The sequence below is a fragment of the Pelophylax lessonae genome (assembly GCF_965119305.1).
Source record: "Pelophylax lessonae genome assembly, chromosome: 2".
Taxonomy (NCBI): domain Eukaryota; kingdom Metazoa; phylum Chordata; class Amphibia; order Anura; family Ranidae; genus Pelophylax; species Pelophylax lessonae.
The window spans coordinates 373,024,876-373,091,451 of record NC_138769.1 but is presented as its reverse complement, the minus strand read 5'-3'; the positions used below and the strand labels follow the sequence as shown (position 1 = coordinate 373,091,451).

The following is a 66,576-nucleotide window of genomic DNA, read 5'->3' as shown; positions in this document are numbered from 1 at the left end:
ACTGGTGTGCCTTAAGCCATCCCAGCCATGCCTGCAAATGTCTCAGTAGCTGTGATTGGCCGTCTGAAGCATGTGACCAAGTCTTTATAAGTTCGAGGCAGCCGCAGCGGCGTCATTATGCTGCTTAGATTCAGGGACAGAGCACACATCAACGTGCTGGCTGCTGATTAGGGAAAGATAGGCAGGAAAAAACCATTTGTGTCCGGATAGAATTGAGGGACAGGTCGGAGTGTTTAGGCAGGGCGAGTTGTAGGCATTTTAGGGATAGAGTCTGCTGAATTATATAGGGTCAGTGTCTTCTACAAACTACAATCGATATTGCTGTGTGGGGGGTGGGGTGAATCTGCACTCAATCCTGATCTACGATCTCTTCTCAATCCTGTTAGGGACAGAGTCTGCTGAATTTTAGGGAAACTGTGTTCTACAAACTACAATCGATATTGCTGTGTGGGGGGTGGGGTGAATCTGCACTCAATCCTGATCTACGATCTCTTCTCAATCCTGTTAGGGACAGAGTCTGCTGAATTTTAGGGAAACTGTGTTCTACAAACTACAATCGATATTGCTGTGTGGGGGGTGGGGTGAATCTGCACTCAATCCTGATCTACGATCTCTTCTCAATCCTGTTAGGGACAGAGTCTGCTGAATTTTAGGGAAACTGTGTTCTACAAACTACAATCGATATTGCTGTGTGGTGTGGGATTGGAGATAGGCAGGTGTCAGTGATCCACATCCATTTTTCTGTGTGTGAGCTGCAGTGAACACAATCTTTTTGGGCTGCAGTGAACACAATCTTTTTGGGCTGCAGTGAACACAATCTTTTTGGGCTGCAGTGAACACAATCTTTTTGGGCTGCAGTGAACACAATCTTTTTGGGCTGCAGTGAACACAATCTTTTTGGGCTGCAGTGAACACAATCTTTTTGGGGTGCAGTGAACAAAATCTTTTTGGGGTGCAGTGAACACAATCCTTTTTGGTGTGCAGTGAACACAATCTTTGTGGGGTGCAGTGAACAAAATCCTTTGTGGGGTGCAGTGAACACAATCTTTTTGGGGTGCAGTGAACAAAATCCTTTTTGGGGTGCAGTGAACAACATCCTTTTTGGGGTGCAGTGAACACAATCTTTTTGGGGTGCAGTGAACAAAATCCTTTGTGGGGTGCAGTGAACACAATCTTTTTGGGGTGCAGTGAACACAATCTTTTTGGGGTGGAGTGAACAACATCCTTTTTGGGGTGCAGTGAACAAAATCATTTTTGGGGTGCAGTGAACAAAATCATTTTTGGGGTGCAGTGAACACAATCTTTTTGGGGTGCAGTGAACACAATCTTTGTGGGGTGCAGTGAACACAATCTTTTTGGGGTGGAGTGAACAACATCCTTTTTGGGGTGGAGTGAACAACATCCTTTTTGGGGTGCAGTGAACACAATCTTTTTGGGGTGCAGTGAACACAATCTTTGTGGGGTACAGTGAACAGAATCTTTGTGGGGTGCAGTGAACACAATCTTTGGGGGGTACAGTGAACACAATCTTTGTGAGGTGCAGTGAACACAATCTTTGTGGGGTGCAGTGAACACAATCATTGTGGGGTGCAGTGAACTCAATCTTTGTGGGGTACAGTGAACACAATCTCATACTGAAGGTTTGAGGGTGCTGCCTGTTCCATACTCCCCCTACTCCTCATCTAGCCTTTTAGGGGTACAAACAATAGTAATTGGGGCCTAGTGTGGTTGTGTACGTGTGATATACATACACTTTTTTGGGATCATATTTTCTATTCCGCTATTTAATCAAAAACCTTTGGGGATCAGTTAAATTGGGGGATAGTCTGTGTTGGTACGTGTGAGAGAGATCCACCTTTCCAAGTTGTTGGGGTTCATCTCATACTTCTGAAGGTTTGAGGGTGCTGCCTGTTCCATACTCCCCCTACTCCTAGCCTTTTAGGGGTACAAACAATAGTAATTGGGGCCTAGTGTGGTTGTGTACGTGTGATATACATACACTTTTTTGGGATCATATTTTCTATTCCGCTATTTAATCAAAAACCTTTGGGGATCAGTTAAATTGGGGGATAGTCTGTGTTGGTACGTGTGAGAGAGATCCACCTTTCCAAGTTGTTGGGGTTCATCTCATACTTCTGAAGGTTTGAGGGTGCTGCCTGTTCCATACTCCCCCTACTCCTAGCCTTTTAGGGGTACAAACAATAGTAATTGGGGCCTAGTGTGGTTGTGTACGTGTGATATACATACACTTTTTTGGGATCATATTTTCTATTCCGCTATTTAATCAAAAACCTTTGGGGATCAGTTAAATTGGGGGATAGTCTGTGTTGGTACGTGTGAGAGAGATCCACCTTTCCAAGTTGTTGGGGTTCATCTCATACTTCTGAAGGTTTGAGGGTGCTGCCTGTTCCATACTCCCCCTACTCCTAGCCTTTTAGGGGTACAAACAATAGTAATTGGGGCCTAGTGTGGTTGTGTACGTGTGATATACATACACTTTTTTGGGATCATATTTTCTATTCCGCTATTTAATCAAAAACCTCTGGGGATCAGTTAAATTGGGGGATAGTCTGTGTTGGTACGTGTGAGAGAGATCCACCTTTCCAAGTTGTTGGGGTTCATCTCATACTTCTGAAGGTTTGAGGGTGCTGCCTGTTCCATACTCCCCCTACTCCTAGCCTTTTAGGGGTACAAACAATAGTAATTGGGGCCTAGTGTGGTTGTGTACGTGTGATATACATACACTTTTTTGGGATCATATTTTCTATTCCGCTATTTAATCAAAAACCTTTGGGGATCAGTTAAATTGGGGGATAGTCTGTGTTGGTACGTGTGAGAGAGATCCACCTTTCCAAGTTGTTGGGGTTCATCTCATACTTCTGAAGGTTTGAGGGTGCTGCCTGTTCCATACTCCCCCTACTCCTAGCCTTTTAGGGGTACAAACAATAGTAATTGGGGCCTAGTGTGGTTGTGTACGTGTGATATACATACACTTTTTTGGGATCATATTTTCTATTCCGCTATTTAATCAAAAACCTCTGGGGATCAGTTAAATTGGGGGATAGTCTGTGTTGGTACGTGTGAGAGAGATCCACCTTTCCAAGTTGTTGGGGTTCATCTCATACTTCTGAAGGTTTGAGGGTGCTGCCTGTTCCATACTCCCCCCTACTCCTAGCCTTTTAGGGGTACAAACAATAGTAATTGGGGCCTAGTGTGGTTGTGTACGTGTGATATACATACACTTTTTTGGGATCATATTTTCTATTCCGCTATTTAATCAAAAACCTTTGGGGATCAGTTAAATTGGGGGATAGTCTGTGTTGGTACGTGTGAGAGAGATCCACCTTTCCAAGTTGTTGGGGTTCATCTCATACTTCTGAAGGTTTGAGGGTGCTGCCTGTTCCATACTCCCCCTACTCCTAGCCTTTTAGGGGTACAAACAATAGTAATTGGGGCCTAGTGTGGTTGTGTACGTGTGATATACATACACTTTTTTGGGATCATATTTTCTATTCCGCTATTTAATCAAAAACCTTTGGGGATCAGTTAAATTGGGGGATAGTCTGTGTTGGTACGTGTGAGAGAGATCCACCTTTCCAAGTTGTTGGGGTTCATCTCATACTTCTGAAGGTTTGAGGGTGCTGCCTGTTCCATACTCCCCCTACTCCTAGCCTTTTAGGGGTACAAACAATAGTAATTGGGGCCTAGTGTGGTTGTGTACGTGTGATATACATACACTTTTTTGGGATCATATTTTCTATTCCGCTATTTAATCAAAAACCTCTGGGGATCAGTTAAATTGGGGGATAGTCTGTGTTGGTACGTGTGAGAGAGATCCACCTTTCCAAGTTGTTGGGGTTCATCTCATACTTCTGAAGGTTTGAGGGTGCTGCCTGTTCCATACTCCCCCTACTCCTAGCCTTTTAGGGGTACAAACAATAGTAATTGGGGCCTAGTGTGGTTGTGTACGTGTGATATACATACACTTTTTTGGGATCATATTTTCTATTCCGCTATTTAATCAAAAACCTTTGGGGATCAGTTAAATTGGGGGATAGTCTGTGTTGGTACGTGTGAGAGAGATCCACCTTTCCAAGTTGTTGGGGTTCATCTCATACTTCTGAAGGTTTGAGGGTGCTGCCTGTTCCATACTCCCCCTACTCCTAGCCTTTTAGGGGTACAAACAATAGTAATTGGGGCCTAGTGTGGTTGTGTACGTGTGATATACATACACTTTTTTGGGATCATATTTTCTATTCCGCTATTTAATCAAAAACCTCTGGGGATCAGTTAAATTGGGGGATAGTCTGTGTTGGTACGTGTGAGAGAGATCCACCTTTCCAAGTTGTTGGGGTTCATCTCATACTTCTGAAGGTTTGAGGGTGCTGCCTGTTCCATACTCCCCCTACTCCTCATCTAGCCTTTTAGGGGTACAAACAATAGTAATTGGGGCCTAGTGTGGTTGTGTACGTGTGATATACATACACTTTTTTTGGATCATATTTTCTATTCCGCTATTTAATTTAACTGGGCCTCCATGCGAGACCTGTGTGCCTTGTTGCGCTGTTTTGAGTACTCCACCAACATGGCCAGTGGCAATGACGCCGTTCTCAGCTTAACTATCCCACTTCTATGCCTCCTTGAAAAAACAATTCGGGCGATGATGGAAGAGGATGTGGCACAGGATGAGGAGGAGGAGGAGGATGAAGAGGTAACATTTCCAAGGCTTTCAGGGCAGTCATTCGCAAGGGGCTCCGAGGGTGGGTTCCTGCACACGCAAACGCCAGGGACGCAATTGTCCAGCAGGGGCACAGTTCTGGAGGATGAGGAGGATGAGGAGGAGGAGGAGCTGGAGGAGGAGATGGAACCATGTTCACAGCAGGGTGGCACCCAGGCCAGCTCATGGCCATCACTGGTGCGTGGCTGGGGGGATACAGAGGACACGGACCATACACCTCCCACAGAGGACAGCCTTTCGTTGCCTCTGGGCAGCCTGGCACACATGAGCGATTACATGCTGCAGTGTCTCCACAACGACCGCCGAGTTGCCCACATTCTAACTTGTGCTGATTACTGGGTGGCCACGCTGCTGGATCCCCGTTACAAGGACAAGGTACCGTCCTTAATTCACTCACTGGAGCGCGATCGCAAGATGCGCGAGTACAAGCGCACGCTGGTAGACGCCATGCTGCTGGCATTCCCATCTGACAGCGGGGCCACAGTGGAAGCACAAGGCAGAGGAGGAGGAGGAGGAGGTCGCCAACGCAACCAGGGCACCGCCAGCACCTCAGAAGGCAGGGTTAGCATGGCCGAAATGTGGAAAAGCTTTGTCAGCACGCCACAACAAACAGCAGCACCAGCAGCTCAGATGGAACGTCTTAGCAGGAGGCAGCATTTTACCAACATGGTGGAGCAGTATGTGTGCACACGCCTACATGTAGTGAATGACGGGTCTGCCCCCTTCAACTTCTGGGTCTCCAAATTGGGCACATGGCCTGAGCTTGCCCTTTACGCCTTGGAGGTGCTGGCGTGCCCTGCAGCCAGTGTATTATCTGAACGGGTATTTAGCACGGCTGGGGGCGTTATAACAGACAAGCGCAGCCGCCTGTCCAGAGACAATGTGGACAAGCTCACGTTCATTAAAATGAACCAGGCATGGATCCCACGGGACTTTTCCGTACCTTATGCAGAATAGCAATGGATACCGACCTTACCCACCCATTGTTCCATTTTTGCTCTTTCTCACTCTTTTGGGGTGTACCCTCATTTAAAATTTGTGAAAAGAAGCAGTGTTGGCTACCTCGTCCTCCTCCTCAGGGCCAGATTAATGTAGGGTCTATTGGAGCTGCAGCTCCAGGCCCCTACCTTTTATATAGGCCCCGGGTTGGCCATATTCACTGTTACCGCTCTTCTGTCACTTGTAAACACAGAAGTCTGGCTTCTATGCTCGCTTCCCCAGGCAGCACCCTCAGAACCTCCCCACACAGCGTGAAGGCCGGACAAGGAGGGACAGTTGGCGATGCATGGATGTGTTTATGGGCTTCAGAGACAGCATCCCATGTTGAATTAGGCATGCATGGCTGCACCCTTCCTCCTCTGGGTGCATGGCAAGGCACGGCCCTAAGGCCCTTCAAAATCCTCAGCACCAAGCCCATGATGCTGTTAATCCGGCCCTGGTCCTCCTCCACCGCCGCTTCCACCTACACCGCCCATAGGTGTGCGCAGCCTATTGCATTAAGGTGTGCACCCCAAAGTTGAAATACACATGCATGTGTTTGCCAGCAGGGAGAGTAATGTATCGGGGCCATGTACCTGTAGGCAAGGAGAAATAGAGCAGAGCAGGTCCCAGGGAGATCTTTCCCATCTCCTCACTGGCAATGCTATGTGCCCTAGGTGATTAGGGTGTGCCCAGGCACACCCAGCACACCCTGTGCGCACGCCTATGTCACCGCCACATCCACCACCACCTCAACCTCCCTCCTACTCCATATGGGCCTCGTCCTTCAGAGATGAAGAAGAACATTGTTTTATTTTTCTGTTTTTTTTTGTTGTTTTAAGTTATTTCCCTATCCACATTTGTTTGCAGAGCACTTGCCATGCTCTTAATTACGTTTTGCTGCCATTTGCAGCACTCTAGCCCTTTCCTTTGGTGTTTTAGAGCCATTTTAGTGCCTTAAAGTTCGGGTCCCCATTGACTTCAATGGGGTTCGGTGTCCGGGAAAAGTTCGGTAAAAGTCCGGGACACGGACCCGGACTTTTTTTTAAAGTTCGGCCGAACCCGTCGAACACGGACATCTAGGTGTCCGCTCAACCCTACTCGTGATGAGTTGCTTAATAAAAGAGCAAGGTTGAATCTCGTCTGCATTTTTTTGTATTTTATCCTAAAGCACTTGTAGCCCATAGGTAGGTCCTGTTCATACGTGTATGCAACGTCTTAGCATACAGTAATGCATGTTTGGAACTCTTATCTTTCCTAATGGAACTGCAAACATCTGTCTAACCCATGAGGATATCAGGCACATCAAGACATTAATATTTTACTCAATAAGGCATATAATGATGTGAAACCTTTTTAAGTTGAATTCCAAGAAAACCACTTTTATTAAAGTGGTTCTAAAGTCAGGTTTTCTTTTTACCTTAATCATTTGCCTACTGAGCACACTTTGACCCCCTTCCTGCCCGGGCCAATTTTCACCTTTCAGCCATGTCATACATTAAATGACAATTGCACGGTATTGTAGCACTGTACTCCATAATTTTTTTTTTTCACACAAACAGAGCTTTCTCTTGGTGGCATTTAATCACCACTGGGTTTTTTTTTGCTAAACAAATGAAAAAAGACCAAACATTATGAGAAAAAAAGTTTTTCTTAGTTTCTGTTATAAATTTTGCAAACGGTTAATTTGTCTCCTTCACTGATGGGTGCTGATGAGGCTGCACTGATAATCAGGACACTGATGATCAGTGCCCTGCTTATCAGTGTAGATTTCCCTTTCACACTTGCTGGTTACTGGCTGTCTTCTCCTCACGCTGTGATGTTTACATCGTGATCAGCTGTGATTTGGATCATGTGGTAAAGGGCCTCTGTGATTTACACCCCCCCCCCCTTTCTTTTCTAAATACTTACCTCCTGAGAGTCCTCCTGTCTGCAGCAGTGCTGGTCTCTCTCCCTGCTCCCATTGCTGTCAGTCAAATCCTGTGAGGAGGGAGCAGGGGATGTAACCATGGCACGCTGCATGTGTCTTTGGATGCATATAGCCCTGCTTGGGAATGCACCCACATGGGTGCCCCCATCGCAGCTGGCTTGCTGTGGGGGGCACTCGGAGAATAGGAGTAGTGGACAGTAGTGTGGGGGACCCCAGGAGAGGAGGTAAGGGGGTTACGCTGTGCAATATCTTCGCACACAACAGAATACTTTTTTTTTTATATTTTTATTCTAGGATAAAAAAAAAAAAACATGAGCCTTTAATATCACTTTAATGTACAATCATTTATAAGATGTACTTGACCCTGACAGTCAGCATAAAGACCCCTCTACTGCAGTTATGTCATTTACCCAGTCCTGTACGTATCTCATCCTGTGCTTGAACATTTAAAAGACAAGAAGCTGGCTGAAGAGACTATTTCGGTCATTCTGATATACCTGTCCATGTCGATTTTTTAGTATGTAAGCACTTCAGCGCAACTGATAAGCTCTCAGCTGGAACTGTGCTCTACTTGGGACTGCAAAAGGTTGAAATCATGTCTAATTCCTTTAATTTCATTAAAATAGTACCTTATGAAACTGTCATTAAGGGGCCCTGGTTAAACCACGTCTTGTTATGGAGCGGTAACTGTTCTGCTGTGTTGTCGCCTTGTCGTGTGCACAGCTGGTGGAGACTACAGTCAACCAAGTGAACACACATTTAGGAGACTAGTTCACTGTCGCCACTCTGAGTAAAACGTTCCAGTGCAATGATGTGAAAGCATGTAGACAAGAGGTGACACAGAGAGGATGGGGGAGATTAGCAGCACTGAGCTGGGAGAGAGAAAAAAGGTGAGAAACAAGTATTTTGTGAAATGAATACAAACATGGCAAATATTAAGATGCACAGAGCAAACTAAATGTCATCCAGTTACGGGTTTACATTTTCTTATGGTAAGATGTGGTTCACTAAAAAAATAATCTGTCTACACAAATCCTCTCTTGTTGTGAGCTTTGTGCTCCAGCGCCCTAGACACTTCCTGTATGGCATGTGATATTTGCTTTACTTGCATATCTTTTCAGGAAACTACGTTTTGTATGTTGCCGTGCTTGTCACGCTTTTTTCCTTTTTTACTGGCTGTTTCTCGGCCATGTCTTCTGAAAGCAGTCATTTTATTGTTCAAATGTTTATATTATGAATTCTAAACGAAAGCATATAACAAGCCAGCCACTATTACTGCACATACAGTATCTCACAAAAGTGAGTACACCCCTCACATTTTTTTTTTAAATATTTCATGATATCTTTTCATGTGACAAAACTGAAGAAATTACACTTTGCTACAATGTAAAGTAGTGAGTGTACAGCTTGTATAACGGTGTACATTTGTTGTCCCCTCAGAATGACTCAACACACAGCGATTAATGTCTAAACCGCTGGCAACAAAAGTGAATACACCCCTAAGTGAAAATGTCCAAATTTTGTCCAATTAGCCATTTTCCCTCCCCAGTATCATGTGACTTGTTGGTGTTAGAAGGTCTCAGGTGTGAATGGGGAGCAGGTGTGTTAAATTTGGTGTTATCGCTCTCACTCTTTCATACTGGTTACTGGAAGTTCAACATAGCACCTCATGGCAAAGAACTCTGAGGATCTTAAAAAAAGAATGGTTGCTCTACATAAAGATGACCTAGGCTATAAGAAGATTGCCAAGACCCTGAAACTGAGCTGCAGCACGGTGGCCAAGACCATACAGCGGTTTAACAGGACGGGTTCCACTTAAAACAGGCCTCGCCATGGTCGACCAAAGGAGTTGAGTGCATGTGCTCAGCGTCCTATCCAGTGGGTGTCTTTGGGAAATAGATATATTAGTGCATTGCTGCAGAGGTTGAAGGGGTGGTGGGTCAGCCTGTCAGTGCTCAGACCACACGCCGCACACTGCATTACATTTGTCTGCATGGCTGTCGTCCAAGAAGGAGGCCTCTTCTAAAGATGATGCACAGGAAAGCCCGAAAACAGTTAATGAAGACAAGCAGACTAGGGACATGGATTACTGGAACCATATCCTGTGGTCTGATGAAACCAATATAAACTTATTTGGTTCAGATGGTGTCAAGTGTGTGTGGTGTACAAAGACAAGTGTGTCTTGCCTACAGTCAAGCATGGTGGTGGGAGTGTGATGGTCTGGGGCTGCATGAGTGCTGCTGGCACTGGAGAGCTGCAATTTATTGATTGAACCATGGATGCCAACATGTACTGTGACATACTGAAGCAGAGAATGATTCCCTCCCTTCAGAGACAGGGCAGTATTCCAACATGATAATGACCCCAAATACACCTCCAAGATGACCACTGCCTAGGAGGGAAAAGGTGATGAACTGGCCATGCTTGAATCCAGACCTAAACCCTATTGAGCATCTGCGGGGCATCCTCAAACAGAAGGTGGAGGAGCGCAAGGTCTCTAACATTCACCAGCTCCGTGATGTCATCATGGAGGAGTGGAAGAGGACTCCAGTGGCAATCTGTGAAGCTCTGGTGAACTCCATGCCCAAGAGGGTTAAGGGAGTGCTGGAAAAAAAATGGTGGCCACACAAATTGACACTTTGGGCCCAATTTGGACTTTTTGACTTAGGGGTGTACTCACTTTTGTTTCCAACGTTTTAGACATTAATGGCTGCGTGTTGTGTTATTTTGAGGGGACTGCAAATTTACACTGTTATAAAAGCTGTACACTCACTACTTTACATTGTAGCAAAGTGTCATTTCTTCAGTGTTGTCACATGAAAGATATAATAAAATATTTTAAAAAATGTGAGGGGTGTACTCACCTTTGTGAGATACTGTATAATCAAAGTGGGATAGCAGACTACGGGGTACATAGGCATTAATAGGGCAAAGAGGATATCAGCCCACAGAACCAGAGTACAATATTAACAACATATCAAACAAAGGCTTCCAGACTTAAAGTGCAACAGCTACGTTCAGACTGCAGGGGCATCTGTACTAATCAGAACACAGTTATACTTTATCTATTAGATCAAGATTGAGCGAGCGCTATGTGTTCACAAGTTGCTTGCATTAAAAAGGTGAATAAATACCATCTAGACAACAAGAAAAAAGATAAGTGCAGCCCTGGTTAGTAGCTAATCAATACTGGAAATAATAAAATTCAGTCCTTTATAGTCCGTAGATCACAGTATACGATAATGCTCTGGAGTAATTGAACGGTATTTTTGTGCTTTGATTGTAGCACTATTTCAAACTCTACAGTCTGGCTCCAATTGTGTTTTGACATGAGGTCATTTCCAGTCGCCCGCAAAATGGCGGCTCTTCCGTCTCTGGGCCTCCGGAAAATAGCATTATGACAACTTCCGGTCCTGTATGAAAGAACATCCGGTCTTCCCACTACTTAATTGAAGCAAGTGACTGACGCCAGTCATAGGCAAACCCCTGTTGATAACCTGTTTTAACATGAAACGCGTCCAGGATCAAGCCTACACGCTGGCGTCTGTCTTCCGTATCCCTGCAGTGGAGCGGTGAACCATCTGATGTGAGTTTTGTTTTTATTGTTTACGAACATGTACATGTTTTATCATTCATTTTAATAAATTTACTGCACTATAAAAGCTTCTCTGGCTCCATGTGGTGAGCTTTTTATTTAGTGTATCCATCACTCTGAGGACAAGGATGTCTCTATAGCTTTAAGGGGTACCTCCACTTAGCCACTGGAATTTGATTCAAGGCTTGGCACCTTGGAAAATCTGGTGAGCATATATATATATATATATATATATATGCCTGGTGGAGGATTACTGTGTTTTTTAACCACTTAAGCCCCAGAGGATTTGGCTGCTCAAAGACCAGGCCCTATTTTGCGATTCGGCACTGCGTGACTTTAACGGACAATTGCACGGTCGTGCGACGCTGTACCTAAACAAAATTGACGTCCTTTTTTTCCCACAAACAGAGCTTTCTTTTGGTGGTATTTGATCACCTGTGCGATTTTTACTTTTTGCGCCATAAACAAAAAAAGAGCAACAATTTTGAAAAAATAATATTTTTCACCTTTTTTTTTATATGAAATTCTCAAAAAAAATGTAAAAATCAAAATTTTAACATTATAGGCCAATTTGTTTTCTGCTGCATATTTTTGGTAAAAAAAATTGCAATAAGCATATTTTGATTGGTTTGCGCAAAAGTTATTGCGTTTACTAACTACGGGAAAGATTTATGTCCATTTTTATAGTTTTTTTTTAAACTATTAATGGTGGCGATCTGCGATTTTTTTTTTTTTTTTTTTTTGCGGGACTGTGACATTGCAGCGGACAGATCAGACCCTTGACTGACATTTTTGACACTTTTGGGGGTACCAATGACATTACTACAGTAATCAGTGCTATCAATATGCACTGTTACTGTAAAAATTACACTGGCAGGGAAGGGGTTAAATTTATTAGTGATCAAGGGGTTAAGTGTGTCCCTAGGGGCGTGATTCTAACTGTCAAGGGGCGTGGCTTGTTAGATCATAACAGAGACATACGATCCTACATAGCAGGATCGCATAGCCTCTGTCATGATCTAAGGGAGAATGACAGACAAAGAGAAACAAAGAAAGGGCGCACCGACCTAGCGCATTATCCTCATTAATAGGCTTTATTCATGCAACATATAAAATGGCTACTCACAAACACAGGTGGCTCTGAGGAAGAGGCTGAGCCTTGAAACGCGTCAGCCATCATCTCATCGGATTATGGACTACTCCTGACACTGGAGCAACTGAGCTTGATATGATCTTTTTTCACCTGTGTTTATGAGTAGCCATTTTATATGTTGCATGAATAAAGCCTATTAATGAGGATAATGCGCTAGGTCGGTGCACCCTTTCTTTGTTTCTCTTTGCCTCTAGTACCGTTGGACTACCCCAGTCCGTTTTGGGCAGCAAGACCTTAGCCATCTGTGACGCCAGTTGTGAGTCCCGTGGGGAGTGTGGTCGGGGAGCTTGGATTCTAAGCGCAGGAGAAGGGTATCACTTTATTGTTTTGGAGAATGACAGACGGCTGTGTTTACATCAGCCGTCTGCCTTTCTCCCTCTCCTGCGGGAGATCGCGAGTGACTGTCGGACATCAGAGCCGCCGGTCACTCGCACAGGGATGTGAGGGAACGAGCAGGGGCAGGAGCGTGCTTCCAGGCGGCGCGCGCTCGCCCCCTAGAGGCTTGTGGGCGAGTGACGTACCCCTACTTTGCCCAGGAGGGGCTGACCGCCGCAGTATATAGTTGTGCTTCGGTCGGCAAGTGGTTAACGCACCTGGCTGATGAAGGTCTATCACCCTTTTGGATCTCTTGTGTGAACTTTGTGATAATTGGGTCATTTGAGGAGCTCCTTGTTTTCTATTATACTTATTACCATTTACTGTGATCTATGGACCTTTACAGGACTGGACTTTCTAGTATTTTCATTTATTATCGTATACTGTGATTTACGTACTTTATCTATTACAGCCACCATCAATCATCATAATAGGGAGTACACTGTGTTTGCAAGGCACTGGCAGAAGCATATTTGTCTATCGTTCATTGACAAATGCAGCTCCATATTCTTCTTAACCATTGGGTTATGCTGCCCCTTACAGGAGTAGGACACTAGGCAGGAAAAATCTTTACCACGCCTGGGGTATACACCCACTCACTCTGCTAGAGTGCTATAGTTTTTTTCTGCCTAGTCAGGAGTAAGGACCTAGTTCCCTGCTGGGATTATGGTCCTAGCATGTTTTTAATGTAAAAAGGGAACCTTTTGTCTAAATGTTATTTTTTTAGCTAGTTATGTTCCTGAGAGAACTACAATCAACAGCCAGACTGGATACTCTAGATCTTAATGGTCTCCCTGTCTGGCCAGCGAGCATGTGCAGGTCGCAGCACCACGCTAGGCCTCACCACGACAGAGCCCCACTGGACGGGGGCTGACCCGCGAATGAAACACCTCGCCGGGACGCACACAACCTGGTTTGGCTTGAGTTGCACGTATTCCTTGGCCGTCAGCACCTCCACCCCGGGTGGAGAGGTGTTCCGTCTGGAGTGGCGCCCACCCGAATATCGTTGGTATAGTGAGTAGTTTCCCCCTATATCTCTTGTGGTCTCGGGGTGGAAGTGGGACCTTTGGACCCTCGGGTTACCCCCCCATGCCCCCTCTGGTATGTGGGGTCCTTAGGGACCATCGACCATCCAAGGCTCCCTTCGCAGGCCATCCTCCCCACTTTTTCATAGGGGTCCCTACCTCAGTCAGGTACGATGCAGGGGCTGTAGCAGGCGATCAGGGCCCTCAGGGTGGGGGGGGGGGGGGCGCGCCAGGGCCCTCCCTATGCCTGATCACCGGACCCCTCAGGGGATCCTGTAGACTGCATGGCTTGCCGAGGACACCGCCATTTTCTTGTAGAACAGCTGTACAAGGCTTGGCAGACATTTTTTTGTAGTTTCCCATTGAAATGCATTGGGCGGTCATTTTGTCGGAGCCCGAGAACAGCAGTGAGTGGCAAGGCTTTAAATCTGGTGCTGACCCAGGTACTTCCTCTTCCTGTGAGGATCGTTTTCTGCACACTTCAAGCTGGCTCTGCTCTCCCTAATATCGGGCGGTGGGGAGTCTATTGGGGTGCCTGTAGGTCACTTTCTCACTCTGCTATATTGCAGTTTAGTGTGCTGGGACTTGCAGTACCGCTGGTGCAGCGGTGTGGGGCTGTTTTTTGCAGTATTCTTAAAGTGACACTGTGCTATCCCCGGGTTAACATGGAGTCCCAGGAGCAAGTATCACCTACTGATCCCCTCCTTGGTGTTGCGTAGACCTCGGGGTCGTAGCCCTTGTCTGCCTTAACAAGGGTTTTGGAAACCCTGGTGTCAAAAGTAGATTTGGTACTAAAAAAGAGGAGTAGTAAAAAGCGCCCACTGCCCTCACCTGTCTCATCTGTATCCCCAGATTCTGAGGTTGATATGGCCGCCACAGATGCGAGTCACCCTGAGTGTCCTGTGTCATCGCACTCTTATGGCGAGGATGAAATATCTTCATCTGAAGCCCTTCGGGAAAACACGCTGTGATGGAGGCACTTGGTGTCAGTGCGGGAAATTCTAAAAATGGCGGCTGATTCTACAGCCTCAGGGACGCAGATGTCCTTTTGTACAGGCAAATCCCCAATGTCCGGCAAGGTTTTCCTCTTGTCCGGATTTTTTTTTTACAAAATTGTCACTGAATAGGGGGGGCCTTAAACACGTTAGTGGTGCCGAAGCGCCCCCCGAAGCTACCCCTTTGCGAATGCTGTAATCAAAAAATCGACTGTTCCACCAGAGGTGGACCATCCGGTCTCCAGCCTGAACAAATCTACTGGGGTCCTGGTGGAGGAGTCTCTGGTCTTTAAAGACCCTGTGGATAAAAGGATTGAGACTCTGTCCCGCCACTTACATGTGATAACGGGCTTAATACTTAGACCAGTCTTCGCTGTCCCTCTGGTGTCCCAGACCATAACAGAATGGGCAAAGTTATTAAAAAGTGATTTGGAAGCAGAACAGCTTCCCCCGGGCCTTGCACATCTAACAGACCAAATGGTCTAAGCCTTACTATTTGTATGTGATGCATCTTTAGATGCGGCTATAGTTTCCACGGTAGGGGTAACCATTGGAGGCATGGTGTGGCTAAAAAGCTGGTCTGCGGATCAGGCTTCTAAAAAGGCTCTGTCAGATCTCCCATTTACAGGGGACTGCCTATTTGGTTCTTCGTTGGATGAACTTATCAAAGGGCTTACAGGCGCGAAGAGTACTCTTCTTTCTCAATCCGCTAAGTGCAAGTCTCTGCGTCAGACAGGGCCCTTATTTTTCAGCACGCAGGCGGCCCTTTTGTGCCTCCGGCATGCAGGAGAAAGGATCTAAGCCATTTCGATCATCTGGGTGTTCCAAGAAGACGTGGTCGAGTAAGCCGAGCACAGGTCCCTACAGATCTGCAGACAAGTCCTCTTCTGCATGAAGGGGTGCCCTCACCCATAACTGGGGGGGGGGGGGTGACATCTTAGTTTCTTTCTGGAACCATGGACCTCCTTGATTCAGGTCAAATGGGTCCACGAACTGATCCGATCGGGTTACAAGATCGAATTCAGATCTTGACCGTCGGACAGATTCTTCCTGTCCAATCTACGTCTATCTCCAGATCGGTTAAGGGATCCATGAGAGGCGGTACAAGATCTGCTGTCCCAAGGGGTGATTGTGCCTCTCGGGAATGCTTTCAGGGGTTCTATTCAAACCTGTTCACTGTTCCCAGGATAGAAGGCAAAGTGCGTCCAACCTTGGACCTCAAGGCTCTGAGCTGCTTGTGCGGGTACAGAAGTTTAGAATGGAGTCCATTCGCACGGTAGTGGTGTCCCTACGCCAAGGGGACTTTTTGGCCTCTATCAATATCAAGGACGCATATCTTCACATCACTATTTACGATGGACACCAGCGTTTTCTTCGCTTTGCTGTAGGAGAGGAGCATTATCAATTTGTGGCGTTACCCTTTGGTCTGGCCTCCGTTCCCAAGGTCTTCACCAAAGTGTTGGCTCCGTTATTAGCATTACTGCAACAGCGGGGGATTGCGGTACTGGGGTATTTGGACGATCTCCTCTTAAGAGCAGACTCCCATTCAGTCCTGTTGGGCGACTTGTCAATCACTGTATGGACTCTGCAAGAGTTTGGTTGGAACATCAATTTAAAAAAAAAACTCAGCACAGCCTCAGCGAGGGTGTTTCTCCCTCTGGAAAAACTGCAAAAGTTGCAGAGGGCGATCTGTCCTCTCTGCAGACTTGCATGCGAGTGCTAGGGGCCTGATGGTGTCTACCTTCGAGGCAGTTCCGTTTGCTCAGTTCCACACGAGACCTCTGCAAAGAGAAATTCTTGTCAAGTGGAACAAGGATCCAAAATCCTAGGACAAATCTGATTTGGCTGAGTCAAAACACAAGAAGTGCTCTACTGTGGTGGCTCCGTTCCTTGGCGCTGCATCAGGGCAAGTCCTTCCCTTGTATTGGACCGTGGTAGTCACGGATGCCAGCCTGTCCGGTTGGGGTGGAGTGCTTGGAAAGATGTGTGTCCAGGGGACCTGGACTCTGGAAGAGTCTACGGATCAATATTCTGGAGCAATAAAGCTTTGCTTGAATCACTGGAGAAATTGTCTGCAAGGATGTCCATTTTGGATTCAGACAATGCCACAGCCGTGGTTTACATCAATCATCAAGAGGGCACTAAGAGTGTCCTGGTGGTCGAGATCCGAAAATGGACAGAAAGCTTTGTTCCAGCCCTCTCCACCATGCATATCCCTGGAGTGAAAAATTGGCAGGCGGATTACTTGAGCCTTCGGGTGTTGGATCAGGGGGAATGGTCCCTTCACCCGGAGACGTTTCACCTGCTGTGTGTCCAGTGGGGGACACCCGATGTGGACCTGTTAGCCTCTCGGCTCAACAAGAAGGTCAGGTTTGTAGCCAGGTCTCGGGATCCTCTGGCTGACACCACAGACTCATTGGTAGCTCCTTGGGGTCAGTATCGGCTGATATATGCGTTTTCTCTGCTAAAACTTCTGCCGAAGTTTCTGCACGGGTTAGAGGTGGAAGGGATTCCAGTCATTCTGGTGGTTCCAGACTGGCTTCGTCGGTCTTGGTACGCTGATCTGGAAAGGTTGGTCGCCGATGTTCCTTGGAGACTTCCTCTAAGGGAAGATCTGCTGTCTCAAGGGCTGTTCTAACATCCTGCGTTACAGTCGCTAGCTTTAACGGCGTGGCTGTTTAAAGCCAGGTATTGAAAGATAGGTGTCTTTCTGACTCAGTGATTCCTCCACTGTTGAAGGCTAGAAAATCTACCTCTAGGAAGATTTATCGTACATAGAAAATGTACATTGCATGGTGTGAATCGATTAGGGTGCATCCATGCTCATTTTCAGTGGTTAGGATATTGGCTTTCCTCCAAAGAGGGTTGAGCAGCGGTTGGCCTTGGGTACTATTAAAGGCCTGGTGTCGGCCTAAGCGGTGTTTTTTTCAACGTCCTTTAGCTATGCATTCTTTGCCATATGGCTCCTCCGATACGGTCCCCCTTACCTCTGTGGGATCTTAAATTGGCACGGTCAGTCCTTCAGAGACCTCCCTTTAAAAACATTAGGAAGATTACTCTGCTTACACTGTCACAGAAGGTTGCCTTTTTGGTGGCTATTCCCTCTGTGCACAGAGTATCTGAATTGGCGGCGTTGTCCTGCTGTTCACCTTATTTGGTAGTCCACAGAGATAAAGTGGTACTTTGACCTAATCAGTCGTTTATTCCTAAGGTGGTATCTGATTTCCAATTGAATGAAGAAATTGTGCTGCCTTCACTTTGTCCTAAGCCCAAGCATCCTAAAATTGCTTTGCATTCCTTGGATGTGGTTCGGGCAATTAGGGTTTACCTGGTGGCTACTGTGTCTTTCAGGAAATCAGACTCTTTTTGTCCTCACGGAAGGACCTTGGAAGGGATTGGCTGCATCTGCTGCGACCTTATCCAGATGGATCAGGCAGGCGGTGGTACAGGCTTATTCACTTAAGGATCAGGTTCCACCTTTCCCTGTGAAAGCGCATTCTACTAGGGCGCTGAGTACTTCTTGGGCTTTTCGCCATCAGGCGTCCGTAACACAAATTTGCAAGGCAGTAACCTGGTCGCCTGTTCACACGTTCACAAAATTCTACAAAGTAGATGTGTTGGCATCTTTGGATGCTTCTTTTGGCCGCAAGGCTTTGAAGGCTGCTGTTTAAAAGAGAATTTATTCTCTTTGAGGGTGTATGTTTGCAGGTGAGCTCCATTTGTTCCTGGTTGAGCTCCATGTTACCTGGTTGGCTAAGTTTTTCCTTTGGGAATTATGTTCTTTTCTGCATTGTTTTCCCACCCCTCATGCTAATGCTGCTTCGGGACATCCTAATGGTTAAGAAGAATATGGAGCTGCGTCTGTTAACTACCTGCCGACCGCCGCACAACTATTTACTGCGGCGGTCAGCCGCTCCTGGGCAAACCGACGTAGGGCTATGTCGCTCGCCTAGGAGCCTGTAGGGGGCGAGCGCGCACCGCCGGAGGCTCGCTCCCGCCCCCCGCTTTTTCACAGTGATCCCTGCACATGTGACCGGCGGCTCCGATGTCCGCCGGTCACTCGTGATCTCCCGCAGGAGAGGGAGAAAGGCAGACGGCTGATGTAAACACAGCCGTCTGCACTTACATCAGGGAGAATGACAGAGACTATACGATCCTGGTATGTAGGATCGTATGTCTCTGTGGTTACATCACAAGCCACGCCCCCCCACAGTTAGAATCACGCCCCTAGGGATACATTTAACCCACTGATTACCAATAAAGTTAACCCCTTCCCTGCCAGTGTCATTAGTACAGTAACAGTGCATATTTATAGCACTGATTACTGTAGTAATGTCACTGGTACTCCCAAAAGTGTCAAAAATGTCAGTCAGGGGTCCGATCTGTCCGCCGCAATGTCGCAGTCCCGCAAACAAAATGGCAGATCGCCGCCATTACTAGTTAAAACAAAAATCAATAAAAATTACATAAATCTTTCCCGTAGTTAGTAAACGCAATAACTTTTGCGCAAACCAATCCAAAAACGCTTATTGCGATTTTTTTTTTTACCAAAAATATATAGCAAAAAACAAATTGGCCTAAAATGTTAAAAAATTTAGATTTTTACATTTTTTTTGAGAATTAAAAAAAAAAATGTGAAAAATATTGTTATTTTTTCAAAATTGTCGCTCTTTTTTTGTTTATAGCGCAAAAAATTAAACTCGCACAGGTGATCAAATACCACCAAAAGAAAGCTCTGTTTGTGGGGGAAAAAGGACGTAAATTTCATTTGGGTACAGTGCTGCATGACTGCGCAATTGTCCGTTAAAGTCACGCAGTGCCGAATCGCAAAATAGGGCCTGGTCTTTGAGCAGCCAAATCCTCCGGGGCTTAAGTGGTTAATGAACGATAGAGAAAATTGGATTTTTGACTTACTATAAAAAGGAGTAAGAACAATAACACTAATACCCCAAAAAGGGAGTGTCAATAAATCTCACCCACTCGGCGCTATGGTGCTAATGCCACATATAATAGCCTATAAATGAACAATTACACCATCAATACCAAAATTAATTAAAATTGATGTTCAAATCACCAATATTTGTAAACCTTTCGGATTTCAGCAGCTGTTATATATATATATATATAAAAACATGTAAAAACAGGTGCATACATATAATAAATCACATGCATACACTAACAGCGCTATGATTAGTCACATAGTCCATCCTGTGACATATTAAATATAGTCCAGCTTGCTGGTATAATCTGCAATCTTAAAGTCCTTTGTGAGTATTCCAGTGCTCTGGCATAAAGGAAGTGTGAACCAGAAGGAGCCCCTTTACCACACCAGCATGCCCCCCAAGCAGTGCCCACGTACCTCACTGAGGGGTAATAAGCGCCCAACAAAGTATGCTCGGGATGGAAAGCCTCAATCTGCCAGACAAGGAACCTCTCAAGGATGACTGCTCACCACAGGAAATATACAGATCAGACCACTCAGATGTTTTTCCTAGCCCAACTCCGGACTTCTTTAGGGCTGCAGGCTGGATCACTCCATGTATGTCATTTCATGTATAAATAAAAAACGCTCATAGCGTGATTCCATACACATGCAATTTAATAAAATTAAATAAACAATATGCACTCACAAAATAAAATAATTTCAATAGCATCAAGAATAAAACAGACTGTGGTCACGCCAACCCGGAAGTCGGAACCCGATAGTCGTCCGGCGTTCTCAGCCGCTACTTCGGCTCCACAACGGGACGGCGGGAGCCGTGCAGGTAGCCCGGTCCGGGTCCACAGTCTGTTTTATTCTTGATGCTATTGAAATTATTTTATTTTGTGAGTGCATATTGTTTATTTTATTTTATTAAATTGCATGTGTATGGAATCACGCTATGAGCGTTTTTTATTTATACATGAAATGACATACATGGAGTGATCCAGCCTGCAGCCCTAAAGAAGTCCGGAGTTGGGCTAGGAAAAACATCTGAGTGGTTTGATCTGTATATTTCCTGTGGTGAGCAGTCATCCTTGAGAGGTTCCTTGTCTGGCAGATTGAGGCTTTCCATCCCGAGCATACTTTGTTGGGCGCTTATTACCCCTCAGTGAGGTACGTGGGCACTGCTTGGGGGGCATGCTGGTGTGGTGAAGGGGCTCCTTCTGGTTCACACTTCCTTTATGCCAGAGCCCTGGAATACTCACAAAGGACTTTAAGATTGCAGATTATACCAGCAAGCTGGACTATATTTAATATGTCACAGGATGGACTATGTGACTAATCATAGCGCTGTTAGTGTATGCATGTGATTTATTATATGTATGCACCTGTTTTTACATGGATTTTTGACTTACCATAAAATCCTTTTCTCTGAAGTTCATTGACAGACACAGCACCCTCCCCTCTATATATGAGTATGGTTGGGTTTTTTTTTTTTCTTCTGACGCTGCTTGCAACAAAACTGAATGCCTATAGCAGAGTGAGTGGGTGTATACCCCAGGGATTGCCCCATACAGGGCCGATCCTGGGCGGGTGCGCGGGGGGCACCGCACCCAGGCGCTCCAAACTGTTGAAAAGGGGGGGGGCGCTGGCCGAAGCTGCCAGTGACTGCACTCCACTGTCTCCAGCCTCAGTCTGGACTGATACTGCAGAGTTGCAGACTAGTAAATCCATCCAACATCAATGCCGCTGACTGACCGCTCTGCTTCCTTCCTGTATCGGTGTATCACTGGTTGCTAGAATCGCCTGGCGTCTAGCAACCAGTGACGTCATATGCCCGGCCCGCCGCCCCAGCATTCACAGCGGAGGAGGAACTTATTCCTCCATGTCCATGGCTAAACAGTGTTGGGGCTGGCTCCATTGCTCCACCCCAACCCCCTCCAGTGGCACGCTGCGCGGTTTAGTAGAGCCTGCCCAGTGCCCTGAAGAGAAACAGTGGTGCCTGACTTCTTGTTCTCTGCCTCAACGCAAGACAAGTTCAACAACTTAATTCAAGCTCAGCCTCACTGCCTCAGCGACACCTGACTGACCCCGCAGTGCCCTCTGCCCTGGCTGCCTGGCCTGCCACCACAGCGCCCTGGCCCCTGCCTGCCACCCAGCTGCACAGGCACAGCACATTATAGGTGAGTAGCAGCCAGTGGCGGCTGGTGCATTGGGGGCGCAGGGGCGCCGCCCCCCCATCTATGCGTCTGACCCCCTAATCTACATGCGGGGCACCGGACGCATGGTGTTCAATGGGTTTTTTTTTTCTGAAGCAACTAATTAGAGCCAGAGGCTCGAATAGGCTTCAGAAAAGGGTGGGCCCGGGGCGCAGAGCACTGCGCCCTGAGCCCACCCATTTGTGTGACAATAGCGAATTAATATTCGCTATTGTCACACAGATCCTCCTCCTGGCCAATCAGGAAGCGGGTCTGAGACCCATTTCCTGATTGGCCGAAAGGTGAACCCATGCCATTCCCCAAGGAGGAGGTGGGAGGACTCGAGGAGACGCGGGGGACTTAGGAGAAGCCGCCGCTGCAAATCAGGTAAGTGCACTGGTCACTCTGCATTGAAGGGGGCACGATGGTCTCTCTGCATTTAAGGGGGCACGATGGTCTCTCTGCGTTGAAGGGGGCACGCTGGTCACTTTTAGTCTAGAGGTGGAGCAGAAAAAATTCATTTTTTTGCTTTTTTTGGGAGCCATTTGCCAGCAAAAAAAAAGCATTGGTTTCCCAGAATGTTTTTTTTCTTAGCAAGCTGGCTGTTTCCTTCTTAACAGGTGACTCATCGGCTGTCAATGGGGTTCCGCTGACAGCTGAATGTAAACAAAACAATTGCCGGCAATGAAAATTGAGGAAATAAAACAAAACGTGGGGCTCCCCCCCTAACCCAGACCAGGCCCTTCGGATCTGGTAAGGATTTTGAGGGGAAACCCACGCCAATTGTTTTTTATAAAATGGCATGGGGTTACCCCCTAAAATTCTTTACCAGACCCTTATCCAAGCATGCAGTCTGGCCTGCCCATCCCATTTACCAAAACATTTTTGTGTAGATTCAATGTCAATCATGATAAACACCAACCTGAAATAAAAAAGAGGTCAGCACCTGACCCCGCCTCTAATTAAACAAAGGGATGGGGCTACTGGCAACCTTGGCCCGGTGGTTGTGAAGAAGAGGCCCTTGTCCTCATCAACATGGGGACACAGAAGAGGAGGAAAGGAGAGTGCTAGTGGGGAAACCCAGAAAAGGGGCTGCAATACCTCTGAGTTTCTGAAATCTACAAAAAATTGCTGGCCATTCACTTGCGCTTTTTCTGTGATGAGTTTGTCCATTTATTTGCAATGGGTCCTCCATGCACATCTACAGTGACTTACTTTATTTTTCTTCTTAGGTTACTGCAAATCAATGGGTATGTTCTTAATGCATGTTTCAGTGTGAGAAGTGTAAATGTGACCTTAGAGTTTTGCATTGTTGCAACAGAAAGAGAACCAAAAATCGTATCTCTTTTTAGGGTTTCGCTCACTGCTTGTGCCAAAGTCTACACAGATACTGAGGTAGAAGGTCAGCTATGCCCAGCTCTGTCCAGGTTTAATGCAATGGTCCTTCTTGGACCAAGGGTGCTAAACAGAATGTAGGGTAGCATTTCTTTTGTTAGAGTTTGGTGCTTGAATCTGTCTGCTATTATCACAGTCTTAATACTGTAAGTTTAAGAAAATTACTAGCCATTTAACTGAGTTTACAGAACAGAAGCATGTTTTGCTTAAATTGTTGCAATGTATGTAACTGCTTTGGAGGAGATTGTATTTTCATTAAAGTGATTGTAAAGCTGTGCAATGGTTTTGCACAGAGAAGCCCTGATTCTCTTTTCTAGGTCCTCTGCAGGCACTCCTTGCTCCCCCCCCCCCTGCTGAGTTCTCCCACAGCAAGCCTATGGGGGAACTCATGTGTACTCGCTCCTGAGCCGCGCTTTGTGTGTCCATTGACAACACACAGTGTGGCTTGACCCTGCTGTCCACTCCCTCCTCAGTGGCTGTGATTGACATCAGGTGGAGCCAATGGCTTTTGCTGCTGGCTGCTTCGGAAACCGGTAAGAATAAAAAGAGAGGAGCGCAGCAATGCTACACTCAGGCACAGCACTGGATTGGCATCAGGCTCAGATAAGTTTTGTGGTAAGGTAAAAAAACCTTCTGTTTTTAGACCCACTTTAAAGGGCAAAATACAATAAAAGCCTTTTCACAATCTTAGAAAAAAGGGTTTTATTCCTAATTTTAGGACAGTTGGCAGAAAACCATTTTAAGGTTGCTGTGATGACTCCTTGAGTTCTATAAACAGGCTTCTTTCAGGAAAGATTAAGTAACTTCATGTGTAACCAGAGTTCTGTCTGCAAGGTGAGAGGCCAGTACACAGAGGTGTCACCTTTTTGGACACCAGTCACTTTCTGCTTCGGTTCAAGGGATTTACATGCACATTTTGAATGTGCATTGGACTGTTTCTATTTCTTCCAAGTCTTTTATATGGACTCTCTTTGATGATTAATACATTAAGCTACTTTTTTACTTGAGTTCTTATTTTCCTATTTTCATTTGTTTCAGCTTTATCTTTGTATCTGTGTATATATTGTATTTGGTATATCAATTGTCTATATTTTGCGCCTGTAGCATCCACTGACACGCATCAATTTTTAGCACATGCGCTTTAGTATTTATTTGCACACTTCCAGTTACACATTTGTTGGTATTTGACAGTGCAGCACCACTGTTATATTTTACTTCCAGGCTCATACTGCAATGTACAGTGCCTTTAAAAAGTATTCATGCCCCTACAATTTTCCACATCTTTTCACGTTACAACCAAAAATGTAAATGTATTTTATTCTGATTTTATATGATAGACCAACACAAACTGGCACATAATTGTGAAGTGGAAGGAAAATGATAAATGGTTTTCGATTTCAAAGTGTGGCATGCATTTGTATTTAGCTCCCCTGAGTAAATACTTTGTAGAACCAACTTTTGCTGCAAGTCATTTTGGGTATGTCTCTACCAGCTTTGCACAGCTAGAGAGTGAAATTTTTGCCCAGTCTTCTTTGCAAAATAGCTCAAGCTCTGTCAGATTGGATGTAGAGCGTCTGTGAACAGCAATTTTCAAGTCTTGCCACAGATTTTCAATTGAATTTAGGTCTGGACTTTGACTGGGCCATTATAACACATGAATATGCTTTGATCCAAATCATTCCATTGTACTGTAGCTCCGCCCCAGTCTCAAGTCTTTTGCAGACTCTAGCAGGTTCCCTGTCTCTGCTGAAGAAAAGCATTCCCACAACATGGTGCTGCCACCATCATGTTTTACGGTGGGGATGGTGTGTTCAGTGTGATGTGCAGTGTTAGTTTTCCGCCGCACATAGCATTTTGCTTTTAGACCAAAAAGATCAATTTTGGTCTCATCTAACCAGAGCACCTTCTTCAACATGTTTGTGGTGTCCCCCACTTGGCTTCTCGCAAACTGCAAACGGGACTTCTTTTGGCTTTCTTTTAACAATGGCTTTCTTCTTGCCACTCTTGCATAAATGCCAGATTTGTGGAGTACACGACTAATAGTTGTCCTGTGGCCAGATTCTCCCAGCTGAACTATGGCTCTCTGCAGCTCCTCCAGAGTTACCATGGGCCTCTTGGCTGCTTCTCTTGTTAATGCTCTCCTTGCCTGACCTGTCAGTTTAGGTGGACGGCCATGTCTTTGAAGGTTTACAGTTGTGCCATACTCTTTCCATTTTCAGATGATGGATTGAACAGTGCTCTGTAAGATGTTTCAAAGCTTGGGATATTTTTTTGATAACCTAACCCTGCTTTAAATTTCTCCACAACTTTATCCCTAACCTGTCTGGTGTTTTCCTTGGCCTTCATGATGCTGTTTGTTCATTAAGGTTCTCTAACAAACTTCTGAGGGTTTCACAGAACAGCCATATTTTTACTGAGATTAAATTACACACAGGTGGACTCTATTTACTAATTAGGTGACTTCTGAAGGCAATTGCTTCAGCTAGATTTTTATTTTGGGTATTGGAGTAAAAGGGGGCTGAATACAAACGCATGCCACACTTTTCAGCTGCTATCTATTTGTAAAAAAAAATAAAAAATTGAAACCCCATTTATCATTTTCCTTCCACTTTGTGTTGGTCTATCACATAAAATACCAATAAAATGCATTTACATTTTTGGTTGTACCATGACACAAATGTGGAAAATTGTAAGGGGTATGAATATTTTTTCAAGGCACTGTACAGATGCAGTAAAGACAGGGATACCAGAAACACAGGGAGACCACCTGTAGCTACAAAGCAAATATTCTTGATTAAAGATCAAAAAATTGCTAGAAAAGAAAAAAGAAATACTGGTTCAGTGGAGCTGAAAAAAATGGCCATCTTCCTAGAACATTAGGAATACTGAGGCATTAGTAAGAACACTAAACATGTTGGTAACAGAAAGGGCCATACCCAGGGTTGGTCTACAGCTTTTTCTTATCCATTGTCCAATTCTTTTGCAAGCAGAAGTATAGTCTGAAGGTTTCAGAATAGCTGTATCCCTCAATGGATGAGAGAGAAACATTTTTACTGGGTGCTGCAGGGCCATAAAAAGAAAACGGATGTCACATCCATTATTTCATGCATTAAAGCTGTACTCCAGCCGAATGGTGAAGTCAAGGACTGAGTTAGAAGGGGAGGATGAAGAGGCATACCGTTTTTCCCCGAAAATAAGACCAGGTCTTATATTAATTTTGGCTTCAAAAACCACACTCGGGCTTATTTTCAGGGGATGTCTTATTTACGGTTTGTACAATGACTATCTTCAAATGATTGTAACCCGAGAATAAATATCCTGATCCTTTAAAGCATGATAGACAGCACAGTGCTTGTGCGGTGTCATTTAGCCCTCTCTATGTTCTAAATAGAGAGGGCTAAATGAAACAATAAAATGTTAAAAAAAAAGTTCTCTCCCCCTGTCAGCTCAGAAATCAGCATTATGACATTCTGTAATCCCAAAAATAAACCTTGGATAAAGTCATTGTAAAATTATGTAATCGATTTTGTGAAAAGATTATATAATGTGTAGTGTGTCTCCTTTTGTAACTTTATTGTGGAAAATACCTTATTTACAGTGCCGCTGGGCGCTCACGTGACCCTCTGGAGCTCTACTTTCCCTCTCTGAATACTGCAGAGGTAGGGGCTGAGATCAAGGATTTTACTAGGGCTTATTTTCGGGGTAGGGCTTATTTTGCAGCCATCCCTGAACATCATGCTAGGTCTATTTTCGGGGGAAGGTCTTATTTTCAGGGAAACAGGGTAGTTGTGAGAGACATCCTGTCTCTTGTTAATTATGTGACCCCCTATTGTCCATGACCTCAATGAGGCCCCTGAATTCTGACATTGTGGAAGAGAATTACTCCCTAGAAATGAAGGAGGAAGCTGGCATGACCAACGCACAGGCTGAATGACCCAAGGAAGGCAGAATGGGGCTTCCATTAGAGGAGTGTGTACTCCTGCCATAAACCACTGTACTAACTGCCCCCCCCCCCCCCCCCAGGAGCCAAAGGCTAAATCTTAGCAAATGAGCCCATCAGACAAAAAGGTGGTCTTAAAAAGGGGTACTTACAATCCTCTGCAGTAGTGGAATGAAATGAGGGTTGCCTCTGTGTAAGCAGCTGGAGGCTGTAAACCCAGTAGTATGGAGCGCTATTGCTAGCACTGTGCCCAAGAAGACCATGTGATATGCACTGGCCAGAGTCCAAAGTGGCTCAGAAGGGCAATAAAGGTGCAGAAACCACCTCTGAAATGAGGCTACGCAGGGGCAGTACCAATCACAAGCCATACAGGTCCCTTAGAGTACCATTCAGCTTAATAGAACACAATCCCATACTAGACAATGGCACCAAAATATGAAACCTTACGATCCATGACTTACTGCAACTTTACAGTGGAACAATAGTGGAGTGGGCAATTCCCTGCAAAAATAAATAAGTAGAGGCACCCTGGGATGAACGTTCAGAGGGCTTCCGCAATGTTCTCACTAATTTTCTGCAGGAACAAAAAAGGTACCCTTTTGTGGCTTTGCCCCCCACAATGACCATACCCCTGCAGGGCAGAACTCTGAACCTATAGAGCACCCTGTGGTTAACTCCACACATTGTGCTACATGCTAATGCCCCGTACACACGTGCAGATTATCTGAAGACTTTTGTCTTCAGATTTACCTTTTCTATGTAGTGCCAGGGCCTGCCGGATTGCATACAAATTGAAAGTGTTTAGGTTTGACCTCATATTATATGGTTTTGGTAAAGTCTACAGACAAAAGTCTTCAGATAATCTGATCGTGTGTATGGCCCATTAGGGTTCCATTGCTGAAAGCAACATTACAGGCCAGTGCTGCATCTTCCATGTGGTGGGGTTTGGGTACAGCCACCCACAATGCTTCTGAGGAGTCCACCAATCTAAAAGCTGTAAAAAAAAAGCCACAGGGTCTATGGTGTAGTCAAGGCTTGATAGAAGAATCACCATGAAAGAAAAAACCCATATGAGAAGACAAGCTTCTCTCAGAAAGAGGTCCATCACCTAGGGACATTAGCAAAAAACAGAGGCTAGCTGGGAGGGGGAGGTGTTACATAGAGGATGTCCCAGCTGCCAGTGTCCAATCACCTGAAGGTAACCTCATGTAACCCAGTACTGTACAATCAGGAAAAGTTTTTTTTCCCTCCCAACGCAGCACTGTCGAAACTCGGAAGAATAAAACAATAACATACAATTTCAGAATTTGCTAACTTTTTTGATATTTGCAGACAAATCTGGATATGATGCCAACTTTGCTCATTTTATTATAATATCCTCAAGGCCACATTCTTTCTGCATGGTAGCATTTCTGTTCTTAGAAATTAACTGACCTTAGCATTCACACAGATAGTCGTTTCTCGATCTACTCCGTTATGTTGTCCCATTCAGTTTTCTTCAAAACTACAACAATTGTGCTGTTATTTAGACCCATTTGGTTTTCAAGATCATCATTTTATTAATATAAACATTTGACTTTTGTTTTAAGGGAATGCACATCTGGTTTTTAATGGATTTACCACATCCTCCGGGTCACTTATTCTTCCTTCCAAGACCAAAATTCTTTTCAAATTTAAGTCATATCTAATACAAGACATTTCTCCCTTAATTATGCTCATCTGAGTTTTTTAGTAATGTAATAGAGGAGTCACATTTTTTACTACAGTTTAATAACATCTTTCTGTGCAGAGTTACTAATCATCTTGAATTTGTTCAGACGCACATATATTTACTATGTTGTGTTAGTTCAGAGCTGACTTCTGAGAGGATGAATGACTATCAGAATAAACTGTGGAACCCATGGAGGAAAGGTAGATCAAGATTTCACCTTGCATTGCAAACAGACTCTAAATCATGCATTGCCTCCTTCCCATATTCAAAGGCAAATGTATCCAACCCGGTCACAACGTCCCTCTCCTTCTCAGGTTTTCCAATATCTGGCATTCCAACACAATTGTGATGATTTATTTAGTGCACATACCTCTTTTTGTTCTGTTTTTTTTGCCTTTTTTCCCCAGCAACCAATTATTCACTTTCAAATAATAAACAAAAAAATGCAGGTCTCTAAAAGGCAGGAACACCAAAACTTTGGTGGTAATATGCAGTCCTTACATTCCATCTAATCGGCAGTTCCCGATACCGCCAACACTCCATAAGCATCCCCAAAGTAGGTGATCCAAAGCCACCAATAAGTACCAAACCCAGCACATAAAAAAATGGAGATGGGACACACTACAATCACTTCTTGTAGCTACACCACTCTGGGCACACACGCCTTGGGTAGTAATTAAACACTCTGTACACCTAGGTTAATGGGCCTCATTTTTGGTGGGATAAAAGGTTTTCAGACTATGGTCTGTGCTGTGTACATCAGTATGGCAACTATTTGTTACAATTATAAGAAAAATGTAGAAGGTATGGAAATGGTTTCCAGGTTTAGGGAGACTATGAAATCTATAATCCATTCTTGGTGGGACTAGAAGGCAGGAGTTTTCATTTTTTGCCTGTATAACCCAGTTAGTCTTAGAGCCGGTTCACACTATGGCGACACGACTTCAGGGGCGACTAGCGAAGTCGCCGCGCACCGCGACTTTGGCGCGACTTGCACGGACTTCACATAATGGAAGTCAATGCAAGTCGCTCCGACTTCGGTCAAAAGTAGTGCAGGAACTATTTTCTAAGTCGGAGCGACTTGAGTCGCTCCTATTAGAACGGTTCCAAATACACAGAATGGGCCGCGACTTGTCAGGCGGCCAAGTCGCGGTAGTGTGAACCGGGACTAAAAGCAAATCTCAAACTGCTTTCTGAAGACACACTTTACAAATATTGTGAAATGATCATTTAATAGCTAAAAACAAAGAAAAAAAAATCATTTGTTTATAAATATTTTTTCTACCGTCATGCAGTTAGCATCAGAAATATAACCCTTCCTCAGAATACAATGTATAAGATTAAATTTTACAAGAATCTGACAGCAGATGTTGATTTTAAAGGTTCATCATAACAATATGTGGTACTTTTTTTTAAACTTTTTCTTCCATAAATACAAAAATGTTCATCAAATCACAAAATGTGCAGACAATTGTTCCTTTACAACCGTTGTAAAATGACATGCAGGAGGTAGAAGAGATGTTAATGAGCAATGGCCGTTGTACTGCATGAGGTCCTGAGATTTGGGATGAAAGTCTAGAAGTAATTTGTAGTACTATATGAAACTCTGGTCCAGATTATGAATAAGTATTAGGAAAGCAAGTAAAAATAGTAAGGGAGGAATCTGTAAACATTGCTTCTCATGATTCATTGCTAAACCCAGTTGGATTTAAGGACTGCCACCGCCATAAATCTTCACCTGTAAAAGAGAACCAAAAAAAAAAGATCTATTAGCTCTTGGATGATTAACATTCAGTTACAAATGTGGTAGTAGTAGCCACAATTCTGTAATGTCCATAGAGTTGAATATGACCAACTACTACTGAATAAATAAGAACTTCCACAGACATTCATTTACAAAGCAATGTTGACATTACAAACTTATCTAGCACAGTTTTGGCTGTCAGATGTGGATTTCTTAACAAGTCTATGTATGCGACTTGTACAGTATGTGGTGGCATCACTTGGCAAGTAGCTTGCCTAGTGACACCACCTCACCTGACGCTACAGTCCATGAGGGTTTCAGCTCTCCTTCCTGGATCTCTACAGGACAATGGACTACAATGGACCACATCATATGCCTTTCTTATAGACCAAAATGGGAGTTGCTCTCCTATAGTGTTGTGTGAAATAAAAGTTTTATCAGTGTGCACTTGGAGGAGCCTCTGTCTGCTCTTCTCTTTACATGCTATCAAGAAATTGCTTCCATCTCCCCCCTGAGGCTTGCCCTGAGTCACGGACATTTTAATACTCAGATCTTTTACAGCTAGTTTTGAACCGTTTGTATGTGAGGTCCTGCTTACTCTTCCACTTCTTATACAGATAGTGTTTCTGGAGTGAACTGTTAACAACCATTGTGCCAGTCCTTGTTTGTTGTTTCTCTAAATAAGGAGCAACTGACATACTATAAAGGACAGACTTTCTCAATTGGGGTGCTGCATGAGGAAGATAAACTGTGGGAGAAGAGAAAACACCTGGACACTAGTCAGTGGCAGTGTTCAAAGGTTTATTTGCATTGTAAATATTAATTTATTGTAATAATAAATAAACTTCAAAATTGGGGTTCCTACATGGGTGGAGGCTGCATTACATAAAGCCATTAGTTTAGTTTTACATTTGAATTTCAGAATGGGATGCCTATAGATTGCGCATAATTTAAAAGGGTGTCTTGACTCAAAAAAAAAAAAAAAAAAAAAGAAGGAGGCGTTGTGAAAGGAAGAGATGTTGCCTTTCCCATGGTCTATGCGGTTTCTCTAAAAAGTACCTGCCATGAAATACTCCTCTGTTTCGGAAGGAAGGAAGGAAGGAAGGAAGGAAGGAAGGAAGGAAGGAAGGAAGGAAGGAAGGAAGGGTAGAGAAAAAAGGAAAAGAAGAAAAACGAAGAAGAAAAAATTTAAATAGAAAAAAAAAAAAAAACACAACAAAAGAAGAAAAATGACAGAAGAAAACGGAAAATTTATATCAAATACTTACCGTAATTTTCCTTTCCTGATGGACTCCATGGCAGCATACGTATCGGGTTTGGCCCCGCCTCCAAACCTACCCATAGGACCTCACTCCCATAAATCTTTGCTCCTGTTCAGCACACGTGTTCTGTAACTATCCTCCACAGAAATCCGGGAGGGAACTCCTGCTGCCATGGAGTCCATCAGGAAAGGAAAATTACGGTAAGTATTTGATATAAATTTTCCGTTTTCCTGACAGACTCCATGGCAGCATACGTATCGGGAAATAACTCGCCGTACACACAGGGTGGGCAGGTGCTGAACAGAAAAGTTTAATGCATTTTGTCAAACAGACAGGACTTGCAAACCGAAATTCACAGAAGAAAGAGCCGCTGGCTCAACACAGTAATGGGATAAGAAAGTGTTAATAGAGGACCACGACGCTGCTCTGCAAATAACTTCAGGAGCCACATGTCTGGATACTGCCCAGGAGGTAGAGATGCTCCGCGTCGAATGAGCTGTAACTACTGCTGGAGGGGTCAAGCCCTTAGCCCTATAAGCCCACTGGATGGTCTGGATGATCCAAGAGGAAATGGATCTCGTCGAGGCTCTTGAACCTTTGTTTTTTCCATAGAAGGTAACAAAAAGATGTTCTGATTTTCTGAAAGAGGAAGTGGCATCTAAATATTTCTTAATACACTCTCCAACATCCAGCGGATGAACCGAAGATTCTTCCTCTTCCTGTCTAAAGGTTGGTAATACTGTTTCTATGTTTTCATGGAAGACAGAGGTCCTTTTTGGTCTCGCATCCAGCATGGGGATGAGCACCACTCTGTCAGGAAAAAAGGTTAAGAACGGAAATTGGGTCCCAAAGGACCCAATTTCCGACACTCTTTTTGCTGAGGTTATAGCTACCAGAAACACTGTTATCAGTGTAAGCTCTCTTATGGTCAAAGAATCAGACATGTCTTGAATCTGACTCGCCAGGAAATCCAGAACTAGTGGCAGATCCCACTTGGGAAACCTGGGTTTTCTCTGAGGTCTGATTCTCACTGCCCCTTGGAAGAACTGACGAATTAGGGCATGAGTGGCCCAGGAGATCCCTGTAAAAGCGGAAATAGCCGAGACCTGGACTCTGAGCGAACTCACTGATAGAGGCAAATCCAGTCCTGATTGGAGAAAGCTCAATACATCCTGGATCTTAATTGAAGATTGAGGATCAGGCCTTGTATTCAGTTGTGCAGAAAATTTTTCCCAGATTCTCTGATACACCCTGTTCGTTGAGCTTCTTCTAGCACTAAGTAAAGTCGAGATTGCCGTTTCTGGACAGCCTAAAGCCTGTAACCTCCTCCTCTCAACATCCAGACCCTGAGATGTAAACGGTCTGGGCACGGATGGAGTACAGACCCCTGGGACAACAGATCCGGTCTGAAGGGTAGCGGGATTGGGTCTCGGACACTGAGTAGCGTCAGAAGGGGAAACCATGGCCTGTTCGGCCAGAAGGGAATCACCGCCACTACCTCCACTGGCTCCGACCTGAGTCTCCGAAGGAACTGCAACACAATCGGAATTGGTGGGAAGGCGTATGCCCTGTGGAATCTCCACTGATCCGAGAGTGCATCTATCCCTGATGCTTGTGGATCTCTGAATCTTGAGTAGTACTTCGGCAGTTTGTGATTGCAGGGGGAGGCGAAGAGGTCTACCTCTGGAGAAAGCCCCAATGTTAGGATCCAGTTGAACGTTTCCTTGTGAAGGGACCACTCGTTGTTGTCCAGATCCACTCTGGACAAGAAGTCTGCTTTGACATTCTGGACTCCTGGAACATAAACCGCTGAAAGATTCGAGAGATTTTTCTGTGCCCAGGACATAATCGGCTCCACTTCCCTCAATAGGGACCAGCTGCGTGTTCCCCCTTGTTTCCTGATGTATGCCACTGCTGAGGTGTTGTCCAGGCGCAGCATGACAGGTTGGTCTTTTGTCAGGTGAGCAAATGCTCGAAGAGCTTGGAATGCTGCTCGGAGTTCTAGTATGTTGGATACTATTCCTCGAGTGGAAAACTCCCACCTGCCCTGTGCCACCTCCGACAGACAGTGGGCACCCCAGCCTATGTTGCTGGCGTCCGAGGTAACCACTACCCACGGAGCTGGCCTCAGAGAGTGGCAGTTCAGCAGGTGGTCTCTGCATAACCACCAGGGGAGACTCGCTCTCATTGAAGGGGTTAAGAAGATGCGTTGATCCAGATGCCACGTATCCCATTGCTGAAGGAATCCCTTCTGAAAGGGTCTCATCCTCCACAGGGCCCACTTCACCATGGGGACTACTGCGACCATAGTCCCGATCACCTTCAGGCATTGACGTGCCTGAAGATGAGAGGATGAGAGGGCAAAGCGAATCCTGTCTCGAAGAGTCCCTATCTTTTCCTCTGGAAGAGAGATAGTCGCCTTCTCTGTGTCGAACAGAGCGCCCAAGTAGATCAGGGACTGAGTTGGAATCAGGTGACTCTTCTCCTTGTTGAGTAACCAACCAAACTTCTGGAGAGTGGACACGACCTGCTCCAGATGAACTAATAGTTGGTCTCTGTCTTGGGACAACAGGAGTAGATCGTCCAAATAGTGGTGAAGACGGATACCTTTCAATCTCAGTAGGGCTACCACGGCCAATAAGATTTTTGAAAAGGTCCGTGGAGATGTTGAGAGCCCGAATGGGAGACAGATAAACTGAAGATGTAATCCTCCCACTTCGAACCGGAGAAACCTTTGAAAATCTTCGTCCACAGGGACATGAAAGTAGGCGTCTTTCAAGTCGATGGACACCATCCAATCTGCCGGCTGGACTGACTGCTGTATGGACAACAGGGTCTCCATTTTGAACCTTTCTTTTTTTATGAATTTGTTCAAGAAGGTCAAATCTATTACTGGTCTCCATGATCCGTTCTTCTTTTGGACCAGAAAGAGCGGAGAATATATTCCTTGGCCTCGCTCGGACTCTGGAACGGAGATGACAGCCCCTTGAGCAATGAGAGCTTCGACGTAAGAAAACAAAATCTGACGCCTTTCTTCTAGGCATGGTATGGCAGTAGGCAGGAACCTTGAGCCTGGCCTCTCCTTGAAGACCCACTTGTGGCCTGAAGACACCGTCCTGACGGCCCAGGGGTCCTGAATCGAAGCCGCCCAGACAAACGATTTTCGTATGTGTAACACCCAGTATCAGCAGTGTGTACAAACACAACACTGCTGACAGCTCTGGGGTTTAAATATGGCGCCTGGTGACGTCATCAGCGATCGCCACCGACGCCAGCTTACTGCGCATGCGCCGTGCTTACACTGCGCATGCGCGAGAACCAAGCCTCGTTCCCGAGGCGCCGCACATGCGCAGTAGCGCGCACCGGAGGCCGGTCAGGAAGTGAATCGCTGACCGGCCCCGGACCACTAGCCACCAGGGAAGGCAGGAGAAAAACCAGGTAAGACATAAAGGCACGAGCAAGCAATAATATAAACAAAATAGCTGCCATGGAGGACTTTGTACTCACGGACCGCAGATCACCAGGGATGGATGCACACACCGGACTTATCTCATTCTTAGGGTACCGGCCACCCGCAGCAGCTGGGCTTTTTGGCCAAGGCTGCATACATCTTCGCCCCTACTCCATACCCCGCAGCAGCTGGGGCTTATTGGAGAGCTCCATACCCGACTGGTAGAGCCATCCATCACCCGGAATCCATCTTCAGGTAGGATATCAGGTAATCCTTTGGAGGACAAAAAAAGAACACGTGTGCTGAACAGGAGCAAAGATTTATGGGAGTGAGGTCCTATGGGTAGGTTTGGAGGCGGGGCCAAACCCGATACGTATGCTGCCATGGAGTCTGTCAGGAAAACCACAGTTAAGAAAATGAAGAAGAAAAAAAACAAAGAAAAAAAAGAGGAAGGAAGGAAGGAAGATAAGAAAATTGACAAAAGAAGAAAAAAAACGACGGAGAAAAATAAAAACCACAGAAAAAAAAAAAAAAAAAAAAAAAAACACGGCAAAGAAGAAAACAAAGAAAAAATACGAAAAAAAACATGAGGACCCTTTTTGAATACAAAGTATATAACCAAATTCAAATTGCAAAATGTTGTGGCCTAAATTAATGTTTTTATTTCTTCAAAATATCACTGCAGAACATTTAGTAGCATTAAACTGCATTTTTTATATTCTTTTGCAGATTTTTTTTTTCTTTCAACTTACACATTCTGTCCAAGCCAAATTCTGCCTTCCAGCCAAGGTCCTCTTTAGCCAGGGTTGGATCTGCATAGCATGTTGCAATGTCTCCTTCCCTTCTTGGTGCGATTTTATATGGAATCTTAGACACAAGAACACATTGCATCACTTCTCTTATAAATATTGCTTCTTTCAGTCAAATTTTTTTTTTTTTTTTTGGGGCAACTATTTATATAAAAGTAAAAAAAAAAAAAAAAAAAAGTGCAGCGTGTGTTGCAATACACCGCTGACTATATAGCCAATAAAACCACAGTGCCCTGCACTTACATCAATGATGCAAAGAGTGGTGCTACAGTCATTACATTAGTGATGCTCTCTGCTTCATTGAGGTTTGCCTACTGCCTGAGAAGACAGAGGACCATGCATCTCACACAATTGGCCTATAGACATCTGAAAAAGCAAAAAATACAGCCGGGGTAAAAGCTTGGATAAGTATTAGATTTGTGTATGGATAAAATTATATTTCTATACAATGTCAAGGTTTACCAAGTCAGCTTAAACAGATCAAGGTTTAAACTTCTAAGTTACTGATAATAAAGTTATGAAAAAAAAAAGAAAAATGATAATAAAAAATAGCATATTAGGCTACACAGAGACCAACCTTTTTGCCTGATGCCGTTTCCATGGCCACCACCATCTGCAGTACAGAGTATCCTACTCCAGTGCCCAGATTATATACCTGCAAGGCATAAACCATATTTAGAAAAAAAAAGAAAAACATATGCAGCTTTCCAATTTAAAAGGATACTTTGCTGCTGCTTCAAAATAAGGAACTGTTTTCAGGCAGTTAATGTGTATTTTGTGGGGGCAAGTCTCTATGCCTATAGCCAGTAAATTACTGCTAGACCATTTTTTACTATATATATATATATATATATATATATATATATATATATATATATATATATATATATATATATATATATATATATATATATATATTTATTTATATTTATTTAATTTTTTTTAATACACCATCCTTATGCCGGAATGGCCTGATGACTTGAGCCCTTCAAATAAAAAACATTATTATTATTATTATTATTATTATTTAAGAGGCATTATAAAAAGGGGACAATGGTAGCTGAAAATGTTTTATGTTGTACAGTTTTCATTCAACTGAGTAGCTACAAATGCATTAATGTCATTTTGCAAACAGAGATACAGAGTAATAATAAAACAAGATAATAGCTGCCATAAGCTTGTTTTGACCCACTAACAGAAGTAGGACACATTCTTAGCCATCAAAGGGATGAAATGTAAACCCGCCCACTTTACTGGTATGCACGAACTGTGTCTCCACAATTAAAAATTCCCTGTTTTTTTTTTCTTCTTCCATATGTTGCGGTTTGCAGTTAAATTGTCTGGGACCAAGCTCAAGTAACCCACAGTAAAAATGTGTACAATATGAGCTCAGGGTTAATATCTGTAGGATATGTTAAAGGTCAGTCCGTATAGCTCTTTCAAAGAGGTAGCAAATGTACGATAGGGGGCTGTAATAAAGAGATTCAAAAAGGTCTGCAGTGGCCTCGGTGTGACAGGAAAAGATGACGGCTTGTTTCAGGTCGTTCCTGTCACACCGTGGCCACTGCTGACCTGGATCAGCACGACTCATCCCTACTCCACCGGGATACTCACTTCCCAGATGTGCCTTACTTTCACTGCCTTCTTGTGAGTTCTTAAATTGTTTATACCATCATTCATTGCCAAATAAATATTACACTCAGTGCCCATTCACACTACCGCGACTTGTCAGGCGACTGGTCAGCCTGACAAGTCGCGGTCCATGCAGTGCAATGGGAACCGTTCTAATAGGAGCGACTCAAGTTGCTCAGACTTAGAAAATAGTTCCTGTACTACTTCGAGCGACATCGGAGCGACTTGCATTGACATTCATTATATAAAGTCTGTGCAAGTCGCGCCGAAGTCGCGGTGCATGCGACTTCACAGGTCGCCCCCGAAGTCGTGCCGCAGTAGTGTGAACCGGCACTTAGAGGAGCTTTTCTGTTTTTCTTACAAGTAACCCATACTAATCGATATTGTTTCAACACAGTCTAAACACCGAAGAAGTCATTTGCACTGTAAAATTGTTCTGTACATTTCTTGCATTTGTTTATTTGCCCACAGCAAAACCATGCTGGGTAACAGTTTCTAATGCCTCGTTTCCACTGAGCGGTACGGTACGCAATTTTTGCCGCTTCCATTGTCAAAAGTTGTGAATGGTACCCTAATTCCGAACCGTACCGTACCACTTTTTTGGGACCCTTTCTTAGGGGTACCAGCACATTAGTACCGTACCAACAGAGTGGAACTACACTGTTGAGGTACTGTTGGTGGTGGAACGCAAGCCTGTATGAGGTGTACCGTTCCAAACTGTACCGCTCAGTGGAAACGAGGCATTAATGAGTGTCCTGGTTGCAAGTCTCTTGTACTCCCTGGAGCATCCTGCTTTACGATACCCATTATATATTGCTTGTGGCACCTGTACCTGCAATTTTGTTTCCATACTTTGCTATTCGTACTTCCCCCTATCCAAAATCAACTCTTTGAAAATCGAATAAATCAAACAATTTGTAAAAGAAATGCGACATGGAAAATGGAGACTCACCTTACAGCTACTACTGGTCTGCAGCTTTTTGAGAGCAGCAATGTGACCCTTCGCCAGATCTACTATGTGAATGTAATCTCGGACCCCTGAAAATACATGTCCAAAATGCATAAAAATCAGAATACAACAACAACTGGATTTAGAAGGCAAATCTTCATTACTGTGTAAATAAAATAACTGCCCTATACAACCAACAACAAAGCTGCAGCTAAAAAGTGGGAAACACCTAAAGATACTAAAATAAAAATAAAGCTGCGCTAAATTCAAACAGTGTATATGAAATGAAAAACACTACTGAAAAGCTATTAATAGTGACAATAAATATTAAGTACAAATATTGTGACACAATAAATCCCAATAGTAGTGAAAATTGAAAAAAAATGTCAAATAGAAAAAATGTGCAAAAGATACAGCACAATATAAAAGTCCCAAATCTCTGAGTGTAGGATAGTGAATGAATAATGATTGTCCTCCACCGATTAGATGTAGAATATTCTTCCACGGTGCTCAGTACACAAAAACACACTCATGCGCTTACCAGAGATCATAAGACAAAGAGTCTGATAACATCAATCTTAGTCAGGGCTATCGGATTGGTGGACCTGAAGCAATTGCTGGAAAGGTCTGTATATATGTATATCGCCCTCAAGTGTTGTATGCCCACAACGATGTCCTCAAGGATTATTATGCGGAACACAAAACAGCCTCCATAGCGCGATATTGTAAAACCACCATTTATTATAAAAGTATATAGGTAAACTCGCATATGAGAAGATAAAAGGCGCTATCACAAACAGCCGGCAAAAGAAAACACCGTCGCCTGTCCTTCCGGGTTGTTGCGTCGTGACGTCAGCACGCCGGTTCCGACGCGTTTCGTCACAGATGACGTCTTCCTGGGGGTACAAGCGGCGTGCTGATTCCACCACTTAAATAATGCGAGAGCAACAAGTTACCGCCCTTGTTTGAGCCAGAACATCACACAGCGAGCACCATCTTTGATAATGGAACTGTCGTCAATCTATTAGAACAGCAATTTAAAACACTGTATGTATTATATGGGGGCAGTCATCAAGTATCTTAACAAGACACCCATAAAATGTCCCGATTATTATAATAATTGGCTCATCACAAGAAAATATTAACAAAAAATGACACTGCCAAAAATCAATCACCACGTCATTTAAGTCAAAGTTCAAACCTACACCTATGTACAGTACAGACCAAAAGTTTGGACACACCTTCTCATTCAAAGAGTTTTATTTATTTTCATGACTAGTCACACTTCAAGGAGGTAGTCACCTGAAATGGTTTTCACTTCACAGGTGTGCCCTGTCAGGTTTAATAAGTGTGATTTCTTGTCTTATAAATGGGGTTGGGACCATCAGTTGTGTTGTGCAGAAGTCAGGTGGATACACAGCTGATAGTCCTACTGAATAGACTGTTAGAATTTGTATTATTGCAAGAAAAAAAGCAGCTAAGTACAGGAAAACGAGTGGCCATCATTACTTTAAGAAATAGGAAAACTTTGAAAGTGTCCCCAAGTGCAGTCACCAAAACCATCAAGCGCTGCAAAGAAACTGGCTCACATGCGGACCGCCCCAGGAAAGGAAGACCAAGAGTCACCTCTGCTGCAGAGGATAAGTTCATCCGAGTCACCAGCCTCAGAAATCGCAGGTTAAAAGCAGCTCAGATTAGAGACCAGGTCAATGGCACACGGAGTTCTAGCAGCAGACACATCTCTAGAACAACTGTTAAGAGGAGACTGTGTGAATCAGGCCTTCATGGTAGAATATCTGCTAGGAAACCACTGCTGAAGAAAGGCAACAAGCAGAAGAGACTTGTTTGGGCTTAAGAACACAAGGAATGGACATTAGACCAGTGGAAATCTGTGCTTTGGTCTGATGAGTCCAAATTTGAGATCTTTGGTTCCAACCACTGTGTCTTTGTGCGACGCAGAAAAGGTGAACAGATGGACTCTAAATGCCTGGTTCCTACCGTGAAGCATGGAGAAGGAGGTGTGATGGTGTGGGGGTGCTTTGCTGGTGACACTGTTGGGGATTTATTCAAAATTGAAGGCATACTGAACCAGCATGGCTACCACAACATCTTGCAGCGGCATGCTATTCCATCCGGTTTGCGTTTAGTTGGACCACCATTTATTTTTCAACAGGACAATGACCCCAACACACCTCCAGGCTGTGTAAGGGCTATTTGACCAAGAAGGAGAGTGATGGGGTGCTGCCCCAGATGACCTGGCCTCAACAGTCACCGGACCTGAACCCAATCGAGATGGTTTGGGGTGAGCTGGACCGCAGAGTGAAGGCAAAAGGGCCAACAAGTGCCAAGCATCTCTGGGAACTCCTTCAAGACTGTTGGAAGACCATTTCAGATGACTACCTCTTGAAGCTCAAGAGAATGCCAAGAGTGTGTAAAGCAGTAATCAAAGCAAAAGGTGGCTACTTTGAAGAACCTAGAATGACATATTTTCAGTTGTTTCACACTTTTTTGTTATGTATATAATTCCACATAATTCCACATGTGTTAATTCATAGTTTTGATGCTTTCAGTGTGAATCTACAATTTTCATAGTCATGAAAATAAAGAAAACTCTTTGAATGAGAAGGTGTGTCCAAACTTTTGGTCTGTACTGTATAGATTCGAACTGACCTCATTACATATGTCAATAGAATACAAGCCAATGTAGCAGAAAATATTGAATGACTGATTATTGTTACAGTCAATATATAAAAAGTCAAATTAAAATTTTTATTTTTTTTTCATTTTATATGTAATTTTTACAGATGATCATCAGTGTAGTGACATAAGTGCCGAAAAAAAGGTGACCCCAAAAATCCAAATGTTATGGCTCACACAAGGTAAACATGAGTCAAATATAACTAAATATTAAACAAATAATAAGGCAAAAGGAGGCAAACCAGGCCCCAATATTAGCCAGATTAGAAATGTCCTGGATATATAAAGTTAAAACCTTCACACATTTTGGCCTAAATGTTGATACTGATGTTAACGCTTTTATAGATAACTCTTGATTTTGGCTAATATTGGGGCCTGGTTTGCCTCCTTTTGCCTTTATTTTTTTTTTAATATTAGTTATATTTGACTCAAATTTACCTTGTGTGAGCCATAACATTTGGATTTTTGGGGTCACCTTTATTTTCTCGCCACTTATGTCGCTATACTGATGATCATCTGTTGGATTTATCCCATAGATATTATTTGGTCTGGAGAAACTATGGGATTATTTACCTCCAACCACTGTTTTGGAACATCTCAATATGTTCTGTACGAGTAAAAATTAAAAAATTTTTTTTTTTTAAATTTGACTTTTTATATATTATATTGACTAACAATCCGTCATTCGATATTTTCTGCTACATTGGCTTGTATTCTATTGACATATGTAATGATAACATCCTTGAGGTCAGTACGAATCTATACATAGGTGTAGGTTTGAACTTTGACTTAAATGACGTGGTGATTGATTTTTGCCGCTGTCATTATTTTCAATATTTTCTTGTGATGGGCCAATTATTATTAATAATCGGGACATTTTATGGGTGTCTTGTTAAGATACTTGATGACTGTCCCCATATAATACATACAGTGTTTAAAATTGCTGTTCTAATAGATTGGCGACAGTTTCATTATCAAAGATGGCGCCCGCTGTGTGATGTTCTAGGTCAAACAAGGGCGGTAACTTGCTGCTCTCGTATTATTTAAGTGGTGGAATCAGCACGCCGCTCGTACCCCCAGGAAGACGTAATCTATGACGAAACGCGTCGGGACCGGCGTGCTGACGTCACCACGCAACAACCCGGAAGGACGGGCGACGGTGTTTTCTTTTGCCGGCTGTTTGTGATAGCGCTTTTTATCTTCTCATATGCGAGTTTACCTATATACTTTTATAATAAATGGTGGTTTTACAATATCGTGCTATGGAGGCTGTTTTGTGTTCCGCATGATAATCCTTGAGGACATCGTTGTGGGCATACAACACTTGAGGGCGTTATACATATATGCAGACCTTTCCAGCAATTGCTTCAGGTCCACCAATCAGATAGCTCTACTAAGATTGATGTTATCTGGCTCTTTGTCTTATGATCTCTGGTAAGCGCATGAGTGTGTTTTTGTGTACTGAGCATCGTGGAAGAATATTCTACATCTTATCGGTGGAGGACATTCATTATTGATTCACTAGAGATTTGGGACTTTTATATTGTGCTGTATCTTTTGCACATTTTTTTCAATTTTCTCTACTATTGGGATTTATTGTGTCACAATATTATTTGTACTTAATATTTATTGTCACTATTAATGTCTTTTTAGTGTCTTTCATTTCATTTACACGGTTTCAATTTAGCGCAGCTAAATCTTCATTACTGCATTTTCTATTGCAATAATTTTTAATAATTTCCAATAAAAAAAAAAAATTATAGAAATCTCTCATTACTGCATTTAAACTCTAATTGGGAGTACATGTGAAATACAGTATGTATGTATGTATGTATGTATGTATGTATGCAATGCTTTTCGCTAAAGGATTCATATTTCTTTCCATCCACCCACTCCTGTGATTTATACATCTCTGCCACACAGCATAGTTCTTCCTTACAGGGAAGGGAGAATACATTTTTCTACTGTAGTTTAATGTTCACTTGCAGGTCTCTACCCACCCCCTGCTCTGAGTAGTGAAAGGAGAAGAGACAAACTGATGAGTATCTCTGTCACTCTGCTCTTTCATTCCATTAGCATGTTCTTTGTACAGCAACACAATTGATTGGGTCCTTTGTGCTGCTTCTCCCTCTCCCAGTCTGAGTTCTGCTGTACAAAAGATTACAGAATGCGAATTCCAAGCCAAATTCAGGTGCTTACGCTGTTTCATTGAAATTAATTTAAAATGTATATTCAATGGATTACAAAGTTGCATCCATTTGTGCCTTTTATATATGCCTAAAGTTCAACTTTAAAGCGAATTCACCCAAAAGTGGAACTTCTGCTTATAGGCTTCCTTGCCCCCTCCGGTGCTACATTTGCCACCTTTTAGGGGGGAACGGGTACCTGTTTTTGACAGGTACCCTTTCCCACTTGCGGGAGACAGCGCCGCGGCACTGTCCCTTAGAAGTTTGGCCCCCTCCTTTTTCCTCTGCTGCCGGGCCAATTACATAGTGCAGCGCTTTGCACATGCACATTAGGGCACCAGCAGTGAAGCCGAAAGGCTTCACTGCCAGGTTCCCTTACCCTAAATGGCAGCAGCAGTCCCCGAGAGCTGATACGAAAATCGGCTTTGAGTGCTGACATCGCGGGCTCCCTGGACAGGTAAGTTCTAATATTTAAAAGTCAGCAGCTACAGTATTTGTAGCTTCTGACTTTTACATTTTTCATGGGTTGCAGAATTCCGCTTTAACTAATGTTAGGCTATTACATTATAGTCAATCAGATACTTCAATTGATTTTCTAATTACAACTGACAAAGGAGCAGAAACCATATTGCATTACAAAGGGAAATAACGATGCACCATGCCTTAGCTAACAAAACAGACAAAAAATGTAATCTAACGCATAGTGCTTACCTGTTCCGTCTGGTGTATTGTAGTCATTTCCAAAGACATTCAGGTGTTCCCGTCTTCCAACAGCAACCTGAAAAAAAAACACATAAAATGTGGGTTATGCCTATTTTACTCCAGCTTTCTTGCAGAATTTAAAACCCAAGATGTTTCACCAGCATACAGTTAGGTCCATATATATTTGGACACAGGCACAATTTTCATACTTTTGGCTCTGTTTGCCACCAGAATAAAATTAAAATGAAACAATCCAAATAAATTTGGAGGTGCAGACTTTTAGCTTTATTTCAATTCAAGGGGTTGAACATAAAATATCAAGTACAAATTTTAGGAACTGCAACCATTTCTTTATACACTGTCCCCCCATTTTCAGGGGTTCACATGTAATTGACAAATGAATATAATCATAAATAAAATAATCATTTTTAATAGTTTGTTGAGAATCCCCTACTGGCAACGACTGCCTGAAGTCTGGAACCCATGAACATTACCAAAGACTGGGTTACCTCCTTTCTGATGCTTTGCCAGGCTCTGACCTCAGCTGTCTTCAGCTGTTCTTTGTTTGTGGGTTTTTCTGCCTTTAGGTTTTGCCTTCAGCAAGTGAAATGCATGCTTAATTGGGTTAAGGTGATTGACTCGGCCATTGCAGAATATTCCACTTCTTTTCCTTCAAAAGCTTCTATGTTGCTTTTGCAGTGTGTTTTGGATCATTGTCCATATGTACTGTGAAGCGCCGACCAATTAACTTTGCTGCATTTGGCTGAAACTGGGCTGACAGTATATCTCTAAACACTGCAGAATTCATCCGGCTGCTTCTGTCTTCTGTCACATCATTAATAAACACCAATGACCCAGTGCCACTGGAAGCCATGCATGCCCATGCCATTGCACTGCCTCCACCATGTTGTACAGAGGACGTTGTGTGCTTTGGATCATGAGCTGTTCCAAGCCTTCTCCACACTTTTTTATTCCGGTCATTCTGGTACAGATTATTCTTAGTTCCATCCATCCAAAGAATGCTTATACAGAACTGGTCTGGCTTTTCTATTCTTCAGGCTTATGAATGGTTTGCACCTTGTAGTGAACCCTCTGTATTTGCTCTCGTGAAGTCTTCTCTTGATAGTAGACTTTGACAATGACCCACCTCCTGGAGATTGTCCCCTTGTCTGGATGTTTTGAATGGGTTTTTCCTGATTGTTGAGAGGATCCTGTGATCGTCCACCACTCTTGTCTTCCTTGGATGTCCAGGCCTTTTGTTGTTGTTGACCTCACCCATGCGTTCTCCTTTCCTCAGAATGTACCAAATTGTTGATTTGGCCACTCCAAATGTTGCTGCTATCTCTCTGATGGATTTGTTTAGTTTATGAAGCCTTACTATGGTCTGTTTCACTTGCATGGACAGCTCCTTTGAATGCATAATGTAGGTTCACAGCAATAGATTCCAAATACCACAGTTATAATCAACTCCAGACCTTTTACCTGCTTAATTGATGAAGAAATAATGAAGGATTAGCCCACACCTGGCCATGAAACAGCTTTTGATTCAATAATCCAATTACTTTTGGTTCCTTGAAAAAGAGGGGATGGCTTTTGTTAAGAGCTGTTATTCCTAAACCCTTCTGCCAATTTGGATGTACATGCCCTCAAATTAAACCTGAGGTTGTGTACTTTCAGCCTAAATTCTGTATAGAAATATAGCTTGAATATGTTTTGGTAAACACCTGAAAAAAAAAAAAAAATTGTGCCTGTGTCCAAATATATATGGACCGAAGTGTACATACACTATATTGACAAATGTATTGGGACACCTGCCTTTACATGCAGATGAACTTTAATGGCATCCCAGTCTTAATCTTTAAGGTTCAATATTGAGTTGGCCCACCCTTTGCAGCTATAACAGCTTCAACACTTCTGGGAAGGCTGTCCACAAGGTTTAGGAGTGTGTCTATGGGAATGTTTGACCATTCTTCCAAAAGTGCATTTGTGAGGTCAGGCACTGATGTGGACGAGAAGGCCTGGCTCGCAGTCTCTGCTCTAATTCATCCCAAAGGTGTTCTTTCAGGTTGAGGTCAGGTCTCTGTGCAGGAAAGTCAAGTTCCTCCACCCCAAACCTCACTCATCCATGTCTTTATGGACCTTGCTTTGTGCACTGGTCCAAATTATTTGGTGTATTTATAGTGTATTTCTTTACAACTTTATGTGTGCTGAACAAACAAGGATGGAGCCAATCGACTTCCAAAAGTCCAGAGTATAAATATTATATGTACGGCCACCAGTTCTATTATACTTTTTATGTGTCAGATGTATTGGCTTATTGAGCACATCATATCTATTAGTTTATTGTACGCAACTGTTGCTGAAATCACAGGAAAATAGGTTTGGCAGGTAATCCATAGTCCAACAACTCACACTGTATACATTTCCATTATGTACAAACCTGTGAGACATAGGGCATCAGATTATTTGGAATTCCCTGAGGATCTTCTCCAATACGACCAGATATGTGGGCTCCGATAGGGTTAAAATACCTCAAAAGAATGGCACTCCATTCCTAAAAGACATAGATCATATTGATTTACCTAGTGAAAATGAACCACACAATTTTTTCACTGAAGCCAACTTTGATTATATACTCTAAAAGCATGGAGGCTTTGGATTAACACTTCAAAAGAAGAGGTCAGGTATGGTGAGCTTTGTATATTCTCAGTACAGGTTTCCGTTAAAGCTGAACTCCAGGAAAACACACACACACACACACACACACACTTTGCAAATCCAGGTGTCACCTTGTTTAAAAAAAAAAAAAAAAATATATAGAATAATAATAATATATATATGCAACATCTCTTTGCTGCACATAGCATAGAGAGCAGAGATGTGGGAAGGACCCAGCAGGTCCCACCCACTAAAGACTCGGTTACTCTATTGAAGGCGAGAGCAGCAGTAGTGGCTGGTCTTTATCACAGGAATCTCCGGCATAAAGGCAAAAATTCACACAGAAAAGCTGTACAGATTTGGAAGAAATACAGTGTCTAGGAAAAATATTCATACCCCTTCCACATTTTGGCATGTTACAACCAAAAACAAATGTATTTTATTGGGATTTTATGTGATAGAACAACACAAAGTGGCACATAATTGTGAAGTGGAAGAAACCTAATAAAGGTTTTTCAAAATGTTTTACAAATATGTGAAAAGTGTGGCGTGCATTTGTATTCAGGATCGTTGTCCTGCTGGAAGGTGAACCTCTGTCCCAGTCTCAAGTCTTTTGCAGATTCTAACAGGTTTTCTTCTAAGATTGCCCTGTATTTGGCTCCATCCATCTTCCCATCAACTCTGACCAGCTTCCCTGTCCCTGCTGAAGAAAAGCATCCCCGCAACATGATGCTGCCACCACCATGTTTCACAGTGGGAATGGGGGGGTTCAGGGTGATGTGCAGTGTCTTTCTTCTTGCCACTCTGCCATAAACAGCAGATTTGTGGAGAGCATGACTAATAGATGTCCTGTGGACAGATTCTCCCACCTGAGCTGTGGGTCTCTGCAGGTCCTCCAGAGTTACCATGGGCCTCTTGGCTGCTTCTCTGACTAATGCTCTCCTTGACCAGCCTTTCAGTTTAGGTGGACGGCCATGTCTTGGCAGGTTTGCAGTTGTGCCATACTCTTTCCATTTTCGGATGATGGATTAAAAAGTGCTCTGCGAGATGTTCAAAGCTTGGGATATTTTTTATAACCGAACCCTGCTTTAAACTTCTCCACAACTTTATCCCTGTCCTGTCTGGTGTGTTCCTTGGCCTTCATGATGCAGTTTGTTCGCTAAGGTTCTCTAACAAGCCTCTGAGGGATTCACAGAGCAGCTGTATTTATACTGAGAATAAATTACACACAGGTGGGCTCTGGACTCCATTTACTAATTAGGTGACTTCTGAAGGCAATTATCTGATTCCACCATATTTTAGTTAGGGGTATCAAAGTAAAGGAGGCTGAATACAAATGCACACCACACTTTTCGGATATTTATTTGTAAAAAACTTTTGAAAACCATTTATCATTTTTCCCTCCACTTCACAATTATGTGCCACTCTGTGTTGGTCTATAACATGACTATTGTATTTAGACAATAGTTGATAATGTCAAGAGTTCAGTTTTAAAGGTTTATCACTCACCTTATCAGCTTTGCACTGATCCTGGATCATTTCCTCAATGAAATATTTTGTTTTTCCATATGGATTCGTGCATCCACCGACTGGGTGCTTTTCATCTAACGGAAGGTACTTGGGATCACCATAGACTGTGGCAGAGCTGCTAAACACTATTTTCTTTACACCATGAGCATTCATTATCTGGAAGCAGAATACAAAAAAAAATAAAAAATAATAATAATATTAATTTAATGATCTTTTGTCCCTTAAGAACGTAAACACCAGTCATTTTGCAACATGTAGGTTTTCAGGACAAGGCGATTGTCCTATCGCAGTGTAGAATATCAAAACTTTTTGCCTTCAGATAATTCGTTCCTTTTTCTAGAATAATCAGTAAGCTCTTTTTAAAAGGATCAGTAAATGCAAACGTGATATATAAAAATAAAAAAAAAACACAAACGGAAAGGAAGGTGTTGCAGACCCCAAAAGCTTTGCACAGAGCCCTTACCATTAGACTATGAAAGCTATAAGAAACTGTCAGTTGATGTAAGCTTCTAACGTCCTGGTTGCCCAACCTGTCAACCAGGGGCCTGCAAACATCCCTTTGGCACTTTTTTATGTGGTCATCTGTGCCCCTGCAAACACTAAAATGTGTTTCCCTATTGCCTGGTTATAGCTTTGATTTCTAGCAGTCTCTCGTAATGGGTCTCCAGTCTGTGACTGTCTCCTGAAGTCTCCTTAGTCTGCAACAACTCATCTAGCATATTCACAGTCTCTGACCATCTCTTGTGTCATGCCTAGTTTGACTATAACCCTCTTGTGTGTATGCTGTCCACTGAATTTTATGTGTGGCCCTTTGATGATGTTGAGGACCTCACTCAAGGCCCCCCACATCAAGAAAATTAATCAACACTGCTCTAACATATGTGAATATCAACTTTTTTTTTTATATCAGGTTTTGGAACAAAGTTGAAATAAATCTTCAGTGGTTTACTTGACAAAATGTAGAATAGTACACAACATTTATATTACATCTCTACTCAGACAGACACTTACTACTGCCAAAACACTCACCTCCAAGAGTTGGATTGTGCCAGTAAGATTCACCTTATAATACAACAATGGCTTCTCCACAGACTCTCCAACTGCTTTCAGGCCAGCAAAATGTATAACAGCGGAGAACTTGTGCTGGAGAGAGGATAAAGCACACGTTACATTAACAAAAAGATTGTGGCTCTCAAAAGCAGAGCCCTCCTAACTAGGGATCGACCGATTATCGGCAAAGCCGATATATCGAGGGCCGATATGCAGTTTTCCCGATATATCGGAATCGGCCCCGGAGGTTACCGATATTGCTGATATTTCGGGAAAGTGCATGTACCAGACTGATGCCTGCAGCTAGAAGCATCACCCCGGTACTGGTATACATAGCCGACGGTCGGCTGTCTTGTAGTGACAACCAATGCAGCTGAGAAGCAGCTCGGCTGTCATTACAAGAAGCGGGAGGGGACGTCCCCCCCCCTCCCGCCGCCTTCCCCAGCGCGCCCAGGTCTCTCATCCCACCGGAAGACCCAGGCAACCAGCCTGCATGGCCGCCGAAGTCCCGATCAAAGTCGCATTCGGCTCTGATTGGGTCTCCATGCAAAAACCGGACGTGATGTCATGAGTGACATCACTTCCGGGTACTGTCTGGCGCCAGATTCCAAAAAAATTACAGCATTCAAAACAGCCAAACTTGAGGTTTTTAATGCTTTTAAATGCAGAGGAGGGGTTTGGGGTCTTTTAGACCACCAGATCCATCCACAAAAGTACCTGTCACAAAAAAAAAAAAAAAAAAAAAAAAAGATATGCATTGGCCTTTTAAAATATCGGTATCGGCAATGAAAAACCGATATTGGTCGATCACTACTCCTAACCCTCTTGTATTGAATTGTATTGTAACTGCACTGTCTCACTTTGTAATATAAAGCACTGCGAAAACTGTTGGTGCCAAGTAAATCCTGTATAAAAATACCTTTCCTGTACACATTTTCAAGGTAGTCTCAAAGAAATTAAACCTCAGGATCAGTAAATTGATGCCCACCTATATTATTGATCCTACCACTGCGTCAAACAATATGTGATCACAATGAAGATGTGTGTATAGCTGCCACGTTAAATAAAACAAATAACAGCACATCTACCAGAGTGTACAATATAGACATATATACTGTACACGGTAAATAGTGGCGCTAAAGTAAATCGATATTAAGCAAATATTAACATATGGTCTCAAAGAAATACTCACATTTCATTAGGGAAAAAAAAAAAACAAACAAAAAAATATTATGAAGCTCAAATATCTGTAACATATCTTGTCCTGTCATTATATGCCCTACTGGAACATGTGCTCAGGCATGGTCCCCAATTAACGGAAAGGTGCAGTTTGAAATGGGATTATGGGGGGGGGGAAATAACATACCAACTATTTATGGAAACTAACAGAATCTAAAACAACTCTGCATATTTATAATAGCCAATCAGCTTCTATCTTCAGTTTGTTCAGTTAGGCTTTGAAAATGCTAGAAGCAGATTGGTCGCCGTGCAGACTGCTCCAGTAATGTCTCATCACAGTGCTTTAAATACTACATGTACCTCCAGTGAGGGTTTTGATCTATTGTTAACACTGATAAATAAAAATGTACCTTGTCAAACAAACTGTTCAGGGCAGCCCGGTCTAGCATATCCACCTCTTCAAACTCAATCTTCTTGTTGCCTACAATTTCTTGCACTCTCTGCAGACTTTCAGGAAGACCATTGACCCCTTAAAGGAATTACGAGAGAGTGATTACTTCCAGACGGTCATTAGCTAGCTCAAATATCAAATGAAAAACTGTTGCAACATATTTCTAAAAGACAAACCGAATACTTCTACACAGCATTTAATAATAATAACAACAACAAGATTGATAAAAGAATATTATAGATTTGTATTTAGGATGAGGTTCAGCTTTCCCTAAAAAAAATAAATAAAAATAAAATATTATTATATATATATATATATATATATATATATATATATATATATATATATATATATATATATATATAAATAATATTTTAGGTTGGTCGGAAAGTTTTTATATTTATTTATAGTCTGTGGTGCTCATAGCAGAGCATTTAGTTATTACGGACTATCTGTTGTTGGAGCTGCCTTTTGTTTGCAGCACAGAAAGAAACCTAAACTACCTCACATAACATCACAAATTCACAGTGTCCTCCCTAATCCTCATATATAAAAGTTAGGTGTATGCCTGTTAGATCTATTATCCCCAATTAAAATTGCTCTGCTGCCGGCCAATTTTACACTGCTATATCCTCTAAAAGTATTGTCATTTTAATAGTAAACCCCCAGTTCCTGCTCTTTGCCTCTAGGAAATTTAGGCCTAGCCTTGCTCATTAAAAGTATCTTGCTGCTTGACAATTTTACGCTACTGGATTAACTATTGTCTCCTTATTCTTGTAGTAAAAACCTGCCTGTACTCTGTCTTTAACACATTGTGGCCTATTACTGGAAAAACTGCCCTGCTACTGGTCGATTTTTTACTGCTGTATCATCTGCACAATTTTCATTCTTGTAGTAAAGCCCTAGCCTGTACTCTTTATCATCTCTAGTAAATTTAGGCCTAGCTTTGCCATTTAAAATTGTCCTGCTGCTGTCAACTTTTACACTACAGTGTCATCTGCAGTCTCTTAATTCATTCACATTGTAAAAGACCAGCCCCTATGCTTTACTGTTGTCTAGTACATTTGTGCCAGTTCTTCCTGCTGGAACATTTTACACTACAGTGTAATCTGCAGTCTCTTAATTCACATTGTAAAAGACCAGCCCATATGCTTTACTGGCTTTACTGTTGTCTAGTACATTTGTGCCAGTTCTTCCTGCTGGAACATTTTACACTACTGTGTCATCTGCAGTCTTAAAGTGTTTGTAACCCTAACAAAACAATGCTTGTGCAGTCTAATCTGCCCCTCTCTAAACTGTAAAAAACCTGGATGATCCTGCCTCTTCCTGTGTCTCACTCTGTGTCCTTACCACATTAATCATGGCTGCCAAGCCCCGAACACTGTGGTCCACCTGTGTGCCTCTGTCATCCGCAGCTCTCTTCTATCCTCCTCTCCCCCCTCCCTCACTCCCTTCCTGTCAGCTCCTGTGTCTCTGTCTTCGCACCTCCCATCCTGCTGCTATTAGTAGAAAAAATATATTAGAAATTTGCCTGCCAGCCCCTCTATTACAGTACAGACCAAAAGTTTGGACACACCTTCTCATTCAAAGAGTTTTCTTTATTTTCATGATTATGAAAATTGTAGAGTCACACTTCAAGAGGTAGTCACCTGAAATGGTCTTCCAACAGTCTTGAAGGAGTTCCCAGAGATGCTTGGCACTTGTTGGCCCTTTTGCCTTCACTCTGCGGGCCAGCTCACCCCAAACCATCTCGATTGGGTTCAGGTCCGGTGACTGTGGAGGCCAGGTCATCTGGCACAGCACCCCATCACTCTCCTTCTTGGTCAAATAGCCCTTACACAGCCTGGAGGTGTGTTGGGGTCATTGTCCTGTTGAAAAATAAATGATGGTCCAACTAAACGCAAACCGGATGGAATAGCATGCCGCTGCAAGATGTTGTGGTAGCCATGCTGGTTCAGTATGCCTTCAATTTTGAATAAATCCCCAACAGTGTCACCAGCAAAGCACCCCCACACCATCACACCTCCTCCTTCATGCTTCACGGTGGGAACCAGGCATGTAGAGTCCATCCGTTCACCTTTTCTGCGTCTCACAAAGACACGGTGTTTGGAACCAAAAATCTCAAATTTGGACTCATCAGACCAAAGCACAGATTTCCACTGGTCTAATGTACATTCCTTGTGTTCTTTAGCCCAAACAGGTCTCTTCTGCTTGTTGCCTTTCTTTAGCAGTGGTTTCCTAGCAGATATTCTACTATGAAGGCCTGATTCACACAGTCTCCTCTTAACAGTTCTAGAGATGTGTCTGCTGCTAGAACTCCGTGTGCCATTGACCTGGTCTCTAATCTGAGCTGCTGTTAATCTGCGATTTCTGAGGCTGGTGACTCGGATGAACTTATCCTCCGCAGCAGAGGTGACTCTTGGTCTTCCTTTTCTGGGGCGGTCCGCATTTGAGCCAATTTCTTTGTAGCGCTTGATGGTTTTTGTGACTGCACTTGGGGACACTGACTGACCTTCATTTCTTAAAGTAATGATGGCCACTCGTTTTCCTGTACTTAGCTGCTTTTTTCTTGCCATAATACAAATTCTAACAGTCTATTGAGTAGGACTATCGGCTGTGTATCCACCTGACTTCTGCACAACACAACTGATGGTCCCAACCCCATTTATAAGGCAAGAAATCACAATTATTAAACCTGACAGGGCACATCTGTGAAGTGAAAACCATTTCAGGTGACTACCTCTTGAAGTGTGACTCTACAATTTTCATAGTCATGAAAATAAAGAAAACTCTTTGAATAAGAAGGTGTGTCCAAACTTTTGGTCTGTACTGTATATCTAGGCATAACACACAGGGTCATGTTCTAATAAAACGGGGCTTGTAAATACCTTTTTAGAGCTATCTTCAGGCCGGTCACGTGACTCCCAGCTGGTCTCTTACTCCGATCCAAGGCTGCAGCGGGAGGGGCCGAGATCTCCCTATAATGTCAGCTGGGGAGGTCACATGGTCGCTCAGCCCCTCCTGCTGTAGCCCTGGATCGGAGTAAGAGACCAGCCGGGAGTCACGTGACCGGCCTGAAGATAGCTCTAAAAAGGTATTTAAAAGCTTTTCTTTAATAAAAACACTAACCCTGTGTGTTATGCCTAGATATAATAGCGGGGTGGTAGGGAATTACAGGTTTGTGGTAACTAATTTTTAATGAGAGCATGACAGAATTTAACCAGTGGCAAGATGGTTTTACATCAGTGAGAACACAGAGAGCCACAGTAAACTACTGGCTAATTTCTATCCTCTAGTCAAAACAGGTCTTAAACTTTGTGATGAAAAAGGAATCAGTTTATGATGCTACTGTATGTACCCCAAGCCAATAGTACAAGAAAATAAATACAGTGCATCCGGAAAGTATTCACAGATTAACTTTTCCACATTTTGTGGTTACAGCCTTATTCCAAAATTGATTAAATTCATTTTTTTCCTCAAACTTCTACAAACAATGCCCCATAAAGGACAACACGAAAGAAGTTTGTTTGAAATCTTTGTAAATGTAATAAAAAAACGAAAAAAAAAAATCCCATGTACATAAATATTCACAGCCTTTGCTCAATACTTTGTTGAAGCACCTTTGGCACCAATTACAGCAATGATGGGGAACCTTGGCACCCCAGATGTTTTGGAACTACATTTCCCATGATGCTAATGCACTCTGCAGTGTAGTGGAGCATCATGGGAAATGTAGTTCTAGAACATCTGGGGTGCCAAGGTTCCCCATCACTGAATTACAGCCTCAAGCATTTTTTGAGTATGATGATAAAAGCTTGGCACACCCATTTTTGGGCAGTTTCTCCCATTCTTCTTTGCAGGACCTCTCAAGCTCCATCAGGCTGAATAGTGAGCATTGGTGCACATCCATTTTCAGATCTCTCAAGGCCACTCCTTTGATCCTAAGCACATAGCCAAGATAACATTTTCCTGTTAGAAGATTAACCTTCGCCCCAGTCTGGGGTCCAGAGCCCTCTGGAGCAGGTTTTCATCTAGGATGTCTCTGTACATTGCTGATTTCATCTTTCCCTCGATCCTGACTAGTCTCCCAGTTCCTGCCACTAAAAAACATCCCCGCTGCATAATGCTGCCACCATCATGCTTCATTGTAGGGATGGTATTGGCCAGGTGATGAGCGGTGCCTGGTTTCCGCCATACATGACGCTTGCCATTCAAGCCAAAATGTTCAATCTTTTTTTTTTTTTTAATCAGACCAGAGAATTTTGTTTCTCATGGTCTGAGAGTCCTTCAGGTGCCTTTTTGGCAATCTCCAGGCAGGCTGTTATGTGCCTTTTACTAAGGAGTGGCTACCGCTCTACTCTACAGGCCTGATTGGTGGAGTGTTGCAGAGATGGTTGTTCTTCTGCAAGGTTTTCCTCTCTCCACAGAGAAACACTGGAGCTCTGTCAGAGTGACCATTGGGTTCTTGTTCACCTCCCTAACTAAGGCTCTTCTCCCCTAATTGCTAAGTTTTTCTGGTCGGCCTGCTCTAGGAAGAGTCCTGGTGGTTCCAAACTTCTTCCATTTACACATGATGGAGGCCACTGTGCTCATTGAGACCTTCAATGCTGCTGAAATTTTTTGTACCCTTCCCCAGATTTGTGTCTCGATACAATCCTGTCTTGGAGGCCTACAGACAATTCCTTGGACTTCTTGGTTTGTGTTCTCACATGCACTGTTAACTGTGGGACCTTATAGAGAGGTTTTCCAAATCATGTCCAATCAACTGAATTTTCCATCTCAAGGATGATCAGTGGAAACAGGATGCACCTGAGCTCAATTTTGAGCATCATGGCAAAGGCTGTGAATACTCACAGTATGTAGAAGTGATTTTTCGTTTTTTTTTTTTTTATTTTTAATAAATTTGCAAGGATTTCAAACAAATTTCTTTTACATTGTCATTATGGTATATTGTTTTTAGAATTTTGAGGAAAATAATTATTTAGTCCATTTTGGAACATGGCTGTAAAAAAAAAAAAAATGTGAAAAAAGTGAAGCGCTGTGAATACTTTCCGGATGCGTGGTGTTCTACAGCTAAAAATGCTCTGCAAGTGTATGCTGCTGCTTAGACTGCCTGCAAAAATTTTACTATTAAATGTATTTTCAATCTTACCCTTGAAGCTACATGAAAGACCCTCTCTGCCTTTTTTTCCCTAAAAAAAATTCCAGAATTTAACAAGGTTCACACCTATAGACTTCCATAGGATTTGCCTCCAAGTTCAGGTTCACTGAATTTTGAACAAGATTTGTTGGAACACTTGGCAAATTGATCCCAGGCAGGACCTACACGGCCACCCTTTGACACAGAAACTCTTTCACAAATAAAAACATTGAAGATCCCATTTAAATATATTATGCAAAAAGAAAACATTAAATCAAAAAATAGTTTACTATGGTCTGGCTTACCTCGAATAGCATTGTGGAAATTATCAAGGACTACTGGTTCATATCCAGCTTCAAGCAGTTCTAGGACACAGTGGCTACCTATATAGCCAGCACCTCCAGTTACCAACACCTTCCCAGCCATTGTACTACCTGTTTAGAGACAAGAGAGAAAAAGAGAAAAATTTTTAGAAGGGAGAAACTCACTGAATATATTAACTGGCTCAAGATGCTGGCAGTAAAACCTTAATTAAAAACATGAATCTAGCCGTTGACTCCCGCACAGCCAATAAAAGCACAAAGAAGTAGTGTTCCCTGAAGAAACTTTTACGGAGATGGTTGACCAAATGAAAATCATGCCACACGAAGGATTGAAAAAAAAGAAATTGGCCTACTTAAACAGCACGTACACTCTGGTGAAGTCACTTCTAAAATGAATCACCTACTGTATGCATTACATCCAGCTATGAAGCAAATCTAACCATGGTATGGACCCACCCACACAATAGACAAGTTGTATAATCCATACTAAAACATTATCTCAAAGTTCACAGGGTGGAGTGGGTGCGAATGAGGATTAGGATTTCCTTCCCTGAAAATCCCACTTCTTTCTTGCATGTTAATTGTGTTCAGCAATGCTGAGTCAGCCAACCATTCCTATATGAACAGTTTTTAGCAGGGTAGCCATCAGAAATTTTGGGGCCCCTTACACAGTTTTAGGCCTTGCCCCCCCCTCCACCCCCCTGGGCCTGACCACCAACATTCCGCAGGGCCCACCTACCATGTCGTCGTCCTCCTACAGTCCCATGTCCTCCTTCATTCCATGTCCTCTTCTTACTCCAGTCCCATCTCCTCCATCCCAGGAAAATAAAGGTGAATGGTTCTAGTAAATTCCGCCCCTCCTGTCCAGGGGTGAACAACTGGAGAACAGGGGAGGGCAGGGCCTACAGCTGTGTGTGAGGGCTAGTGAGGGACAGGACCCACAAAATAGTGCAAGTCTGCAAGGGAACGGCAGAGCATACAATTGAATGGCATTGCGAGGACAGGTGGCAACCATACCCGTATTTGGGGCCCCTCGGGATGCCCGGGCCCCCTACATGTGTATGGGCTGTACCCCCCTGATGGCAGCCCTGGTTTTTAGTACAACTTTGGACTCTTCAGGCCGTCGGTTACGATCATGTGTATAGATTACATGATCCAATTTGACAGTATGTTCAATATATAGCAGATTTATGAGTACGGTGTAAAAGCTCAAGGTTAAAAAAAAAATAAAACACAGAAGTTCTCCTTGTAGGAACCATTCAGTTACTTGCTCTAATTTTTTTAGCCTTCAGTAGCAAAATACAAATATAAGGCCCCTTTCACACTTGTGCGACCTGAAAGTTGCATGATTGTGACTGAACTTGAAGCAATGCCTGTGTTATCTTGAGGTCTATGGACCTGAAGTCTCATCAAAGTCAGACCAAAGTAGTGCAGGGACTACTTTGAAGTTGTGCAGATATGAATGGTACTCATTGGAAATCATGGGGTAGACCTTGTCATGCGACTTTGCAGTCCCAAGTCACAGGACAAGTCGCACAAGTGTGAAAGGAGCCTAAAAAAAAGCTGAGCTCTGAATGGCTGCTAGTCGCAATATATAGTACACTACATACCCGTATATTTCTCCCTCTATATCCCTCTAAAAAATAGACTGGTCCGCTGGCTAGCATCAACCATGCTTTACAAATAATAAGATGGATTTCTTGTTTTACATAAGGCCAAAGATCCTAGATAATTATAGGAGTTCTCTATCATATGACTGTCTTATCACCTGAATGGAATGGAACACACCCAACAAATGACCTGGAGAAGATTTCTTTTTAATACCACATCCTTGTGTTAACATCATCAGGTCTCATGCACACAGTCGTTGTGGCCATACAACGTAAATTACAGGGGTGGCTTGTGTGCATCTAGGGATTTACATGCGTGTGCAAGTATGGCATACACCCACATACAGCCGTCCATTACAGTTGTGTCCCTAGGGTGAAGAAATGTAACTTGTATGCATGTGCCTGTGTGCATGAGGCATTAGCAAACATTTAGGCTTGTGGGCAAAATTGCTGCGATTCTGCTCCGATCCCATACCATTGCAAGTCGCAGGACGCCCGTGCGATTCCCGTGACTTGCAATGGAACCCCAAACGCGGCGCGATTTTGCTGCAATTGTTGCCTGATGAATCACAGTAAAATAGCGCAAACAGAATCGCGGGACGCCTGTCGGCCAAAAGAAGTACAAGAACTTATTTTGGGCGACAAGCATCCCGCAATTCTGTTTGCACGATTTTACTGAGATTCGTAGGATGACAATTGCGGCAAAATTGCGCCACATTTGGGGTGCCATTGCAAGTCCCAGGAATCGCACAGGCATCCCGATACTTGCAATGGTTCCGGATCACAGGCAGAATTGCGGCAATTCTTTAACAACTTTTATGTTGTTGTGCAAAATTCCTTAAAGTGTAAATAAACCCATGTGCGCATTCGTTAAAGTAGAACTTTAGGCAGTCCCCCCCCCCCCACCTCTCCCATTTTGGATAGAGTAAGGGATAGTTATAACCCCTGTTAGATTTTATTTTGCCATCTCTTTCCCATTGTGGGGATTTCTCTTCACTTCCTATCTCAAAGCTAAACAGGAAGAAAGTGGAAATCCTTGAAAATTAAGGGAATTCCTTGGGGACCCCCAGGTCACCAGAACTAGTGTCCCCATTGGAAGATTTCCCCTTTATTACTTTCTGGGGATAACCCAAAATTTTAGGATTTTCTTTTACTCTCAATGATAATGGTAAACAGGACAATTACAGAGGTTGAATCTCCTGAATGGGGGCACAGACAGCAATGAAAATTAACAGGTGTTCTAATCAATCTCTGTTCTATCCAAAACAAAAAAAAAACGTTTTGCCTTTAGTTATACTTTAACCACTTCTGGACTGGCTGCCACGGCCAGAGCGACACAGCGGGAGCCAATCAGCAGGTCTGGCGGCCGTGGTGGCCCCCAGGACCCGCTGATCATTCGCAGAATGACAGACCGGTGGTCTGCCAATGTAAACAAGGCAGACCGCTATTCTGCCACAGAGGAAGAGAGAGATCTTATGTTTCACAGATCTATTTTTTCCTCTAGTGCAACCACTCCCCCTACAAATAGAAAGCACTCCCTAGGAGCACACTTAACCCCTTGATCAACCCTGGTGTTAACCCCTTCCCTGCCAGTGTCATTTACACAGTAACAGTGCATTTTTTTAGTACTGATGTCACTGGTCCCCCAAGAAGTGTCACTAAAGCCCCGTACACACGTACCGATCGTCGGCTGAACGATCGGCCGTCTTTTGTCCAGGGCTGTTGTGTCTGTTGAAAACTGCAAAAGACTGCACATGAATTTTGTCGGCCAACAGCAGCCGACTGCAGAAGAGATGTCATGTAATGGTTAACTTTACGTGTGTTTTTTCTTTTCTGAGTATGCCCAGTCTTGCAAATCTGATTGTCGGCCGAAATCTGTACTGACTGGCGAACAATCGGCCGTTCTGGTGTTGGCCAACAAACATTTTAATGCCTACACGACAGATTCTTTTCGGCCGAAAGTGCGCTGTCGGCTGTCGGAAGCATCATACTAACAATCCTACAATCGGCCGATCAGTCAGTACAGATTTCGGCCGACAATCAGCAGATTTGCAAGACTGGGCATGCTCAGAAAAGAAAAAACACACGGAAAGTTAACCATCACATGACATCACTTCTGCAGTCGGCTGCTGTTGGCCGACAAAATTCGTGTGCAGTCTTTTGCAGTTTTCAACAGACACGACAGCCCTGGAAAAAAGACGGCCGATCGTTCGGCCGACGATTGGTACGTGTGTACGGGGCTTTAATGTCAGATTTGTCCCCCGCAATGTCGCAGTCCTGCTTTAAAAAAAAAAAAAAAAAAAAAGAAAGAACCGCTGATCGCTGCAATTACTAGTAAATACAATAAAAAAATAAAAAGTGCATAAATCTATCCTATATGTAGATGCTATAACTTTTGCGCAAATCAATCAATATACACTTAGGATTTTTTTTACCAAAAATATGTAGCAGAATACATATTGGCCTAAATTGATGAAAAATTGATGTTTTAAATTTTTTTTATTGGGAATTTTTCATAACAGAAAGTAAGGGGAGGCTCAGATCTTGATAGACAGCGGAGCATTTTCTTCTTGCCCCGCGGTTTATCATTGCAGTTTATGTGAATGGGTGTACAATGTTATATACATATAGGGGGGGGGGGGGGGGGGGATTTACTAAAACTGGAGCATGCAAAATCTGGTGCAGCTTTAGCCCCCATTCACCTGAAAACGCATGACTTTAAAGCCGCATCTCAGTGCGACTTTGAAGACATCTGTGCGGCTTCATGCACAGATGTCTATTGAAGTTGCACCCAAAATTGCCAAAAGTAGTGCCTGTACTACTTTGAAAACTTAAAGCGGAGTTCCGGCCTCAAAATCGAAAAAAATCGATTTTGGGCCATCCGCTTGCTGAGGGCAACCTGAAAGAGAAATGGATAGTGCCGATTTATTTTTTTTTTTTTTTGGTCACTTACCTTATTATAGAAGAAAATATACTCACCTTCCACTTCCTCCCTCGGCGGCTGCGGCCCGCGCCGTCACTTCCGGTTTGCGATGACTCCTGGGAGCTGAACGTCATCGCTCCCAGAAATCAATGCGCCTGCACCGGCCCCGCTCGTCACTTCCGGTGCAGGTGCGGCATTCATTGCTAAACAGCTTCTGGGCATGCCGTGCCAGCACCAGAAGTGACGAGCGGGGCCGGTGCAGTGCATTGGGGGACTCTGACGTCACGGAAGAGGACACAAAGAGGGACGCTGCGGCTTCAGCTGCCCACACCTGAGATGGCAGCGCTGGAGAAGAAATTTTCAAGGTAAGTATTTCTTCTTACAGTTTAGTGCGACCCGGGACAGTACAGAGAATTATGGAATGTACTAGCCCTGACTATCCCGTGGGTATTTTTAGCTCAAATTGACCCCGGAGGCCGGAACTCCACTTTAAAGAGGTTGTAAACCTCCAAAAAAAAAAACCTTAAAGACGAAAGGCATAATGAGCTGGTATGCATCGCACACTAGCTCATTATGAAACACTTACCTTAGAATCAAGCCCCCACAGTGCCGCCTACTCACCGCTGAGACGGCCGACATGTTCACCTGTCTTCCTTCCAGGCTCGCATCCTCCGGCCACCTGATTGGCCGGAGCCGCAATAACGCCATGCATGCGCCCGTTCACAGCACAGGGCTATGAAGGAACGGCACAGGCAGCCATTCCTCCAGAGCGCATGCACCAGTTATGTCATTGGATGCATGCATAGTAAATATCTCTGAAACAGTGCAGGTTTAGGAGATATTCACAGTACCTATAGGTACGCCTTTCTCATAGGCTTACCTATACGTACAAGGTACAGAGGGAGCTTTACTTCCTCTTTAATTGAACAAGCTGAAGTTAGAAGCTGATTGACTACCAAGCGCAGCTGCACCAGATTCTGTGTGCACCAGTTTTAGTAAATAAACCCCACTGATCTCTTTTTTTTTTTTAAACAACTGGAGTGTCTGCTGGAGCCCCGCCCACCCATTCACATAGACTGTAATAATATCCAGCAGAGCAAGGAGGAAATGCTCCGCTGTCAGTCAAGGTCCTGGAGCTGCCCCAAACGTGACATGTAAAGTGTCATGTGGAGTGGATCTCTCTGAAGGAAATAGAACATTCGCAGCTTTCCTTTGAAAGAATCCCGAGCATGCCCAGAACAAGTGGCAACACACAAGTAGGCAGATCGTCCTCAATAGTGTTGCCACTCTGAAAAGGGAATGGACAGGATCACCAGGTATTTACAGCACCAATATATATATATATATATATATATATATATATATATATAACACACCACCCAAGTCTAAACAATCCATTAAATTTGTATCAGGTTGGACAGGTATTGCATAGTGTATGGTAGATCTAAAGGAGATTGATCAGATTGTATAGTCAGTAAAGTGTGCAGCATCCAATGTTAGGCACAATTCTAGAAGTTGAATCTTCACAGGTGTACCAAGCATCTGGATCAGATTGTCAGCTCTTTGCCCCAGGAATGTGATGTATATGGCTTAGAGAGGGTTTAGCTATGTGCTGCATTGTAACCCCCATCTGGGTGCCCTGCTATGACATTTCTGGGTCCCCTCCATACACACTGCACTTGAATTACAAAATAAATTCTCGGTTCAACCTGATTGGTTCAGAATTGGTTCCCCTGTATACTATATGACTAATCAATGGAAGTTGCCTTCCACAGCAATCGGCTCCCTGTACTCATTACACTTCAATCAGACTTAGATTTTCATCAGCCTGCCTCTAGGTACCAGGAACACAATGTCATAGCTTACCCTTCCTGTGTGTGGATGACCGGCTCACCTGGGTGTCAGATCTACAGCTCAACCTCCAGTCTGTCACTCGCTGCTGGACTCTGTCAGTGCACTCTCTTTACTTCCCGGAGCGGCAGAGTGCTTATTGGTTCGTTTTAGGACAATGGGCGGGGAAATGCATATATTAAGAAATAGAACAAAATTATCCTTCCCTGAGCGAGCCCTAGAATCCCCGCCTACTCACCGATCGCCCCGCCTCCCATTCATTCCGCCTGGCTACGTGGAAGTTACACGTTCCTATGCATCGTCATCCGGCTGCGTCCATGTATATCCTGGTAGATAGAGGATTACAGCGGAGGGCTAGCCAGCCATCTGAGCCACGCCTTTCCTTGTCATGTGATTGTGATCCACACCTCTAAACTACAGTACACCAGGTTTAGTCTGCTCTCTTCGTAATAGGGACCTCAGTTGGGGCCATACAGAATATTTCAGGAATATGTTGCTACAGGAGAATGCCAAACATTGCAGGCATGTTACAGAAGACAGTCAGATGCAGCAGGCAGGCTATAAGAGTAGGGTTACCTCCTCATCCCTTTACACCAGGACACATATGAATTATACAGGTTCTGTGGCTGATTAACCAATTCTGGACCAGAAGGATTTACCCCCTTAATGACCAGGCCATTTTTTGTGATTCGGCACTGCGTTATTTTAACAGACAATTGCGCGGTCGTGCGACACTGTGCCCAAATAAAATTGATGTCCTTTTTTCCCCACAAATAGAGCTTTCTTTTGGTGGTATTTGATCGCCTGTGTGATTTTTATCTTCTGCGCTATAAACAAAAGAAGAGCCACAATTCTGAAAAAAGAGCAATATTTTTCACTTTCTGCTATATAACATTCCCAATAAAAAAAATGTAATAATCAATTTTTTTCATCATTTTAGCCCAATATGTATTCTGCTACATATTTTTGGTAAATAAAATGCCAATAAGCGTATTTTGATTGGTTTGCGTTCAAGTTATCGCATCTACAAACTAGGGGAAAGATTTGTCATTTTTATTTTTTTTTGCTAGTAATAGTAGCGATCAGAAATTTTTAGCGGGACTGCGACATTGCAGCGGACAGATCGGACCCCTTACTGACATATTTGACACTTTTGGGGGGACCAGTGACATTACTACAGTAATCAGTAGTAAAATATGCACAGTTAGGGCTCTTTCACACGGGCGATCCGATCAGATCCGCCTGTCAGTTTTTTAGGCGGATCTGATCGGATCCTCCATGCAGCTCTATGGGGCAGCGGATGTCAGCGGAGACACCTCCACTGACACCCGCAGCCATCCGTATCCGATCCTGTCCGTGAAATCTGGACGGATGGAAACCCTATTTTTCTATCCTTTCAGTAATCGCATCGGATGAGAGCGGACAGGCGGTCCGCTCTCATCCGATCCCCCATAGAGGGCAGCGGGGGCTGAGACACCTCCCTCTCCGCTCTGCAAGCGGAGACGGAGCTGTCATCCACCGGCTCAGCGGGGATCGATCCTACGGAGGCGGACCGTGTGAAAGAGGCCTTACTGTAATAATGACACTGGCAGGGAAGGGGTTAACCCAGGGGGCGATCAAAGGGTTAAGTGTGGGCCTTGGGTGTGTTTTCTAACTGTGGGGGGAGCTTGTGAAATCAATACAGAGACCTGTGTTCCTAAATAGGAGGAACACAGGGGCTCTGCATTGATTCCTGAGAGAACAACGGTCTGCCGTGTTTACAACAGCAGACCACCGTTCTCCCTTCACGGGGGGGCGATTGTGGATGCCCGGCGGCAATCGTGGATTGGCTTTCCCGATGGGGAGTGGGCCCCCAGGATCACTCCTGTGGACTACCATACAGGTACGGTGATTCACAGGAACCTGCGGTCGTATAACTGCAGCGGCTGGTCGGCTGGTTACGGTGGTAATTAAACTCACTCAGTGCATTATATTAGCCCCAGAACCTGTGTAATTAATATGTGTCCTGGATTAAACTGTTGAGGTGACAACCCTCCATAGGAGTTGTTGGAGACAGTCATAAACTGATCAATCTGATTGTACATCCTCCTTTAGATTTATCACCACCTATGTAATATAGGAATCTTCCATATTAGAGACAAGAATTGTTTACACTTGTCTTCATGTAGTTTTGACAATGCCAAATGAGGTTGTACCATCAGATTGTATAGTGTATGGCCAGCTTAGGTCTGCTATCAACTGAATTATCCACTTGCCCTCTACAAGATTGACCCCCCTTCATGACCAGACCATTTTTTTTCTATTCAGCACTGCGCTACTTTAACAATTGGGTGGTCATGCAATGCTGTACACAAAATAAATTTATATCTTTTTTTTATTCATGCAAACAGAGCTTTCTTTTAGTGGCATTTGTTCATCTCTTGTTTTTTTATTATATAAAAGAAAAAAGACCGACAATTATGAAAAAAAAAAATATCTTTTACTTTTTGCTATAAAACTTATCCACAAAAAAAAAATGGAAAAAATAAAACCTCTTTTGGCCAAAATGTATTCTGATACATGTCTGATAAAAACAAAAAATCCCAATAAGTGTACAGTGCCTTGAAAAAGTATTCATATCCCTTAAAATTTCCCACATTTTGTCATGTTACAACCAAAAATGTATTTTACACCTTAAACGTTTTTTTACGTATGTTACAACCAAAAATGTATTTTATTGGGATTTTCTGTGATAGACCAACACAAAGTGGCACATAATTGTGAAGTGGAAGGAAAATGATAAATGGTTTTCAATTTTCTTTTTTATAAATAAATATCTGAAAAGTGCTGCGTGCATTTGTATTCAGCCTCCTTTACTCCAATCCTTCTAACTAAAATGTAGTGGAACCAATCGCCTTCAGAAGTCACCTAATTAGTAAATAGATTCCCCCTTTATGTAATCTAATGTCAGTATAAATACAGCTGTTCTGTGAAGCCCTCAGTGAACCTTAGTGAACAAACAGCATCATGAAGGCCAAGGAACACCCCAGACAGGTCAGGCACAAAGTTGTGGAGAAGTTTTAAAGCAGGATTAGGTTATAAAAAAAATATCCCAACCTTTGAACAGCTCACAGAGCATTGTTCAATCTATCATCTGAAAATGGAAAGAGTATGGCACAACTGAAAACCTACCAAGACATGGCCGTCCACCTAAAGTGACAGGCCAGGCAAGGAGAGCATTAATCAGAGAAGCAGCCAAGAGGCTCATGGTAACTCTGGAGGAGCTGCAGAGATCCACAGCTCAGGTGGGAGAATCTGTCCACAGGACAACTATTGGTCGTGCACTCCACGAATCTGGCTTTTATGGAATAGTGGCAAGAAGAAAGCCATTTTTGAAAGAAAGCCATAAGAATCCCGTTTGCGGTTTGCAAGAAGCCATGTGGAGGACACAGCAAACATCTGGAAGAAGGTGCTCTGGTCAGAGGAGACCAAA

At 43.4% G+C, this 66,576-nt stretch overlaps 1 protein-coding gene across 1 annotated transcript; it reads right to left on the bottom strand.

Moving 5' to 3' along the window:
* Window positions 1-30,229: 30,229 nt before the first annotated feature.
* GALE (UDP-galactose-4-epimerase) lies at window positions 30,230-63,285 on the bottom strand. Its single transcript, XM_082246530.1, has 11 exons — window positions 63,148-63,285; window positions 56,703-56,831; window positions 51,217-51,335; window positions 49,607-49,720; window positions 48,557-48,733; window positions 46,830-46,943; window positions 44,399-44,465; window positions 38,808-38,893; window positions 36,801-36,878; window positions 36,167-36,281; window positions 30,230-30,695 (listed from the first exon to the last, which is right to left on the bottom strand). Exons 2-11 carry the CDS (start codon window positions 56,821-56,823, stop codon window positions 30,637-30,639), a joined length of 1,050 nt encoding a protein of 349 aa, XP_082102656.1. The 5' UTR covers window positions 56,824-56,831; window positions 63,148-63,285; the 3' UTR covers window positions 30,230-30,636.
* Between the last annotated feature and the right edge of the window lie 3,291 nt (window positions 63,286-66,576).

What these genes read in the sequence shown, in the direction of transcription:
- GALE (XM_082246530.1), bottom strand. Translation starts at nt 56,823, where the DNA reads ATGGCTGGGAAGGTGTTGGTAACTGGAGGTGCTGGCTATATAGGTAGC. An exon ending in TTTCCACAATGCTATTCGAG is followed by an intron (nt 51,336 to 56,702) that starts GTAAGCCAGACC and finishes AATTCCTTTAAG; the next exon opens with GGGTCAATGGTCTTCCTGAA. An exon ending in AAACGGCATCAGGCAAAAAG is followed by an intron (nt 36,282 to 36,800) that starts GTTGGTCTCTGT and finishes CTTGTGTCTAAG; the next exon opens with ATTCCATATAAAATCGCACC.